Here is a 72,089-nt window from a genome sequence, read left to right as displayed (position 1 = left end):
TAATCTTTAATGAACTCACTATATGACTTAGAAAGTGATTTAAGGACCAAGTCAACAACCAACTTCCTCGAGACAATGATTCCTAACATTCCCAGCCTGACAATGTGTGACTTCATCTCTAAGACATGTGTACACACAGACCTTCCATCTTGGTGTTTTCTAGCCAATAGGGCTTGAGTGACCTTGAACTTTTCAAGTCTTTGAACTTGTGGATTAGGGAGAACAATTGGAGGAGGTGCAGGAAGTGAAGTATGATTTTTGGGAATATCATCTTCATGAGGAAAGCCTTTTTCCATAAGATTAGGGAAGACCATAGTTGTCTGAACTAGACATCTACAAGGGAGAAATTCAAGTAAGTTGATTTAAGTCCTTAATATACCACCCAAATGAAATATTAAGGCTAGGACCCAACACAATAATTTACAATTCGGAAGAGGGATTCCGTAATCCAATTGCAAATTATTTGAAGGTAGGTAAATGACGATTTACCAATTTCCACCATGAAAAGCGAAAATGAATTTTAGGTTTTAAATGAATTGAAATTCCTAGATCTTTTGAGATTCATTGAACTTTTTAATGACATGTTTAATCTCGATTATGCCCTCTCAAGTTCGTGACTGGGATAACGAGGATCACAAACAAGGTGTGAATAACCATGCAAATTAGCTTGGTACTCTCGATGTTACATATCACCTAATCAATGTGCCGGTTAACCACACACGCTCCATTGATCCATGATTAACATCAAGCTACCCTTTGCCACACATTGTCAGTCCCAAATTAGTGTGCCGGTTAACCACACACGCTCCACTAATGACCTAACAAGGTGCAAAGTGAAATTTCATTGAATAGCACCATTTTCACATTTTTCCTAAGTAACTAAGATTGGGAATTTATAAGTGTTTAGTTACTTAGTATTTTCATTATACTTTTAATGGAAGTTTGTGTCCTGTCCTACCCGTTCGGCTAACGACCCTCCACCAGTCAAAGAAGAGGTGGATGAGGCCTTCGTGAATGAGGCCATTAAACCACCATTTTATAGGCAGCAACCTTATACCCCCTGATAGACCGGCTTCGTGAATGAGGCCTACTAACGGTAAGGGTGTATTTTAAACTTTTAAAATACTTGATGGTTTAATCTATTAATAAATTATAGTCTTAATTTAATTAAACTTAAACCATATGATTATGGATTTAATAATACTCTTTTAATTAAACATTTAATTAACTATGAATAAAGTCCATAAGAGTTAATTGAACTATTCAAAACAAATCAAGATGCTAAATCAATAAAAGGTATTTAATTAATTTAAAGTTATGAACCCATGAATTGGAGACTTTTAAAATTCTAGGGTTTGGAATTAAAGTTTCATTAGTGTAACTTTTCAAGTTCCAAAACTTGAGGGCATGTTTTGTAACTTGTCAAGACTTTTGCATTCATTAAAGCAAGTTACAAAACTTGCCCTCAAGTTACAAATTCCAAACTTGTGTACAAGTTATGAAACCTTCCAAGACTCTTAGAATTCTATAACTTACATTAGTTAATGGTTTCATAAATAAGGACTTTTCATATTCCATAACTTGATGAAAAGTTATGGAACATTTCAAGAACACATATGGATCAAATTAACTAGTCCAATTATGATATGATGATCATTTACCAATTTGACCTAATTTGATTCATATTCAAGATAGTTTCAAATTTTAAATAATTAGTATTTCACAATAATCAAGTAGTTATCTTAGAATTTGAAGAACATCATGTTATTGTATGGGGATAAACATTACCATATCATTAAAATCAAATTTTATGAACCAAAACAGTTTGTGCTAATGTTCCTAATCCAAAACAGGGCACAAACTTGAAAATTCTGCCATCAGATGCATCAACTCGTCGAGTCCCATTATGGACTCGTCGAGTTCAAGGAAAAACTCATCCAACTCGTCGAGTTCAAGGATGGACTCGGCGAGTTGGCCCTGGAAGAATCCCGAAATGCAGTTTTGCAGTTTTGAAAATTACACAATTGCATCAGTACAATAGAAAACACCCATGGCTCTGATACCATTGTTGGGTTTTATGTACTCTAACATTCCTATGCTGCACATACAACCCTAATGCTTTGGATCTAAGTTTTCTCTAATTATACATGCAATAAACATTTTCCAAAGCATGAAGCCTAAACTAGCATGCAAGGTGATATTTTAATCATAAAAAACTAGTTAGAATATTACCTTGTGTAGTAGCTTGAATAACTTGGCCTCAAGAAAGCTTAGCACCCCAAGTGTGATGCCTCAAATGGAATCACAAAAAACCAAGAACAATTAGGATGAATATGGAGAGGTTATGGAGACTCTAAAATCGGTTCTTACTCTTCAAATACAAGTGGTAGAATTCCAAGGGTCATGTGTAACCCTAATCCATACCCATAAGCTTATGATCCACCCATTTAATTTGGATAACCACTTCATGAACTAACCCATAAGCCCATCACAAATCAATCATGGATCATTAGCCCAATCCATATGTCTCAATTTTATTAGTCTCTTTTGATCAGTAAATTAATTCTTGATCAATACTAATTATATAATATGATTCCTCAATTAATATATATACTTATAATATATTAATAAATCATAATTAACCTCTTACTCAAATATCCTTCCTAACATATTGCTTTGATGAATGCAACCCAATGGACCATGCTACTATCGGGTCAAATGCGTACCAAATATAGTTATGGGCTTAGACACCTTTTCCAACAACATCCTCCTGATTACCAACCCCTTTACTTAACCGATGATTTGGTATACCCCAACTATCTTCGAGACTTCCAATCTCGCAACTGGTCCAACCACCAAGTTCCCAAGAGTCAATAACCAGACTACCCAACCTGAACACTTCTGCGTCATACACTGGTTACCCGCTTGTCCTACAACTCAAGATCCAACCCTTGAGTCAACAGTCTCTACCAGTTCCAACCTGAATTTCCATAATCACCCAAGCTCGCCCGCAGATCCCATAGACCCTCATCCTAGAACGGAGAATAATTCCCTAACAACCCTGTTGGCATGCCCCAAAGCACGAGCTGATCTCCCTTCCATGCTTGTGACCTAGTTACAACCTTGCGAAATGGCCCACCTTGGCCTAAGTCATCTGAACAAATCCGTGAATGCCACGGCTACCCTGCAGTCCACAACATCCGGACAGTTGGGAATGCTACGGATCCCCGACAGTCTTACAATACTTTCCACATTATCTGACCGCTTACAAATGCTACGACTACCCTACAGTCTTATAACACTTCCCACACTATCTGACTACTAGTGAATGCTATGGCTCCCCCGTAGTCTTACAACACCTTCACCCCAACTGACCACTAGTGAATTCTACGGCTCCCCCGTAGTCTTACAACACTTTCACCCTAACTAACCATTACTAAATGCTACGGATCCCCCGTAGTCTTACAACACCTTCGCCCCAACGGAGCTGTAGTGAATGATATGGCTCCCCCGTAGTCTTACAACACTTTCACCCCAACGGACCGGTAATGAATGCTACGACTCCCCCGCAGTCTTACAACACTTTTTCCCCAATCACAATCGTAGCCTAATGCCTTACCTCTAATCTATCAATTCGAACCACACACAGAGTCGAGCATGCACTCGACCGAACACCCAAACTGAACTCAATTCATGACCGGAACCCCAACCTGATTCCCCAAATTCTGCTATCAATCACCAAGAAGACGCGATTCACATGCTGGGGAGTTTTACCGAACTCCCAACTCACACAACCCTCAAACCAAACAGCCGTTTGGGCCGCCTTCCTCCCTGATGGGGATGTAAAACTCATCCTAGTTTTATAACCGCTCCTGCTCCTGAATATCTGAACGATTCTCCCCCAATTCGATTCGACAAGTACTACCGACACATGAGAATTGAAGGATTTCCCAATCCTTCTTACCCCTAACGGTCTGCTGAAAAACCGCGCTTACCGATGCTATTTTTCCATCACTAACCATCCCAAAAGATTGAACAATCCGCGAAGATTTGCTGAACACTTTCTGAAGCCCAACAATACTATTGATCCCAAATACTTTAGATGATACTACACCCCACACTTGCAACCCTCAGAGTTGATGCCCAAACTAAAACCTTAGCAATGGACCACCTCCCTAGTCGGCCCTAAGCGCTAATCAACATGACTAAAAAAGCTACTGAATCCTAATGATACAGGAGAGTTAACCCGCTGAATCCCGACCATAAACCCTCCACACAACGCCGCTGAACCGATCTCGACTACCACTCAACATGCAACTGAACACTTGGAGCTTGCTATACGAGAAATGACCCTTCAATAACCCACTAATGATTCACGGCATGCATAAGACACTCCCCGAAAATATAACCCAACGATGACATAATCAAAACCCAAAGATAACGCGAACCCAACATACTATAGGATTCCAAGCAACAAGAAACCGATAGCAACCGAAAGAATCGTAAATGATAACACATCCGCCGAACAACCTGCTGGAGCACTGGCTTCCCTTGCCTCCCCTAGAAAACAATCTCTACTGACATGATCAACCTGTTATGCTCGTAGCAACCCATACTTCTGGATTGGCAAGCTCCATTGTGCCTTTTTCTCACGCGCTACACCGACCCGGCCCTGCTGGCCTCTCCAACCCTGTTCAGAAGTCCTGCGTCTCTTCCCGAGACCCTCCACTAATGCACCTGACCTGATCTTCTCTCCCCGAGGTACCCCAAATCGATCTCTTGCACTCGGACTCTGGTTTTCATATCAATACAGGGTATGACACCCTGGTACCCTCACCAGCTCAATCGTCAACAGCTGAACTGCAATAGCTGGAGCAAACTCTACCCTAACCCGAACAACAAACTACTCCAAAGACATAGTCTCCAATCCCGAAAGCGCAATAGATCGCACAATCACTCCCTAATAACTCCTTGCCGCCCGATGCAAGAGATCCAAGGCGAACCGAACCTTAGCTCTTAAGGGGTAGGGACTAGTACGGAAAACACTTTCCATCTCCTTAGTCCAACACAAACTCAAATCCCTGACATTTCTTCCACTAACTGCCTCACCACCGGAGCTGGGAATAAACCATGGTCCTTCCCCATGCGTGCTCATCCTCATCCTGTAAAGCAGCTATTCCCACGGTCCAAGCATAACCAAGAATTCTCCTTCTCATAAGCTTTTTAGATTCTCCAAGACTCTCATTGATTCGAGTATGGATCCTGTGCTTTCAGTAGTATGGGCCCAATACTACCTTCCACACCTATCCATACTTTCCTTAGCAATCCTTCTGAATCCTCTAACTCACCTACTCCACTAATGTACCAAATATCTGCTAAACATCAGCACGATACCCACCGAAGCAACTCCTAGGCTCCCAACCTCACAGAACCGCCCACTAACTTACTGGAGCATATCCTAGGCTTTCCTAGGTTCCCAACCTCACCTTGCCATAAACTGCTGAAGAACTTCCCATGATGCCAGCCATCCACCTCCTGAATATCGTCATATTCACTTATGTGTTGTTTGTTTTTTGGAAAAAACCTCTTCAGACATCTTATTGCTGCGCGGCTCAGCACACACGCAACACTTTTCATCTCATAGCTTTTTGTTTTTCACAAGTCTTCGGATTAAAAAACCTCTTCGCGTGTTCTTCTTGGCGCAACACTTGTTTTTCCTCTTCCTACCTCTTCGTTTTTTTTCTTGCTAAAATATTGATTATATATTGCTGAAATCTTATTTCATATCTTTTTGTTTATTCTTGTTGAAATTTTTTTCCTTTTTTTTATATTGAATAATAATAATTTGTTGATGAAATATCATTATTTTATGCTAATATATCTTTATTTTTTTTTGTTAAAATATCATTATTGTTTGCTGAAATATCATAAATTCTTGCCGAAATGTCATACATTATTAAATTTTCGGTATTAAAAAACTATTTTCGGATTATAAAGTCAGTTTATTTTAATTTTTTATTATCTGCAGCAGCATGCAGATGTTAAAAAAGAAACATGCTTCTTATTAGAATCTGCAGCTGTTTGGTCCACCTTTTGTACTGCAGAGGGTTGCAGGCGTGGTCTGCAGATTTTATGGATTTTTGCTTCAAAAAAACAAATAGCACCATAGTAGCTGACTCCAATCATTCAAGAGTTCCACAAAGCACAAAGCAAGCAACATTCGTGCAGTAACTCTCCAAACCATGAAACTATCATAGAACATTCAGCCCACATACCACAACTCATGCTATCCACATCCACCCTCACTGTCGGCTACCTTATGCATGTAAATTATACACAAAACATGATCTAATAGACTGTTGAATAATAGACTCTATCCTAGGACCACAACCAGACGAGGAACATGAAATAAGGCCAAATCAATTATTCTAAGGCTATAAGATCCTAACCGTATACCATTTTTAAAGCATACACTTAGCAGTTACTAATACCAATAGTCATTCCCATTCCTGCATAGCATCAAGTATCCCCAAGGCTACAAGCATCATATATCAGGCCAATCTAATGCTGACTAATCAACACTAGCATGCAAGTCTACCAGCTCATACAACATACATACAAAGGCATCTCTCCTAGCCCTACCTAGCATGCGATTCACAGATTCATAAATCAAGTCATAACAGATAGCATATATGGGTATTCTGGGGAAAACTTACTTGAGCTCGGCCGATTCCATGCACCATACCCTTTCTTGTCTTAGAAAAATCTTTCCTTGAAAAGATTTTTCTTTTGAAAACTTTATAGATCCTCTGTTTGAGTTCAGACACACCCGAAAGTATGTCTGAATCTCTCAAACCAAGGCTCTGATACCAACTTGTAACGACCCAAAAATCCAAGGTAAAAATTTCAATTTTCATCATAGTCAAACACAAATGTTATTTCATACAATCATTCAAAAACATTGCATAATTAAAATATTTATTAGAGTTACTTCCCAAAATCAATTCATGTGGAAAACACGGGTGTGTGTGTTGCGATCAAGTGAGGCTCTTCTTTTCCAAACCAATGATACCTGAAACCATAAACAAAACTGTAAGCACGAAGCTTAGTGAGTTCCCTATAGCATACCCCACATGATCCACATAATAACATAATCCATATCAATCACATAAGCCATGCATATAAACATATAAGGATGCCTTGGACACCCTCCAGGGTCTTACTCCAGGATACCATGGGCACCCCCACATGGTCTTACACCTATGTGCCATAGGCACCCCCATGGTCTTACTTGGTATGCCATGGGCACCCCCCATGGTCTTTACCTGGAATGCCATGGGCATCCCCACATGATCTTATAACCAAGTGTCATGGGCACCCCCATGTTCTTTACCTGGAATGCCATGGGCACCCCCACATGGTCTTATAACCAAGTGCCATGGGCACCCCCATGGTCTTTCCTGTAAGTATCACAAAGACAACTAGCATATAACGTACCACATAATCAACTAGCATACCACCTAACACGTAACCAACTGGCAAACCACATAACACATAATGAGCATGTCTTGGTGCCTTCGACCCATTGGTATGGTGAGGTGACTCACCTCAAATGCTGAAACTCCCTGCAAGAAATCCTTAGTTGCTGCCCTGACAACTCCTCGAGATGTGAATACTGAAATATCGTCAATTAGCAATCGGGTCCCAAACCATGATCCATAATCCATACTTGGGGGTAAATTGACCATTTTACCCCTGGCCCAACAAGATTCATAACTAAGTCCGAAGCCCAAAACTGACAAGACCCAAAACTGTAAAACCCATAAAAGCCAACTAATGGCCCAATTTTCCAAATTGGGCCCAACTCCTCAAATGGGCCTTCCCTTTAAGCCCAAACAAATTCTTAGCCCAAGTCCTTTTATAATGGCCCAAGAGTCTTCCCTTTGATAATGGGCCCGAAAGCCATATCTAAATCTATTAATGGGCCACATGGCCCAATAAGGCCCAACCAAAACAACCATGGCCCAAAACATATAAATTGGACCACTAACCCAAAATATGACCAATCCCAAAACTAAATAAGGCCCAAAGGGCTTACAAGCCCACACGAAGCCCAAAACCCAACTGGAGTGCGTACGTGTAGTGGTTTGATTTATCGAGTAAAGAAACGAGATCAAAATTGATATGAAGTAAGAACACAGAGAGTAAATATAATCTTGTTTCAGCTCGTATTATGGTTTCAGATACAAAGAGATTCAGACAGAAATGTGGCAAAAGTTCTCTCTAGTCTAAGTATCCTTCCTTATTTATTGGAAAATTAAAGCACACAAAAAATACAAAGGACTAAACAATACAGTTTCGAAAACAACAATGCCTTTGTAAATAAAATTATACTACATCACGAACATTCCTAAACTTTCAACACCTTACAACTAACTTCGACTCTTACAATCTCCCCCTTTGTAAGCAGTGTCGAAGTTAGGTTATCAAAACTTGAGCAGCCATATGTAATGTCCTTGGAATCTCCGCATACCAGTTCATGACCTTCTTCAGTTCAACTTTATCCGCTTCATTGTTCTTCTTACAACTGTTCATATGCACAATTAAGTTTGTATAATGAGAAGTTGTGTATCTTTCAACGTCACTTGATTGAAATAAGATATTCGTTTGTTTTCCCTTCTTTCTCTTTCCAACGAAAACAACTCCAAATGGCTTCAGACATATCTCACCATCAACATACATCTTTAAATCAGCTTGACTCTTCAATGCTGATTGAGGAACATTGATTTCTTTTCCCATTGACAATTCTAACTCAACATCAGTCAATGCTAGACAATCATAATAATTGTCTATGAAAAGCTTGATATGGCCTAACCCCAGACGTAGTACTTCTTTACTTGTTCCCTGAAGTTTTGAAGCATCCATGTCTTTGAGTATGTTCACAACTTGAATCAGATCATTCAAGTTCATCAGAGGAAAATCAGCAATCGAGAAGTCAAGAGCAACATTGTTTTCCCTCACAACATGGTATCGAATATTTTGTAGTATATTCTCGAACAACACATCCTTTGTTATACTTATCACTCGAACAATCTTCACGAGTGACCATACCTCTTCCTGATCTTTTACCAACATAGCATGAGATCTCAGCTTCATATGAATAAAGTCATCTTTATCCTTGAATTGATCAACACTCTTGTACTGAACAGTGAGAAACATCATTTCATTGACAGGAAAATCGAGTTGATTCATGTCAGAGTTCTCGATAGCATAACTTTTCCTTGGCTTCTTCTCAAACTCATACATCTCATTGTAAGCAACTCTAGCTTCGATATTTTCATAACTATGTATTTTCCTTGGATCTCCTTTGTCCAAAGTAGGAGGATCATTTTGTCTAAGCCTCAAAATACTTTGAATCTGACGTTGTTTCTCTATTTCTGCATCTATCTCAGCTTTTCATTCTTCCTTTGATTTCTCTACAACAATCCCTTTTCCTCTCCCTTGACTTGTTGTAGTTTGTTCAGGTTTCGAAACACTCCATTCACCTGTTGATCCAATTGTTGGATTAGGTGTCTAAGCCCATAACTATAATTGGTATGTACTTGACCCGAGAGTAGCATGGTCCATTTGGGTTGCATATAATCAGGACAATTTGTTAGGATGGACTTTTGAGAAGAGGTTATTTATGGTTTATTAATACATTATAAGTTCTAATATATTAATATGAAATCATATGATTTAATTAGTTTTGATCAAGAATTAGTTTGGAATTAATTTAGTGATCAAAAGAGACTAATTATGGGGACTAATTGTGTAAATTAGTTATATTTATATGTTGGGCTTATGATCCATGTTGGACTAAGTTTATGTATGGACACATAAAGACTTGGGCCACATGAACCATGGATCATAAACCCATGGGTATGGGTTAGGGTTAACCCATGACCTTTGGAATTCCACATATAAATATGTTACTCCATAGCTAAAATCACTATCAATGTTCTTGGAGTTCATATGGACGGCTTTGGTGTATGAAGATTCTCTTTCAAAATTTCATCCTTTGTCCATGGTGTGTTATGATTCCATATGAGGCATCCACACTATTGGTGCTAAGTTCTTAAAGGCCAAAAGCTTCAAGGTTTTCAAGCCATAAGAAAAGGTATGTTATCTAACTAGTTTTATTACTCAAGTATCAAAGCTTTGTATCCTAGCTAGGGTAATATCTTGGAAAATGAAAGTTTGCATGTATATTAGAGAAAACATAGATCCAATGTATTTAGGGTTGCATGTACACCTTAGGAATGTTAGATTGCTCAAAACCCATCAGTGGTATCAGAGCCTAGGCTTGTTTTCTTATATATACTTGATGCAAATTGCTTGAAAAATCGAATTTTTTGTTGTCTGGACAGTGGACTCACCGATTCCACTGACAGACTCATCGAGTTGCATGCATTTTGGCTTGGACTCGTCGAGTCCAATAATGGGCTCGACGAGTTGGCAGTCCATAATGCAGCTTTTCGATGTTTTTGGCTGGAATTGGACTATGATCATTGCCTTAAGCTGTTTTTGAACTTATAAACTTCTTTTTGATGTGGTAATGATCATGCTTATCCAATTTACAAGATAATTTTCAAAGTTTCAAGTTTTGTATTAGTTTATATGGTTAGGCTAATTACATGAAATTTGTTTGATTTGAATTGTCTTGTTCTTTTGAGTTTAATTCAGATCATTGAAAAACTGTTTGATTTTCTTGTTACAATTTTTGATCTAAATGATTTTGATGGATTGCATAACTTGTCCTCAAGTTATAGAAAATGAAAAGTTTTTCATTTAAATGGATAATTAAAAGTCATAGGCCATAGAAAAATGAAGATTCCTTTTCATAAATGGTTTTATGGACTCCATAACTTGTCCTCAAGTTATGGATTTTCAAGAGTCTTTTCATTAAAACCTATATTAAACTCATGAGTTATGAATTTGAAAAGTTTTGAAAGTTACAAAACTTTCCCTCAAGTTTTGTAAGTTGTAAAGTCACACATTAGAACTTTAATTCCAAATCCTAGAATTTTAAAAGTTTAAAATTCAACCCTTATACTACTATCATATTATAAGTTAATATATATATATATATATATATATATATATATATATATATATATATATATATTGATTATGTATGGTCTATTAGCATGACCTAGACCACTCTAGCGAGCCATCCCTGCCTGGTGCGCGCCCGCTAGCCTCGCTGGGGACTCCTGTGCCAGCCTTGCTGGGGACTCCCCCATCGGCCCGGCCTGGCGCTCCCTGGCTAGGCTCTCCCTTGCCAGCCTTGTTGGGGACTCCCTTGCTAGCCTCGCTGGGGACTCTCCTGCCGGCCCGGCCTGACGCTCCCTTACCAGCCTTTCCTGGTGTGCGCTTGCCATCCTTGCCTGGTGCGTGCTCGCCAGCCCCGTCCCGCACCTCCGGGCGGCCTCGTCCAACTCCTTGCTAGCTGGGCCTGAATTGGGTTGGCCCAAGGCCTGACCTATTTCCCCTTGACCTAGTTGTCCCCTATATAATGAACAGTACCTCCTCCATGGAGGGGGATCCTTCCCTTTGGCTCAGCCGCCACCCTAGACTCCGGTCGGGTGGCTCAGCTGCCACCCTCCGCCGTCAACCACCATACACCACCAGCACCAAGATGGTTCTCTCTAGCTAAAGAGAACCATCTCAGATCTATCAGATGATCTAACTTGACCGTCGGAGTCCGCTCCCGGGGCACAGTCCCTGGGGCGGCTCTAACGGGCTTGTCTGTTGTGACCTCATAGATCCGTCTCCGACGCAGGAGCACTTTCTCAGAGCAGATGGTGCATCCCCAGGTCACATCATTTGGCGCCATCCGTGGGACTCGAACCAACAACCATGTTAGAACAAGTCAGTCTTACCGTTAGTTGGCCTCATTCACGAAGTCGGTCTATAAGGGGGGTATAAGGTTACTGCCTATAAAATGGCAGTTTAATGGGTGTCCACTCTCACCCACCGCTTCCTTGACTGGTGGAGGGTCGTTAGCCAAACGGGTTTGACAGGACATTTAAATTCTCATTAAAAGTATAATGAAATACTAAGTAACTAAACACTTATAAATTCCCAATCTTAGTTACTTAGGAAAATGTGAATATGGTGCTAACCCATGAAATTGTACTTTGCACCTTGTTAAGTCGTTAGTGGAGCGTATGTGGTTAACCGACACACTAATATGGGACTGACAGTGCGTGACAAAGGGTAGCTTGATGTTAATCATTGATCAATATAGTGTGTGTGGTTAACCGGCACATTGATTAGGTGGTTGTAACATTGAGTGTACCAAGCTAATTTGCATGGTTATTCACACCTTGTTTGTGATCCTCGACATCCCAGTCACAAACTTGAAGGGCACAATCGAGATTTAAACATGCTATTGAATTGTTCAATGAATCTCAAAGGATCTAGGAGTTTCAATCCATTTAAAACTTAGTAATCAATTTCGTTTTTCATGGTGGAAATTGGTAAATCGTCATTTACCTACCTTCAAATATTTTTTGCAGTTTGGATTACGGCATCCCTCTTCTGAATTGTAAAATATTGTGTTGCGTCCTAGCCTTAATATTTCATGTTGGGTGTTCTATTAAGGACTAAAATCAACTAAACTTGAATTTCTCCCTCATAAATGTCTAAGTTCTGACAACTATGGTCTTCCCAAATCTTTTGAAAAAACTTTCTTTATAAAGATGGTTTTCACAAGGCAATCAAGGTGAAAGATTAATCCCTTATTTGTGCTTTAGTGGAACTTCACTTCATTCACCTCCTCCAATAATTCTCCCTAACCCACAAGTTCCAGGTCACTCAAAGCACTATTGGCAGGAAAGAAAGTCTGTATGTGCTCACGTCTTGGAGATGAAGTTACATATTGACAAGCTGGGAGAGTTGGGTGTCAAAGTCTCAAGGAAGTTGGCGGTTGACTGGGTTCTTCAATCACTTCCTAAGTCATATATCGGGTTCCCTTAAGCACTACTATATGGGAGACCACGACATGGCCTTTATTGATCTAACATATTCGCTTGTTGATGCTGAATCAGCAATAAGTTGGTGCACTGGTAAAGCAAATTTTATTGGAAGGTCTACTTCCCAAACTTCCATGGACATTGACAATGGTAACATTGAAAGTCCAGAAAAGCTTTCTCTTCCCAATGGAAAGGGATCAGTCATGGCCAAGTCACTTGACCAAATGGTAAAGAGAAAGGCTAAGTCTAGGATAGTCCCGCGTATCATTCCAAAGAGTCCATATATTTATACTGCCAAGAGAAGGGGAATTGGTTGCGAAGCTGCCATATTTACCTGAAAGATCACAAGGATGGTAAAGTCAAAACTTTTGACTCTACTTCAGGTAAAATCCTCTGTCTAACTCTATTAAGTTCCTATTTGGAGATTCTTAATACATGATGTAATGTAATTACATTTTGATGTTTTGAAGAATCAAAGAAATGAAAGGAAGCTTAAAGGAATAGTATGCTGAGTCTGATCGCGAAGAGATGGATTTCGATCGTGTGGTTCGATGATCAGATTTGTGAGCTGCTGCTTAAGAGTTGTGATAGATTGCTTAGGAATAGATAACAACATATTTTCACTTGTATTTGCATTATAAGGATAAGTTTTCCGCAATTTTTATAAATAAAGAAAATTTTTGAAATTTATCTTATTTTAAAGTTTCCTTACAATGGAATTTGTGAAAAATTGTTGCTTATATGTTTCCATTGATAGCAATATTGGAATATGAATTTGATTCTTTCGTTTGTTGTAGTGTCATAATTTACCAAATAAGGAAAGATTTTCATCACCCAAGTTTCAGTTGGATATAAAGTTGGAATCATGCAACTTGTATTGTGTGATGAATGAGAATTTTGATATTTGGGAAATTAAGACTAATTCCTTATTCATAGGAATATGTGAGTCAAGTGAAGGACAAGGGGATCGGGTACACTGGGTGTGCGCTGGTCAGGTCCACCACAGAGAACGATAAAGACTATTCGTCATGATTTACTAAAGTTTACTAAATATGGTTATGCTTACAAGTTTAAGTATAATTCTGAATCATGAGAAAAGTTCAATGTATGGCAGACCGAATGAGAAGAATCAAATTAGGCAGAAAGATAAAAGTTTCTCCAATCTGAAAAGATGGGAGAGTACTTTAGTATCGTGTTTTATGATCATCTTAATGATTATGAAAACCATATCACAATTGATCCTCTAAGGTCATCATAGTGCATTTCTATGGCTAAGAAGAGGAATCGTGAATTGTTGAAATGGTTAAATCAAGAAGATGAGTCATACTTTGTTGCAAAACAAGTCTTAGAGTTATACTCCAAGATTGTGCCTTGAGTGACATAAATCTTTAGAAAGGTTTATAACACTTATCAAATGTAAAGTAAAATGTTTTCTACTCTTGTACATTTGAAATTGGTAAGTTATGATGTTTTGGGTAAAACAAAGACCGACTATGGCCAATTGTGTGAAGTGTTAGTCTTGATAAGAATCCGCACTAACTCTTGAATATTTGGTTGTCAAGGAATGGTTCTTGACAAGAGAGTCTTATATGTCAAGAGGTAAGTGGGAGTCTTAAAGATCTTGACAAGTTTCAAGAACTAATCAAGAATAAAACCTATTATTTTTCGCTAGCACACGACTTGAGGTTTGTAACCTATCGTGTTGACATATTCTTGTTTCGGTGCCCATTCTAGTTAAAGTTGACTATGTATGTGAGTTCTATGAGTTCTCAATTGTTTGCATAACAACTTGGAAGCAATGGTAGGCCCTTGTGCTGCCAAGTGGCAAGAAATTAAGATTGAACAAGTTCAATCCATATGAGTTTGGATTTGTCACTAACCTTGTCTTTTGATTATGGTTTGACAAATTCACATGGATAGGAACACATACACCATAAAATGTAAGTGTCATAAGGTTTCTCTCCGATTCATGAAAATGATTGTGAGGAAACGCTTTCACTAAGTAGATTTTAAGGAGATAGAAGTTGTGATATTTGTATTCTCAAAATTTTATTATGATTACGGTATCCCTTTTCATAATTCGAATTGTGAGGAATGGCAAAAGGTCTAAACATTTGAGAGTTATTGTTGTAAGTTCTTAAATTGTTTAGACACACATGTGAGCTATCTAAGGAAAGGTGTATGAGTTTGAGAAGCCTAGATAAAGTCTTATCAAAGCATCTCGTATCAGAAATCTGAACTTTGGTAATGAAAGTCAATAAGTATTGATTTCTAGAAGTCCAGCTGATTTCTGGGTACATGTCAAAGCTAGTTGGAGCATAAATGTTATGCTTGTAAAAGTAATGATTATTATGCTAGTGGGAGCATAATCAATTATGATGGATGTTGCAAGTTAGCAATGTTAATTATAGAAAACAAAAGTTTCAATTTGCAAGTTGCAAGGTTTGAAAAGTTGTTTTACTATAATTAAGGGAGAGGAATTCATACTTCATTTCAAATCTAAAAGCCTAGATTGGGATTTTAATCAGATTTAGTCAAATATATATATGAATGTTATGTTGGAATGGTTCAACATAAGGAGATCCTATATATGGAAATATTATTTGCGTTCTAAAGTTCGATTATGATTACGACATCCCTTTTCGTAACTCGAATTACGAGAACATGGCAAATAGAAATAGAAATATTATAGCAAAAGATTGGTCTAGTATCATGTCTTTATGTGAGACATCATGAATCGTGTCCCATATGCTTCAGATATAGGATCGATTACATGTGGTATAATATTCATCCGTTCTAAATTTTCAAATGCCTAGGGCATTAAGAGGGAAAAAAGGTCTAGAACCGGATATGACTAAAATGGTTAAGCAATTGTCGAGGACAATCTGAGGTTTACCAAAGATTGGTTGCTCATGGACAGTTGGAAGTATATTTTAAATTTTGGAAAGGACCATATTGACATACTCTGAGAAGAGGTAACTCTTGTTCAGAAGTGATGGTCAAAATGGGAATATGAAAATGTTTCCATAAGTGGAAGTTATTCTTTAAATCTGTGTAAGATTAGAAACTTTTTATGCAAGAAGAATGTTTAAAGGAATGTACTTTAAATTTGAGACTTCGCTTCCATAGAATTGTCTTGTAACAATCTCCAAAGGAATACTTTGTAATATCGTTGGTCAAGTCTCCGTGAATTTTGGTACCTAGACATTACAAAGGAATCGTTGCATGATAGTTTAACACATTCTGGCAGTGACAAGAATTTGGAATTCTTACACTGGTGATAAAGATTTGGAATTGTGAAATGAGTTTCTTTGAAGATGTGTTCAATTGATATGTTTCACAAAGAAAGGACCATAGACAAACATATTGTGCATGCTTGGAGCATGGCATAACTATTGTTTAGAAAAACATAGTGTGCATGCTTGGAACATAGCATAGCTATTGTTTTAATTCAAGTATTAAGTTGATTATTCGAAACATTATACAATAAATAATAAGTAATCAATATGAATCAAAAGTTTTTGGGCCTTATAGGATTAGTATTATTATTGTGTTTCACTTTGCATGTTTTGACTTCCCGAATAACTAGGTTATTCAAACCATCCACAGTCGATCATACTTTGGATGTAGGTACTGAGGCAAGACTGTCATGAATGGGTCTGTAGTTTGTCTAGGACAAGGTGGCTGCAGTGTTCATGAGTGCTCCTAGAAGAAGATTCGAGTATTGGATTCAACCCACGCTCATTTGAATCACTTCATGGATTTTATCACGAGTGATCATGAGACAATAATATCTTATATTCTTCAAACGGAGAGGTATGAGTTGCAGTTTACAAGTCGGTTGCACATTGATGATATGTAAACGCACCGGTAACTCGATGTTATAAAACATATCATTGTGTGTGATTTGATGAGTAGATAAAGCAAGCATATAAGTCGAAGTTTATCCATTCCTTTTACCCTTGGAGGGATAAAAGCGATATCTGTAGGCCCCTCGATGATTTAGTGATGACACCCTAAGCGCTCAGCCGAGCCTGGACTGATTTGATTTCTTCAGTTAGTCGGTCGTCATAAATCGGAAATCGGGAAACAATAGATGGACAGAGAGAATGATTATAATCCATGTCCCAGTCCATGTGATATCTTGTAGAATGGAGGAATATATGATCCCTTATATAATGGATGCTTCATTTACTAGGTCAGAGTTCGACAACAGCTTTTAAGAGCTACGATTGCTAGTCGGGATTTTGGAGTCGTACTTGCAATAATAGTTATTAGACTTATCCAAGTGGGAGACTGTTGGATTAGGTGTCTAAGCCCATAACTATAATTGGTATGTAATTGACCCGAGAGTAGGATGGTCCATTTGGGTTGCATATCATCAGGACAATTTGTTAGGATGGAATTTTGAGAAGATGTTATTTATGGTTTCTTAATATATTATAAGTTCTAATATATTAATATGAAATCATATTATTTCTAATTAGTATTGATCAAGACTTAGTTTGTAATTAATTTAGTGATCAGAAGAGACTAATTAAATCAATGGGGACTAATTGTGTAAATTAGTTATATTTATATGTTGGGCTTATGATCCATGTTGGACTAAGTTTATGTATGGACACATAAAGAGTTGAGCCACATGAACCATGGATCATAAACCCATGGGTATGGGTTAGGGTTAACCCATGACCTTTGGAATTCCACATATAAATATGTTACTCCATAGCCAAAATCACTATCAATGTTCTTAGAGTTCATATGGACGGTTTTGGTGTATGAAGATTGTCTCTCAAAATGTCATCCTTTGTCCATGGTGTGTTGTGATTCCATTTGAGGCATCCACACTATTGGTGCTAAGTTCTTAAAGGCCAAAAGCTTCAAGGTTTTCAATCCACAAGAAAAGGTATGTTATCTAACTAGTTTTATTACTCAAGTATTAAAGCTTTGTATGCTAGCTAGGGTAATACCTTGGAAAATGAAAGTTTGCATGTATATTAGAGAAAACATAGATCCAAGGTATTTAGGGTTACATGTACACCTTAGGAGTGTTAGATTTCTCAAAACCCATCACCAATGAGAATGCCTTTAGCAATTGGCCTTATAGTTGTGACAGTTGCTATCACTGGATCAGCCTTCATGATTATCAGTTTTGATGTAGGAATATGAGTTGTAAACACTTTACCAACAACTTTTGCTTCTACATTCGTTATCCCAGAAGCACCTTCTCCTCTACCAACATTTATTCTTTCTCCCCTTGCACCCCTGTGATAACAGGTGGGACATTTGTTGGTAAGAGATTTATCAGCTGAGACAATGCGGCTAATGCCTTCTGAATTGTAGTTTCAAATAAACTAAACTTCTGAGTAAAGAACTCAGGAGTTAAAAGAGATGATGAGCCAGATTTCGAAACCAACTCTTTGAGTTCATTAAGCATGGCATCAAGTTTTCTAAAACTACTAATATCATCAGCTGCCTTTTCATCAAACTTGGGAAGAAGAGATTGATACCATTCCATCACTTTTGTCACAGCCCCTGCAACAATGTCTACTTTCGAAAGTAGAGAAGAATAATTTGTATGCAACTCATTTATCTCCTTGGCCACATCAACCTTCAATTCTTCAAGTTTACGATTAAGATCTTCCCTCACAGTCTTCACATCCTTAACAAACAGAACATGACGTTCCTTCGCAACCAACCTTAGCTCCTTGATTTCATTATTGAACGTATCAGACTGAGCTTTGACTCGAAGTTCATAATTCTTATCCAAAACATCTAGCTTGTTTTGAAGGCGAAGCTCCTGAGCTTTGAGCATGACATCAACTTCAATTCCAGATACAAAATGTTTGCTTCCTGCATCTGCTTGTGACTGTAACAAGGAATTGAGCTTCTTGTTTAGAATCTTGATCTGTTTCCCCGACATAAGCATATGATCTGGGATGTCTTCTTCTTCCGGATCAAATTCGAGATCAGCAAATGATCCTCCAAAGCCTCCATCATCAGTGTCATCATCATTTACAGGTTTGGGTGGATCAGTGGATTGAGACGGGAAAAGAGAAGTGATCGGTTGATTTATGACATGATAAAAAGTTGGTGAATGTGTGGCTGTAGATACAGTGGTGACAAACGGTGGTAACGAAGTATTGGTAGTGATGATAGAGGTTTCAAAAATACCTTGATTAGACACGGGGTTTTCTTTGTTCGAGACTCCTTCACCCATGTTGACATGTACATCCGTATTAGATACGTGTGTAAGAATGCCTGAGGTTCGAACCTCCCCAATAAATGGCAGGGATAACGAAACCTCGGGTGGTATGACCGAAGTCTGCTCAGGAGTTGAAACTTTGGTTGAATCACCAAGAATAGTAGTTGTGTCCACTGTAGAAGTTTTCACAGAGCTACTCGAAATTCCTATCTCCTCGAAATTCGATTCGACCGGATATTTCTTCTTGAATAAACCATCACCTTCTGGATTTTCACGAACTTCTTCTTCTTCCATAGAGTCTTCCTGAAGGATCAATTTTCTCTTCTTCGTCTTCTTTGAAATGTGTTTTGCAACATCCTCAGCTCGTCTATTCTTAGATGATGGTGAAACTCATACAGGAACTTCATGAAGAACTACTCCTTTGTGAGTTACATGTGGCTTTCAAATCATTGAGGGTGAGAAGCTCGATGACCTTTCAGGAGATTTTCTTGACCGATGAGCCATCTTTTTAATACACTTTAACACACCAGATTTCGTAGGAACGATCTGCTTTGAAAGATCAACTATTTCAGTCTCCTGATGCTTTGCTGACTTCTTCGAAACTTTTGCTCCCTCTCCAACCTTTTTCTTTGGGGACTTAGACACATTCTCCTCTTGAATTAGTTTCGAAGGACAAGTTTTATCAACCTTCTTTGACTTTTGTGACTTCTTTGAAGAACCTTCATCAGTATGTTGTAGTAAAACACAAGTTGCGTCATTGGGATTAAGAGTCTGTAAGTACGCCATTAACATTGGATTCGATGGATCAACCTTTTTGAGCATTCCATCTGGATTTCGAGAAACTGAAGGAAACATATTTACATCATCTTCTGTAGCATCCAGGATTTTCCAGTTTGGTGGTTTGGAAGAGGAAGGAACTTGAAGAAGGAGCAAGGATCCACCAAGAGCTTGTAGATCCAGAAGATTAGCACCATTTCTGATTTATTTGAGGTATCAAGTTCCAGCCTTGGCCATTATGTTCTTAGATTTGCTTATGGGGGTGCTTAAAGTTACTTTTGGACTCCATTGTTGAGGCTGCTTGCATCTTAATGATCTCAGACCATAATAGCTGTCCTTTTGGGCTCTTAGAGGCACTAAGAATCATAAAAATCGGACCTTGATGGTTAAGCCACACTCATGCAAGTGTTATTGGGTCTTAAAGCTTGTTAAAAGGACCAAAATTATGTTTTGACCCCAACCTTGCATGCAAGCACATAAAGTTCGTGACTTTATGGTTTAGGAGGTCTTAAAGGACCTGGATCTGCATTTTGGACGTAAAGACTTAACAGATTAAGTCATGAATGAAGTCCCAAAGAAGTTGGCCATTACGCTGTGCGTACTCCCTGGTACGTCGCGCGTACTGGGTCAACTCCCCATTCTGGTCAAGGCCAGCGTACGCTGGGCGTACGTGCCAAGTACGCCGCGCGTACGCATGCAGAATTGGCCTGGACTTTTTGGCCCCGTGGCCCACTGTGAAGTATAATTCTGGACCTGGGAATCTGAAATTAGAGTATTGGGCCTATTGGGCCATAATTGGACTCATTGAAATTATTATATTAGGACTTGAACTTTTGGGCCCATTTGGGGTTTAAGGCCCAATTCAGAAATTGGGCAATTAGTGGGCCCTTAGGGAGCCCTTGTTAGGCCATAAGAGGGCTGGGATTCATAAGCAAGAATTGGGACTTATGTATGTTCCCAATTTGACCAAGGGGTAAAATGGTCATTTTACCCTAAGCAGTGTTATGGATTCTGATTGAGTATTATTATAATTATGATAGCTGGGAGTCATCAGAGCAGTTGTTAGAGGTTACTTCCGTGAGATTCGACACTCAGCTTTACGAGGTCAGTTACCTTCCAGTAGCGGTGGTCTACGGCTACAATGCCGACCCACCAGTAGGAGTTATGTTAGATGATTGTCTTTGTGATATCCATCTAGGTGTGCTACTACCTGTGATGTTTATGTGCTAGCATGATATGTTTTATGTAGTAGTGGTAGTAGGAGGGGAAAAGTCCCCAAGTTTGGTTGTTAGGACCGAGGGGAAGGTCGGACACCCCGGTATGTCTGAGAGGGGTAGGTTGAGCACCCCGGTATGCTCAGCAGGGTAGGTCGGGCATCCAGATATGCCTGACAGTATGTTATAGTATGGTATGTGGTATGATGGGGGAACTCACTAAGATTTGTGCTTACAATTTTCAGTTTTGTTTCAGGTACCTTTTCAACAAAGGGGAAAGAGCCGGCACGGTAGTGACACATCACACGCACATCAGGATTCCACATTTTGAGATCTATGGGATTGTACTCTGATTTTATGATTATCCGACGATATGTTTGAGACACGACATAATGGTTTATGAATTAATATAATATTAGCAATGTTTTGGCAAATGGTTTTACATGTTACTTAATTAAAAATGAAATTTTTGGCCTTGAAAAGTGGGATGTTTAAAGTTGGTATCAGAGCCTTAGTTTGAGGGATTCAGATACACTCTCGGGTGAGTCTGAACTCAAGCTGAGGACTTGGTATGAAAATTTTCAAAAAGAAAATCATTTTATGAAAAGAAGTTTGAAAAGAGAAAAATGAACTTTGAAAAAGAACAAGATGTGTGATGTGCGCGACCGGCCGAGCTCAAGTAAGTTTTCCCCAAGATACCCACACATGTTATGTTATGATATGATATGATTATGAGGACTGTATGCTAGATTAGGGCTAGAGGATCTAGGAAGGATGCCATATATGCCTACTGTATATGTGTGAGAAATGCATGGTAGATTAGGGCTAAGGATCTAGGAAGATGCCTGATATGCCTGATATATGTGTTTCTTGAGCTGCAAGATGTTACTGATTAGTCGGTTATATGATAGCTTGGATAGAGCTTGATTGGATTGGGTTACTCAATGCCCGAATGTTGTTGCTTTGTGCTTCGGGAGTCCTAGTTACCTTTAGCTAACTAGTAAGCGAATACGTTAAGTTACATATTGCGAGGACGAAATAATTCCAAAAGGTTAGGTCTAGCCCCACTGCGCAGCTCTTGTTTGAGTCCAACCGTTGTGGGGTAGGGCCTTTCGTTCGAAGAATTATCTAGTCTTAGTGATATGTAATGGTATTCGCAAGCTAGTTAGGCAAAGGTAACAGGGGTTCCTTATGCAGCTGATGGCGGAGAGTAGGTCGGGGAGTTACCCTAGGGTAAGCCTAGGGCGAGATTGGAAGAGAGTGAAACAGTAGTAAAAGGGACTTGGTGAAGTCGAAGAAATCCTTGAGTAAGGTACGGATAGATGTGGAACGTAGTATGGGCTCGTACTACTAAAAGCAGAGGATCCGTACTCGAGTCAAGGAGGGCCGAGATGGAACCAGGAGGAGGTTCAGGATCAGGGTCACAGAGGAGGAGGTTCTGATGGTTATGTGTTATGTTTCAGAATGTTGATGATCACACGTCACAGAGGAGGAGGTTCAGGATCAGGGTCCGGTACAGGATCGGGCTCGGGGCAGGTTCCGAGCCAGTGGACGAGAGACTACGCGAGTTCATAGCGTCTGAGATCACGAGAGGTATCCTTGAGTCGACCCTCGTGATTTTCGGGTCGATCAAGGAAGGGATCATAGAGCTGATGGAGGATCGCCTCACGCATTCAGGAGCGATATGGCGTTCAGTCAGTCAGGGTCACACACACTGTCCTTCAAGGACTTCAGGAGCAGTGGTGCGCCGGATTTCCATGGGGCTAAGGACCCCATTGCTGCCAGACGATGGATTGCAGACATGGAGTCCGCACAGATGACGAGCTTCTGCCCAGAGGGGTCGAAGGTTCGTTATGCTGCGGGATGCTTAAGGGACAGGGCTAGGGATTGGTGGGAGTCGGTTGGTGACTCTCTGGGAGCCTCGGCTATTGAGGCTATGACTTGGTCGGATTTTGTATCCCGGTTCAGGGCTGAGTTAGCGGCAGCTGTGAAGCTCCAGCAGCTGGCCATGGAGTTTCTTGACATGAGGTAGACGACTGAGTCAGTGGCGGAGATTACCGCCAAGTTCCGGGAGAGGGCATTGTTGGTTCCCCAGTATGCGGGGGACGAGGAGATGCGGAAATCCCACTATCATGATATGTTACGAGCTGATATCTGGGAGCATGTCAGCTACTCAGCTTGCCCGTCCTTGGATTCTATGATCGCCAGGGCGAGGGAGAAGGAGATTGATTTGGAGCACATCCGGAAGAGGAAGGTGGAGGAGGGTCAGGTGACTGGGGTTTCGGGGAAGAAACCCAAGGGATCCGACGTTAGGACGAAGGGCCACCAGGGCCGGAGCCGCTGCGGGAAGTGCGGCATGCCGCACGATGGGGTTTTTAGAGTAGGGTCATCAGGCTGCTATAAGTGCAGTAAGGTTGGGCACTTTGGCAAGGATTGTACTACCGCCACTCCCACATTCCAGATATCAGACCTGATTTTCTTTCATTGCAATCAGAAGGGCCATAAAGAGGCCGATTGCCCGAGATTGACAGCAGCAGCGCCAGCTCCAGCGACCCTGTGGATTAATGATGGCAGGCAGGGCAAGTCAGAGGCTCCAATGGTGAAGAGTCGGGCCTTCCAGTTGACTACCGAGGAGGCACGCGCCGCACCCGATGTGGTGACGGGTATGCTTTCTTCTCCCTAGCTTTTATTATATGTTGTTTACAATATTGATATGTCATGTTGTATGTTGTTTAGGATCGTTCCATGTGAATGGTATCCCAGTTCAGGTGTTGTTCGATTCGGGTGCTACCCGATCATTTGTCTCTCTTGTGCTTAGCAAGAGGTTCCCTGAGTCTTCGGGCATGTTGGATTGCCCTCTAGAGGTCGAGATTACGGATGATCGATCGGTGCGAGCGTCAGCGGTTTTCAGAGATTGTGTTCTGAGGTTATTCGAGGAGCGCTACCTGGTATATTCTTGGTTATCATTCCGTTGTGTGGGAACAAGGTGATTATAGGCATGGATTGGTTGAGCCCGGACGGGGCAGTGATCGACTGCGCGAAATAGTTAGTTCGGATCAGGACCCCGAGTGGGGGAGATCTGGTGATTCAGGGCGAGAGGCCATATCACGGACCAACACTATGTTCAGCAGCGAGGGCTAGGCGCTATCTTCAGCAGGGCTGCACTGGGTATGTCGCCTATGTGATGGATACCCGGGAGGCGGGTAAGAAGATGGTGAGCGATGATCCGGTGGTGTGAGATTACGCAGATGTATTTCCAGAGGAGCTGCCTGGGATACCTCCGGAGAGACAGGTGGAGTTCAGGATCGACCTAGTCCCTGGTGCGGCTCCGATAGGCAAGGCACCATACCGGTTGCTCCCCTCCCCCCGAGATGCAGGAGTTGTCTACGCAGCTGCAGGAATTGTTAGACAAGGGATTTATCAGGACGGGTAGCTCGCCTTGGGGAGCCCCAATCCTGTGCATAGATTACCGGGAGCTCAACAAGGTAACGGTGAAGAACCGTTACCCACTCCCGAGGATAGATGATTTGTTCGACCAGCTTCAGGGAGCGTCTTGGTTTTCCAAGATAGATTTACGGTCAGGATACCACCAGATGAAGGTCAGAGAGGAGGATGTACAGAAGACTGCTTTTCGAACTCGGTATGGCCACTACGAGTTCGTGGTGATGCCCTTTGGGCTCACCAATGCTCCTGCCGCGTTCATGGACATCATGAACCGCATGTGCAGACCGATGCTAGATCGGTCTGTGATAGTTTTCATTGATGACATCTTGGTTTACTCCAAGACGCATGAGCAGCATGAGGAGCACTTGCGAGAGGTGTTAGATACCCTGAGGAGGGAGAGCTTGTATGCCAAGTTCTCCAAGTGCGAGTTCTGGTTGCGCGAGGTGCAGTTTCTTGGACACCTTGTCAACCAGAACGGGATATTGGTTGACCCGGCCAAAGTGGAGTCCGTGATGAGATGGGTCTCCATCTGAGATTCGGAGTTTCCTCGGACTGGCAGGCTATTATCGGAGATTCATTCAGGACTTCTCCAAAATAGCCGTACCCTTGACCCGGCTGCCGAAGAAAGTCGTTGTTTTTCGCTGGGGGCCTGAGCAGCAGCCAACATTTGAGACGTTGAGACAGATACTGTGCGAGGCGCTGATTCTCGTCCTGCCCGAGGGCGTGGAGGATTTTATGGTATATTGTGATGCGTCCATCTGAGGTTTTGGCGCGGTATTGATGCAGAGAGGGCATGTTATTGCTTACGCTTCGAGGCAGCTGAAGCCTCACGAAGCGAACTACCGGATGCATGATTTGGAGTTGGGGGCAGTCGTCTTCGCCCTCAAGATTTGGCGACACAACCTCTGTGGGGTCCGTTGTACCATCTGTTGGGTTTTGGTATAATACAACATCCTATGGTGCACATACAACCCTAAATACCTTGGATCTATGTTTCACTAATTATACATGCAAATGGTTTCCAAGGTATTGAACCTATAGCTAGCATGCAATTGTCATACAAACTACATAAAATACTAGATAGTATAACATACCTTTTTGTGTGGCTGGAGGTCTTAATGTATTTGGCCTTAAGAACTTAGCCCCAATAGTGTGGAAGCCTCAAATGAAGTCACAACATATCAAGGACAAAGGTAGGACTTGAGAGAGAATCTGCACGCACTCTAAAACCTTCATGAACTCCAAGAGCATGCACACACACTAAGGGTGGCGGTTTTTAGGTCATAACATATGTATTTATATGTGTTGAATTCTAAGAGTCATGGGTATAAACCAAACCCATATCCATGGGTTATATGATCCATGGTCCATGTGGCCCAACTCTTTATGTATCCATACATAAACTTGGTCCAACATGGATCATAAGCCCAACATATATACATATAACTAATTACCATAATTAGTCCCCATAGATTTAATTAATCTCTTTTGACCACTAAATTAATTCCAAATTAATTCTTGATCAATACTAATTAAAACATATGATTTCATATTAATATATTATAACTTATAATATATTAATAAACCATAAATAACCTTCTCTCAAAAGTCCATCCTAACAAATTGTCCTGATGATATGCAACCCAAATGGACCATGCTACTCTCGGGTTGAATACATACCAATAATAATTATGGGCTTAGACACCTAATCCAACAGTCTCCCACTTGGATAAGTCTAAAACTATTATTGCGTATGATTCCAAGACCCGACTAGCAATCGTAGCTCTTAAAGCCGTTGTCGAACTCTGAACAAATCAATGACACATCCATTAGATAAGAGATCATATATTCCTCCATTCTAGATATCATATGGACTGAGACATGGATTATAATCATTCTCTCTGTCCATTTGTTGTTTCCGGATTTCCGATTTATGACGACTGACTAATTGAACAAATCAAATCAGTCCAGGCCCGGCCGAGCACTTACGTTTGTCATCACCAAATCATCGAGGGGCCCACAGATATCACTTTTATCCCTCCAAGGGTAAAAGGAATGGATAAACTTCGACTCATATGCTTGTTCTACTACTTGTTGAATCATACACAAAGGCACGTTTATACATCGAGTTACCAAATGCGTTTACGTGCAATCAATGTATAACCAACTCATAGGCAACAAGTCATATCTCTAGGTTTGAAGAATATAAGATATTATCGTCTCACGATCACTCGTGATAAAATCCATGAAGTGATTCAAGTGAGCGTGGGTTGAATCCAATGCTCGAATCCCTATTCCAGGAGTACTCATGAATGTTGTAGTAACTCTTAATATGTCCACCACCTTAGACATCTACAAACCCGATTCATGACAGTCTTGCCTTAATACCTACTTCCAACGTATTATCGACTGTGGATGGTTTGAATAACTTAGTCATTCGGAAAGAATAACCTAGTTATTCTGGAAGTCAAAACATGCAAAGTGAAACACAAGAATAATACTAATCACTCTATGGTCCCAAGCACCTTTGAGAGTAAATAGAACACCTTTTATTTAAACACCATATTGATTACTCATTATTAATTGTATAATGTTTCAAATAATCAACTTTATACTTGAATTACAACAATAGTTGTCCCATGCTCCAAGCATGTAAACTATGTTTTCTAAACACTAGTCATGCCATACACCAAGTATGCACACTATGTTTATCTATGATCTTTACTTTGTGAAGTAGATCAATTGAACATGATTCCAATGATGCTCATTTCACAATCCCAAATCTTTATCGTAAATGTAAGAATTCCAAATTTCTACCATTTAACGAAATCTGTTAGATTCTAAACTTATGCATTGATCCTCTCGTAATGACTATGCCCAAAGTCACAAAGACTTGTCAACAATCATTACAGGGTATTCCAATGGAGATCATTTCCATGGAAACGAAGTCTCACATTCAAAGTACATTCCTTTGAGCATCCTTCTTGCATTAAGTTTTCTAATCTTACACAGATTTAAAGAACAACTTCCACCTATGGAAACCTTTCCAGATTCCCATTTTGACTATCACTTCTGAACAAGAGTTAGCTCTTTTTATAATATGTCAATATGGTCCTTCCAAAATTAACACTTATACTTCCAACTGTCCATGAGCAACCAATCTTTGGTAAACCTTAGATTGTCCTTGACAATTGCTTAATCATTTTAGTCATATCCAATTCTAGACTTTTCCCTTCTTAATGCCCTGTGCATTTGGAAAATTTAGAAAGGATGAATATTACAGCACATGCAATCGATCCTATATCCGAAGCATATGGGACACGATTCATGATGTCTCACATAAGGAGGTGATCATAGACCAGTCTTTTGCTACAATATTTTTTATTTGTCATGTTTTCAAAATCTGACTATGAAGAGGGATGCTGTAATCGTAATCGAATTTTGAAAACGCAATATATATAGAATTTCCTTAAGTCGAACCATTCCAACATAAAATTCATATATATATATTTGACTAAAGATGATTAAAATCTCAATCTAAGCTTTTAGAATCGAAATGAAGTATAATTTCCTCTCCCTTAATTATAGCAAAACAACTTTTCAACCCCTGGAACTTCACGAATTGAAACTTTTGTTTTCTATAATTAACATTGCTAGCTTGCAATACTGAACATAATAATCATGCTCCCACTAACATGATAATTATCAACACAACACTTATGCTCCCACTAGCATTGACATGTATTCAGAAATCAGCTGGACTTCTAGAAATCAATACTTTATTGACTTCCTTAACAAAGTTCAGTTTTCTGATACGAGATGCTTTGATAAGAATTTATCAAATTCATACACCTTTCCTTAGATAGCTCATATGTGTGTCTAAACAATTTTAGAACTATGAAAAGGGATGCCGTAATCATTGTCTCAATTGTTTAGACCTTTGCCACTTCTCACAAGTCCATGTTAGTGTGCCGGTTAACCACACACGCTCCACTAACGACTTTGAGAATGCAAATAACACAATTGCTATCTACTTAAAATCTACTTAGTGAAAGCGTTTCCTCACCATCATTTTCATGAATCAGAGAGAAACCTTATGACACTTAGATTTTATGGTGAATGAGTCCCTATCCATGTGAATTTGTCAAACCACAATCACAAGACAAGGTTAGTGACAAATCCAAACTCATATGGATTGAACTTGTGCAATCTTAAATTTTTGCCAACTGGCAGCACAAGGGCCTGCCATTGCTTCCAAGTTGTTATGCAACCAATTGAGAACTCTCAGAACTCCTATGCAAAGCCAACTTTAACTTGAATAGGCACAAAAATGTCAACACGATAGGTTATAAACCTCAAGTCGTGTGCTAGTGAAGAACTTCAGGTTTTTATTCTTGATTAGTTCTTGGAACTTTCAAGAGCTTTAAGACTCCCACTGTCCTCTTGACATATAAGACTCTCTTGTCAAGAACCATTTCTTATCAAGGGTCAGTGTAGATTCTTATCAAGACTAACACTTCACATAATTGGCCTTAGTTGGTCTCTGTTTAACCCAAAACATCACAACTTACCAATTTCAAATGTACAAGAGTAGAGACACATTTTACTCTTATACTTGACAAGTGTTACAAACCTTCCTTAAGATATGTCACTCGAGTTAGAATCTTGGAGTATGACTCTAAGACTTGTTATGGAACGAAGTATGATTCATCTTTTTGATTTTAACCATTTCAACAATCCACGATTTCTGTTCTTAGCCAAACAAATGCACTAAGATGTCCTTACATAAACAATTGTGATATGGTTTCATAATCACTAAGATAATCATAAAACAAGATACTCAAGTACTCTCCCATCTTTTCAGATTGGAGAAACTTTTATCTTCCTGCCTTATTTGATTCTTCTTATTCGTTTTGCCTAACATTGATAATTTTCCAATGTTTCAGAATATACTTAAACTTGTAAGTATAGCCATATTTACTAAGCTTTAGTAAATCATGACGAATAGTCTTATCGATCTTTGTGGTGGGCTTGACCAGTGCACAAGAATGTGTACTCGATCCCTTAGTCCTTCACTTGACTCACATATACATGTAAACAAGGAATTAGTCTTAATTTTCCAAAGATGAAAATTCTCATTCTTCATACAACTTGCATGATTCCAAGTTTCTACCCAACTGAAAACTTGGGTGATGAGAATCTTTCCTTATTTGGTAAATTATGACACTACCACAGTCGAAAGAATCAAATCCATTTTCCAATATTGCTATCAATGGAAACATATAAACAACAATTTCTCACAAATTCCATTGTAAGGATATTTTAAAATAAATAAAATCAAAACTTTTCTTTTATTTTAAAACTTTGCGGAAAAACTTATCCTTACAATGCAAATGCATGTGAAAAACTATGTTGTTATGTATTCCTAAGCAATCTATCACAACTCTTTAAGTAACAACTCAAAATTCATCCTTTGAGCTTCCTCTTCACTTTGATTCTTAAAACATCAAAATGTGATCTAGTCACATCATGTAATAAGAATCTCCAAATAGGAACTTAATAGAGTTAGATAATGGACTTTACCTGAAGTAGAGTCAAAACGTTTGACTTTACCGTCCTTACAGACTATCAGGTAAATTTGGCCAGCTTCGCAACCAATGCCCCTTCCTTTGGCAATAGAAACCTATGGACTCTTTGGGAATGGTACACAGGACTATCTCAGATTTAGCCTTTCTCTTTACCATTTGGTCAACCGAGTTGACAATGGTCGATCCCTTTCCATTGGGAAGAGAAAGTTTTTCTGGATTTCCAATGTTACCATAATCAATGTCCTTGGAAGTTTGGGAAGTTGATCTTCCAATCAAATTTGCTTTACCAGTGCTCCAGATCATTGCTGATTCAGCAGCATCAAGCAAATGGGTAAGATCATTAAGGGTTATGTCATGGTCTGTCATATAGTAGCTCTAAAGGAACTCACTATGTGACTTAGAAAGTGATTGAAGATCCAACTTTCTCAAGACTTTGACACCCAACTCTCCCGGCTTGTCAATATGTGACTTCATCTCCAAGATGTGAGCACACATAGACTTTGCTCGTCAATAGGGCCTGAGTGACCTTGAACTTGTGGGTTAGGGAGAATAATTGGAGGGGGTGGAGGAAGTGAAATTCCAAGAGATTTGGGAAGATCATAGATGTCTAAACTAGATATCTACAATGGGAGATATTCAAGTTAGTTGATTTTTAAGTCCTTAATATAACACCCAATATGAAATATTAAGGCTAGGACCCAACACAATATTTTACAACTTGGAAGAGGGATGCCGTAATCCAAGCTATAAAATATTTGAAGGTAGGCGAATGACGATTCACCAATTTCCACCATGAAAAACGAAATAATTTATTAGGTTTTAATTGGTTTTGAAACTCCTAGATCTTTTGAGATTCATTGAACTTTTCAATGGCATGTTTTAATCTCGATTGTGCCCTATCAAATTTTGTGACTGGGATGCCGAGGATCACAAAACAAGGTGTGAATAACCATGCAAATTCACTTGGTACCCTTAATATTATCACCTAATCGATGTGCCGGTTAACCACACACACTCCACCGATCTATGATAAACATTAAGTTACCCTTCGCCACTCTTACTAGTCCATGTTAGTGTGCCGGTTAACCACACACGCTCCACTAACGACTTGGTAAGGTACAAAGTGTAAATTTCATGGGTTAGCACCAAATTCACATTTTCCTAAGTAACTAAGATTGCGAATGTATAAGTGTTTAGTTACTTTGTATTTATCATTAATACTTTTAATGAAGGGAGAATTATAGCCCTGTCAAACCCGTTCGGCTAACGACCCTCCACCAGTCAAGGAAGCAGTGGGTGAGAGTGGACACCCATTAAACTGCCATTTTATAGGCAGTAACCTTATACCCCCCTTATAGACCGGCTTCGTGAATGAGGCCTACTAACGGTAACACTGACTTTTACTCTTATACATATATATAAATATTAAACCTATAATATTATAATAGTATAAGGGTTGAATTTTAAACTATTAAAATTCTAAGGGTTTAACTTGGAACTAAAGTAATTATGGGGGGGAACTTTACAAATTCCAAAACTTGAGGGCAAGTTTTGAACAATTCAAAAACCTTTTTCAATTCCATAACTTATGAATTTAAAGTAGTTTTAATGAAAACTCTTCAAGTTCCATAACTTGAGGACAAGTTATGGAAGACTTTAAAAAACATTTAAGTAAAAATAAACTCTTCATTTTCATAACCTATGAGTTTAAAGTAGTTTAATGAATAAACTCTTCAAGTTCCATAACTTGAGGACAAGTTATGGAAGACTTTAAAATCATTCAAGAAAATAAGACTCTTCATTTTTTCCTAACTTATGGAAATCTTATGAGTTTTAAAGAATCATAAATGTGACTTTTCATATAACTTGAGGACAAGTTACAAAAACACATTTTATGAGCAACTTTAAGATTAATATGGATTGAAAACAAATTATCACATAACTTTTCTATTAATCTAGACTAACTCATAAGAACAAGACAATTCAAATCAAATTTTTTCATGAAATTAGCCTAACCATTAAACTAATACAAAACATGAATCTATTGACAATTATCTTTGAAATTGGTTTAGCATGAACATTACCACATCAAAACAGGTCTACAAGACCAAAAACAGCTTAGGGTAATGTTTATAGTCCAATTCCAGCCTTAAAAGTCGAAAATATGCTGTCAGGGGGTCCTACTCGTCGAGTGCACGAACCAACTTGACGAGTTGGATGAATTTCTTCATGGACTCGGCGAGTTCATCAGTGGACTCGGCGAGTCAAGTGCTCAGACAGCCAAAATTTTCGATTTTTCAGCAATTTCAGCAAGTATAACATGAAAACAAGCCTTGTCTCTGATACCATTGTTGGGTTTTGGTATAATACAACATCCTATGGTGCACATACAACCCTAAATACCTTGGATCTATGTTTTCACTAATTATACATGCAAATGGTTTCCAAGGTATTGAACCTATAGCTAGCATGCAATTGTCATACAAACTACATAAAATACTAGATAGTATAACATACCTTTTTGTGTGGCTGGAGGTCTTGATGTATTTGGCCTTAAGAACTTAGCCCCAATAGTGTGGAAGCCTCAAATGAAATCACAACACATCAAGGACAAAGGTAGGACTTGAGAGAGAATCTGCATGCACTCTAAAACCTTCATGAACTCCAAGAGCATGCACACACACTAAGGGTGGCGGTTTTTAGGTCATAACATATGTATTTATATGTGTTGAATTCTAAGAGTCATGGGTATAACCCAAACCCATATCCATGGGTTTTATGATCCATGGTTCATGTGGCCCAACTCTTTATGTATCCATACATAAACTTGGTCCAACATGGATCATAAGCCCAACACATATAAATATAACTAATTACCATAATTAGTCCCCATAGATTTAATTAGTCTCTTTTGACCACTAAATTAATTCCAAATTAATTCTTGATCAATACAAATTAAAACATATGATTTCATATTAATATATTATAACTTATAATATATTAATAAACCATAAATAACCTTCTCTCAAAAGTCCATCCTAACAAATTGTCCTGATGATATGCAACCCAAATGGACCATGCTACTCTCAGGTCGAATACATACCAATAATAGTTATGGGCTTAGACACCTAATCCAACACCATCTACACGGACCACAAGAGTTTAAGGTACCTCATGGATCAGCCGAATCTGAACATGAGGCAACGTCGGTGGTTAGATGTGGTGAAGGATTACGATTACGAGATCCTTTACCACCCGGGGAAGGCCAATGTCGTGGCCAATGCGCTTAGCCGCAAGGCAGCACCGATCAGAGACATCTGTATGAGGATGACGGTAGGGAATCCTCTTTTGGAGAAGATCCGAGAGGCCCAGCAGGAGGCTATGAAGGATGAACATCGGAAGAGCGAGCGTATTGTGGGACAGATTTCCTCCTTCGACTATGATAGCCGAGGGTTATTGACGCTACACCGCAGGGTGCGGGTTCCCTATCATGGGGGTGTGTACCAGGTTCTGATGGGAGAGGCGCACAAATCCCGATTCTCGATTCATCCCGGGGCGACGAAGATATACATCGATCTTCGACCCGATTACTGGTGGCCCTACATGAAGCGGGACGTCACCTGGTACGTAGAGAGGTGCTTGACCTGCAGGAAGGTCAAGGCCGAGCACCAGAGACCACACGGAAAAATGCAGCCGTCAGATATTCCCATGTGGAAATGGAAAGATATTACCATGGATTTCATCACCAAACATCCCAGGACCGCGCGTGGAGTGATTTCCATATGGGTCATTTTGGATCGGTTGACCAAGAGTGCACATTTCATACCGATCCAGGAGAGCATCTCAGCCGAGAAGCTGGCCGATATCTACATTTGAGAGGTTGTAGCTCGACACGGAGTGCCAGTCTCCGTGATTTCGGACAAAGATGTGCGGTTCACTTCCAGATTCTGGAAGAAATTCCACGACGAGTTGGGTACTCGTCTGCACTTCAGTACCGCTTTTCACCCACAGACGGATGGTCAGAGCGAGTGGACCATCCAGACTCTAGAGGATATGTTGCTGGCGTGCGTGTTACATTTCGGTGGCAGTTGGGATATGTATCTTCCGTTAGCAGAATTTTCGTATAAAACTAGTTACCATGCCAGCATAGACCGTCCTCTCTTCGAGATGTTGTATAGGAGGAAGTGCAGGACCCCGATATGCTGGGGAGAGGTTGGCCAGAGGGTCATGGGGAGTACCGAAGTGGTAGTCAAGACTATAGAGACGATCCAGCAAGTTCGGAGTAGGCTTCAGATTGCAGAGAGTCGGCAGAAAAGTTATGCCGACAAGTGCCGATCGGACCTGGAGTTCAAGGTCGGGGATATGGTGCTCCTAAAGGTGTCGCCTTGGAAATGCGTCATTCGGTTCAGGAAGCGGGGCAAGTTGGGCCCCAGGTACATTGGACCTTTCAGGGTTGTCGCACGGGTGGGCAAGGTGGCGTATAGGCTGGATCTGCCAGCCGAACTTAGTCAGATTCATAGCACTTTTCACGTCTCCCAGCTGCGGAAATGCTTGGTAGACGACTCTGCAGTGGTACCTCTCGAGGATATTCAGGTGGATGATAGCCTGAACAACATCGAGCGACCGATGTCCATTCTGGATAGGAGGACGAAGGCGCTGAGGAACAAGGAAGTAGAGTTGGTGAAGGTTTAATGGCAGCACCGTAGGGGATCAGAATGGACTTGGGAGCCAGAGGATGAGATGAGAGAGCACTACCCCGAGTTATTTCCAGCAGCGACAACGGACTTCAAAGATGAAGTCTAATTCAAGTGGGGGAGATTTGTAGCATCCGGGATTTTCCAGTTTGGTGCTTTGGAGGAGGAAGGAACTTGAAGAAGGAGCAAGGATCCACCAACAGCTTGTAGATCCAGAAGATTAGCACCATTTCTGACTTATTTGAGGTATTAAGTTCCCACCTTGGCCATTATGTTCTTAGATTTGCTTATGGGGGTGTTTAATGTTACTTTTGGACTCCATTGTTGAGGCTTCTTGCATATTAATGATTTCAGACCATAATAGCTGTCCTTTTGGGCTCTTAGAGGCACTAAGAATCATAAAAATCGGACCTTGATGGTTAAGCCACAACCATGCAAGTGTTATTGGGTCTTAAAGTTTGTTAAAAGGACTAAAATCATGTTTTGACCCCAACCTTTCATGCAAGCACATAAAGTTAGTGACTTTATGGTTTAGGGGGTCTTAAAGGACCTGGATTTGCATTTTGGACGTAAAGACTTAACATATTAAGTCATGAATGAAGTCCCAAAGAAGCTGGCCAGTACGCTGGGCGTACTCCCTGGTACGCCGCGCGTACTGGGTCAACTCCCTGTTCTGGTCAAGGCCAACGTACGATGGGCGTACGTGCCAAGTACGCCGTACATACACATGCAGAATGAATGTTTTGGGCTTTTGGGGCCTTAAGAAAATGGGCCTGGACTTTTAGGCCCCGTGGCCCACTGTGAAGTATAATTCTGGACATGGGAATCTAAAATTAGAGTATTGGGCCTATTGGGCCATAATTGGACCCTTTGGATTATTATATTAGGACTTAAACTTTTGGGCCCATTTGGGGGTTAAGACCCAATTCAGAAATTGGGCAATTAGTGGGCCCTTAGGGAGCCCTTGTTAAGCCATAAGAGGGATGGGCTTAAAGCTAGAATTGGGACTTATGTATGTTTCCAATTGGACCAAGGGGTAAAGTGGTCATTTTACCCTAAGTAGTGTTATGGATTCTGATTGAGTATTATGATAATTATAATAGCTGGGAGTCATCGGAGCAGTTGTTAGAGGTTACTTTCTGTGAGATTCGACACTCAGCTTTACGAGGTGAGTTACCTTACAGTAGCGGTGGGTCTACAGCCACAATGCCGGCCCACCATTAGGAGTTATGTTAGATGATTGTCTTTGTGATATTCATCTTGGTGTGCTACTACCTGTGATGTTTATGTGCTAGTATGATATGTTTTATGTGGTAGTGGTAGTAGGAGGGGAATAGTCCCTAAGTTCGGTTGTTAGGACCGAGGGGTAGGTCGGACACCCCGGTATGTCTGACAGGGGTAGGTTGAGCACGCCGGTATGCTCAGCAGGGTAGGTCGGGCACCCAGATATGCCTCACAGTATGTTATAGTATGGTATGTGGAATGATGGGGGAACTCACTAAGCTTTATGCTTATAGTTTTGTCTCAGGTACCTCTTCAACAAAGGGGAAGGAGCCAGCACGGTAGTGACACATCATACGCACATCGGGATTTTGCATTTTGAGATCTATGGGATTGTACTCTGATTTTATTATTATCCGATGATATGTTTGAGACACGACATAATGGTTTATGAATTAATATAATATTAGCAATGTTTTGGCAAATGGTTTTACATGTTACTTAATTAAAAATGAAATTTTTGGCCTTGAAAATTGGAATGTTACATCTTCAACGGTTTTTGGGTAATGATACTTCACAAACTCCGCCCTTGGTTTATCAGCAAGAACCTGAATACCTTCCTTGTCATATGCATATTGAAGAATCAAACTCCAATATCTAGCACAAGATACCCCATCCATAACATTTGTATTCTCCACACTTTTCAAGAATTCTTTCCACACTTGAGTAGCATAATCAACTGCTAGGTCATAGTAAATTCCAGCCACCATAGCATACACCTCCAGTCTTCCTTTGTCCAAACCAACACTTCGACCAGTGGGACATCGAAGATAAATTCCAAAAAGAAAATTCCAGATACAAGGGAGGCTTGATTTCTTGAACTCACTAATCTTGGTAAGAGGGGGTTCATAACCCATCTCATTGAACATATGTATCACCTGTTCATTAGTGAACTTAAAGAAAGGTGGAGAATTAGGAATTTCAAGAATCTTAGCAAAAAGCTTCTTGGACAGACGAAACTTCTTGTTATTGATCAGATTGAATGTAACTGTGTCCATCGTTTTGCTGTAGGAAGCAGTGGAACCAGCCATGGACAGCCAATACATAGGAACATCAAACAAACTAAACATCGCAGTTGATAAAACTGAATGTTTCAGAGCGATAATCAACATCTTGAGTTCTTCTTGATAAACAGAGACATCACCATCAACTTGATAATTTGTACTTTGGATCTTCATAATGGGTTGAGAAGATATGTCTTCAGTGGTGTTAGACTAAGGAGAAACCATTACTAGGGTTTGCTTGAAAGCTTTGAAGAACAGAGAGAAAAAGAGGGCACTACTCGTCTTTGATTAAGTTTGGAAAGCATAAAGTTGGAATGAATACCCAATTGCCCCTTTTATATGTATCCTTAATTTGAATTTCAAACGATTACCATCAATAAGCATAACACGTGTCCCTTGAAAATTGCACCATTAGCCGTCATATACGCCATGTCAGAAAAAGTGATGAGAACAATTTCCTAGAAACGTGCATAGTTACCAAACCGTCATATCAAAAGTCTCTTCGTGAGTACCCAATAGATAAGGATCAAAACCTTCGGAATGGAGGTTGGGCTCTTTAATTTTTGGGTTTGAAAATGAAGTCATGTGCCAGACTTTCGAAATCATCAGCCTGAGTTGGTAGTACTCAGAACCTCAAGGATTTCGTGAGTGCTGTGTGCCAAAGAAAAAGATAAGAAGCAAAGTAAGAAAAATGTAGATCTGTGATGTCAAAAATATAATTTCGACATAAAAGCAGATAAATCCCGGGCAAAGATTGCTTTGCTAATCATCAAGATAGATGATCAAAAGCTTGTGTGGTTTCCAGTGAATTACAATCGAATACTTGATGAGAAATATCGAAGGGCTTCTTTTAGTATGGCTTTGAAGGTGGCTTAAAATTTCGTTACAATGCACACTAAACATAAGTATGACAAGTTGTAAACGAAACTACCTGTTTGACCAGTGTAGTCAGTGACAAGTAAGCTTTGAAAATTTTATCAAGTAATGAAGGTTAAGAATGATACTCCGACTGAAATCATATTCTTGAAAGCAAAATTAGACCTAAATCTTGTTGGTTAACAAATGACGTGGGTGTCGAATATTTGATCAAGATTACTATCCACGAAAAGAATATGATTTTGAGTATCAAAAGCAGGTACTGAAACAAAGGTTTCATCATTTCTGGAACAAAGTTCACCGTCAATTCCTTAAGTTGGTTAGACACTTAGGGTTTCACATTCATCACGGTCTCATGATGTTAGATCATAAACACAGAGTTTTGATATGTCTAGATCATGATTGGTTTTTACCAGAGATCTCTTGGACATATGTCATTGTGTGTGAATTTGTAAGAATTTTGGGATGAAAAAGATTGGGTAAAAGAAACGAATGTACCTCTGCTTTGACTTTGACCATGCAGTAAACTCTTAATTCATATGAGAAAAGTAAGGTAGCTCATGAATGAATGAGAATATAGCCTTATTGGGAAGGAATTCTCAAAATGAGAAAACCATCAAGGCTTCAAAACTCATAGCATTAGCGAGTCTTTGGTCAACATGCTGCAGCATGCTTCTAGGGACATCTTAACTAGTACAAAGTTTTCGAATGTATACCTTCCCTTAAAGCAGCAAGCAAGTATCACAAAAACTTTCCAATCTCCATGATGTTGAGTATAAACTTCGAGACATCTACACAGTGAGTGAAAGAAAAAAAAATATACAAGATAAAGAAAATATTTTTGGATTTTTGATTTATAAAAAGAAAATAACAAAAACAAGAAAATCTTTTTGATATTTTTGAATTTTCAAAATGGAAAAACAAACAAAACAAAAAAAGAAAAATATTTTTGCTATTTTTGGATTTTTCGACATAAAAGTAACAAAAAATAAAACACAAATATTTTTGTTGTTTTTGATTTTTTCGACATAAAAGTAACGAAATTTTTTTTTGTACAAAATTAACGAAAATTTGTGATTAAGTGGTTTGTACACAATGTCGAAATCGAAGCGTGTCGAAGCGCTGAACATGAACAGTAACCTCTGAATGACAAGCTGTCTCCTCTGAACGAACACTCAGCACCTCTGAATCGACACTTTTGTAACTTTTTCTCCTGTCATTCTTTCGAAATCAATCCAGGAACTGAATTTCCTTCAATCATTCCTAGACCCCCCAAAATTCTCACAAATGACTTTTCATCTAATGGATTTGTGAAAATATCAGCAAGTTGATCTGTGGTTTTCACAAAGTGAACTTCGATATTGCCATTCTCAACATGATCTTTTATAAAGTGATAGCGAAGAGCAATGTGCTTGGTTTTCGAATGTTGCAGAGGATTGTGACAAATGCATATAACACTTTGTGAATCACAATACAACGAAATTTTCTTCATGTTGAATGCATAATCACGCAGTTAGCTTTGAATCCATATGATTTGTGCAGTGCAAGCTGCAACAGCAACATACGCTGCTTCTGCTGTGGAAATCGAAACACATGTTTGCTTCTTCGATTGCCATCTTACTAACTTCCCATCCAGTAGTTGACATCCGCCACTTGTGCTTTTTATATCAAGATTGCATCCTCCTAAATCAGCGTCTAAAAATGCTTGTATGAAGAATCCAGTTTTCGAAGGATACCACAATCCTAACGAAATTGAGCCTTTGAGATATCGAAAAATATTCTTTACTTCAGTTAAGTGTGGTTCTCTGGGATTCGATTGATATCTAGCACAATTACAAACAGAAAACATAATGTCAGGTCGACTTGCCGTAAGGTAAAGTAACGAACCTATCATGCTTCTGTATAAAGTAAGATCAACACCAGGTTTATCTAACGAAGGAGAGAGCATTGTTTCAACCGCCATTGGTACTCTTAATTTCGTGCTATTCGTCAACCCAAAATTTTCAAGCAAATTGTTTGTATGTTTTTATTGATTGATAAAAATTTCTTCTCTGCTTTGACGAATATTCAATCCCATAAAATTGTTTATTTTTCCCATCATGCTCATCTCAAACTGGCTTTTCATTAGATTTTCCAAATCTTTAGACAAAGCAGGGTCAGTAGAGCCAAAAATAATATCATCGAAATATAGTTGAACATGCAGAAGATGATCCCCAACTTTCTTTCGAAAGAGCGTAGGATCAACTGATCCTTGTTTAAATTTCTATTGTTTTAAAAAAGAGGTAAGAGTTGCATACGATGCTCTTGGTCCTTGTTTTAACCCATATACAGCTTTATCTAAGATATAACAATGATTAGGGAATTCTTCATTAATGAAACCTGGAGGTTGTTCAACGTATACTGTTTGTTCAAGTTCTCCATTGAGAAAAGCACATTTGACATCCATCTGATAGACATCAAAATCCTTGTGTGCTGCATAGTCCAAAAATATTCGAGCAACCTCGAATCTTGCGACAGGGGCGAAGGTTTCCTCATATTCTATACCTTCTTGTTGCGAATAACCTTTAACTAAAAGCCTAGCTTTATTTCGAACAACATTGCCATCTTTATCAGTTTTATTTTTAAAAATACACTTTAATTCCACAATCGAAACATCTTTCGGTTTGGGAATCAAACGCCAACCTTTGTTTTGTTCAAATTCAGCAAGTTGATATTGCATGGAAAATATCCATTCAGGATGTTCCATAGTACCCATGACTGATTTTGGTTCAATTTTCGAAATAAAGACATTGAACATACAAAATTCTAGATGATTATTGAGTACCTCCTTTTTAGCACGAAGTTGAGCTCTTGTTAAAACTCCATCTTCAGGATCACCAAGAACTTGTTCCTTTGGATGATTTCTTGTCCATTTGTCCAATGGTGGATATGATGGATCAAAATCCAATGGTGCATCTTTGAACATTTCATCATTCTCTGAACCTGCAAAAGAATTTTTATCATTTAGATCATGAAAAGTTTCATATTGATTATTATTCGACTAATTTTAGCTCCCCCTCGACAATTTCATTTTCAGGTTGCTCGCCCTCAACATCTTCATTGATTCTCCTATTCTCCCCCTCGAAAGAATGCTCCCCCTCAACATGAGGATTCGAATGCAAGTGCTCCCCCTCCACTTGATCATTTTGTATACTTTCTCTATTTCCTGGAGAATGTGATGTCGAGTTTAAATCAACTGCATCTTGAGTAAGTGTCGAACAGTCAGAATGCTTTGATGATTCAGGAAGTTGATTATCCTGAACATTGACATCAGCATCAGCATCCCTATCTGGAACACCAAAAATTAAATCATAATCAAAATCAGATGAATTGAGGCTTTCAAATTCATCTTTTGATTCATTAATTATTGGTTTTTGTTCGAAACACTTTTCAACTTGTTTGATATAATAATCATCGAAAGTGAGATTGAATGTTTATTCTATTTTCCGAGTTCGTCTATTCAACACTCGATATGCAACCGAATGATGAGAATAACCCAAGAAAATTCCTTCGTCGGCTTTGGACTGAAATTTCGAAAGATTATCCTTGAGATTCATGATAAAACACCTGCAACCAAAAACATGAAAGAATTTAACATTAGGTTTGCGGTTATTTATTATTTCATAAGCATTAATGTTGAATCTTCGATGAATAAACGATCTTTTTTGTGTAAAACATGTAGTAGAGACTGCTTCTGCCCAAATATATTGAGGAAGATTCGCATATGTGAGCATCGTTCTTGCAGCTTCACAAAGAGAATGATTTTGCCTTTCAACAACCCCATTCTGCTGAGGTTTATAGGGTGAAGAAAAATTGTGCGAAATTCCTTTTTCTATTAAAAACGAGTCAAGAACATTGTTCTTAAATTCGGAACCATTGTCACTCTTGATTATTCGAACTTTCTTCTTCAAACTTGTTTCCATCTTCTTGATAAAATTAATCATTATTTGAGCAACCTCAGATTTTAACCTGAGAAAATAAACCTAAGTAAATCGAGAAAAATCATCAACAATGACTAACATGTACCGTTTCTTGTTGAGAGTTTCAACAGTCGATGGTCCACAAAGATCAATATGAAGAAGTTCCAATGGTTCAATAATTTTCGAATCGATGACAATTGGATGTCCTTGACAATGTTGTTTCCCTTGTTCGCAAGCTGCACACAAAGTATCATTATCAAATTTTAATACAGGTAAGCCTCGAACAAGATCATTTACCACCAATTTGTTAAGATTTCGAAAGTTCAAGTGAGAAAGACGTCGATGCCAAAGTGTAACGCCCGTCTTTATGGGCTAAGCATTAATGATGATTTAATAGTCTAGGTCAACCATTGTAACTCGTTTTAAAGTAATAAAGATGAATTACTTGAATATTACGTGAATTATGTGATTTTGTATGCTTATTACTTGTTTATAATAATATAATAAATAAAGGATAAAAATAAGCGTCAAAAGTAAAATGTTAGATAAACCCGATATCTATGAAGGAAGTTGTAGTGGTCGTGACAAGGATTCCGGAGATATAAAGAACGCCGAAATCCGAGTTTTAACGAAGAAGTTATGGCATGTCGAATTTTCGCGACAGAACCGGCGCGACACTGCGTGACAAAAATAGTGAATTTACGATAGAGGAGTTTTTAGCCTTACCGATCTAAACGAAAGTCGTAGTGTTCGTTAAACCGAGAGCGTGCATAAAAAGAACGCCCAAATCTGACTTCGTATGAGGAAGTTATGATTTTTCTAAGTTTCGGATCAGCAGTACACGGCTCGGAGTTCGAATGATAGATCGAACGATTTTTAGCCGACACAACCTAAACGAGACTCGAAGATCTCGTCAATATTAGCGCAATGATAAAAAGACAGACAATAAACGGACGTCGGATGAAGAAGTTATGAAATTTTAACAGCCTTTATTGTCCCGGTCTGTTAAAGAATATAAATTTAAAATCGGTCGAGAATTAGCCGACAAAGTCTAAACGAAAGTCATAGAGTACGATCCCGCCTATGCGTGGATATAAAGAACGTCGAAAACAGAGCTAGTATGCGAAAGTTGCGGATTTTAGAAGTCGGAGGTGCAAATTGCGAAGCCGGATGCGAGGCTACGCCCCGCGTACACTTCGGACGCCTCGCGTACCAAGTACGCCCCACGTACACCGAAGGTACGCCCAGCGGGTTGACTTCTTCTACGGTCATAAGCCTGCCACGATGATCCATGCAAAGACCGACACGTTCCCCTTACACACAGCGTACCTGCGAGGGTACGCCCAGCGTACTTCGAGGCCTCAACCTATAAAAGGGTGCGAGGGCTGCCGAGATTTTTGCTCATTTCCACCTTCTTTCTCTCACTACTTTCTCTCTCTATCCCCCTAAAACCCCCCCTAAAGCCTAGGAAAACCCCCTACCCCCGAAGGAAGCCCCGGAGAGCCTGAAGGCTCCGAGAAAAAGAGTTTTTCGGTTTGGATCTCTGCCCGCGCGGAGCCCGGTTTTCAAGCAAACTTCCCGGTTTTGTCAAAGAAGATTATTTTAAGAAGAGAAGTGTTGTCCAAATCACTTTGTATCAGGTGTGTGTATAGTCACTTTCATCTTACACATAGATATGAAGTATTTTATATAAATTGTGTGCTATGTGTATGTATATATTGTGTGTTTACTTGGGATTTATGCTGGATAAAAGATCTTAACCTCTTTCTTCCAGATCTGAACCTTTTTCCTTCAGATCTAGACTTTTTCTTTCAGATCTAAGCTTTTCTTCCGGATCTTAACCTTTATCCTTCAGATCTGGACTTTCTCACTTCAGATCTATACTTTTCAGTTCTAAACTGTTTATGTATGTTTTATACTTTGAGATCTATGCTGTATGAAAGATTTAAATTTTGTTTTGTTTTTTTTTGTTCCAGATCTGAACTGTGTATGTATTTTATATCTACAAATATGTTGGGTAAAACATGGGTAGATGAAATAGTTGGTGTGTGGTAAAAATAAAATGATGAAAGGCCTCGATGTTGACGTTGATCCAGTCATCTAGCGGAGTATGGTTGACGACCACAGACTTTTCTAGGAAATCCAGTGGAACGCTAGCAGGCTCGCAACCTGCAGTTGTTTGTGAACGATGTGTTCACCGGTGTACTCCATCCCCCCATGGTTTCCTTGCGAAAACATATGGCTGAGGATTTCCCTTAGCAGTAGTGTCCATCCCGATGAAATTCCTTAGGATAGATCCCTTATCAGAGATGTTTTAGGGACGTAAGGTGACGATAACGGGAACGGGTAATTAAGTTTAATGATTGTTGAAAATAATCAACTTATTTATTGTGGGTTGAAAACCCTATATGCTCACCAGGCTCCCCAGCCTGACCGACCCAGTTTCTTGTATTACAGGTAGTGGCAAAAGCATAGTTGGATGACTTGACGAGAGATTATGGATTTTAGGACAGTAGAAAATAAATGGAATGTTGTAAGGCCTATGTTGTTTTGAGGCCAGATTGTGTTTTGTGGTCTATGATGTTTTTTGTTTATGCTTATGATCTGCATAGATGATTGACATCCTAGTTTTTGTAATGTAATGAAAATACATTTTCTCTAAGAAATGCTTTGATAAATTTTTATCATATTTTGTTTTGGGAACAAATTCCGCAACACTTTTCTTAAGAAGTTACTCTGATTTTTATTAAAAAGCATAAACGAAATCAGTCTTTTCTGGTCGTAAAAATGGGGATGTCAAAATTGATATCAGAGCATTACTTTAAGCGAACTAGGAATTTGTAGGATTTCTAGACTTAAACTTAGAATGCTAAGTGATGATCGTGAGATGAGTGTCTTCCATATTTTAGACACGAGCAATAGTTTATTTTAGGAATGATGCCTAAAATGTTTTTATGTGCTAAATGCTTTTTGCTTGCCTTGTATGCTATTATTTGTTCGGATCTATGGTTGTAAGTCCCCAATCTGCTTGTGTATCAATCAGATCCGTTTGATGGTGCGGAATCCTAATCAAACGGATGATGCCAGATCAAATGAAGAAGAAGGAGAAGAAGAAGATGATGAATCTTGTATGAATTGATATGAATTAAGATCCAGATACAAGATTCACATACACACTAACACACACTAAAGCTCCTCTTTTCTCTCTCACTTTCTCTCTCTAGAACACCTTGGGTTTCACACACTTAAGCTCTCCACCTTACTACAATTATGCACTCCTCACCCTATATATAGTAGACATGGGCCGTGAATGGGTTTACGGTCGTAAACCTGTTCACGGCCGTAAACACAACCGTAAACACGTATACGGCCGTAAACACCAACCTGTTTACGGTCCAAGACACAAAAATACATTTTCCTAGAAAAGTAAAGTATAAACCATATTTTTGACCCAACAATCTCCCCCTTGGTTTATAGCTTTCTTTTCTAATTAACCCAACAAGCTCCCTCTAAAAAGTAGCTGGCTTTTCTTGTCAATCTTCATTAGGAGCTTGGCTTCAACATTAATCTTCAATATCTTCATGACTTCAAGATGAACACATGAATCTTCAATAAATGACTTCATCTTGAGCAGTTGGGCTTTTCTTCAGAATTTGACATTGAACGCACATTGGGTGAGGAGACGTGATGTACTGATTCTTGAAAGATAGCGCTTTCAAATTGAGAATCTTCAGAGAGAATAGAGAACGAAACTTCTGGATCACTTCAGCAGGTTCAAGAATAGCAGCAAATTGATTGAGGAGGCGTCAATGCAACTTGACACATAATCTTCAAGTCAGCTTCACCTTGCTTCTGGGGTTGAGGGATTGAAAGTTGAAAGAATAATCTTCATTTCTTGCTCCTTCGAATGAGAATTCTTCGATGCTCACAGATGAAGCCTTGGCTCAGAAATTTTCGATACAGTCTCCACGAGTTGCATCTACATCTGAATTCACTTTTAAGACAAAACAAAACTAAAAGATAAAAACAAAACTAAAAACAAAATTTAGCACACAATATTTTTGGATTTTTCATATTTTCTGAAAAAGATAAAATAGAAACAAAAATATTTTTGGATTTTTGATTTTCTGAATAAGAAATAAAACAGAAATAACACTATTTTTGGATTTTTTTTAATTTTTCTGATTTTTGTTTGATTTTTGAATTTTTTAATTCTCCCCCTAAATTTGTGCATAGAGGAAAACTATGAACAAATTTAACAAAAACAAAAATATTTGGGATCAAAGTTGTCAAGCAATCCAATATCGTTTATCAGCACACACCTGCATGTCTAGATCTGGTCAATCATCGGTATTGTGGTCCACTTAAACATAAAGGATGTTGACAATTTGGACAGATTATAAGTGACAACTCATTGTGATATATATTCCTAAATAGACATTTAGCTGACGACAACCAAGGATATTGTTGTCCACTTAAATTAAGCAACGATATCTACAGACAACCTATTAAATGGTTCAATTTTAGATGTACTAGAACGTGTTTCCCACTTCCCGATATACCCCGGTAATCAAGAACTTCCAAGGAACTCCTTACTTTAGGTGAGTAAACAATTATTAAGGAGGAAGTCAGACTTAGAAATAGGTGCATATGTTGTGTCCCAGGTCGGATCTCTTTCAATCACGCAGAGGGGACAACATATGGCTAACTAGGATAGAGGGATTGAGAGGTAGAATGTTGCATATGATGTGTTCCAGGTCGGATCATTTCAATCACGCAGAGGAGACAACATATGACTAACAGATAGAAAGAATTTCATAAATAAGGAGGTGCGTAGAAATAGAGTTGCATATGTTGCATTCCAGGTCGGATCTCTTCCAATCACGCAGAGGAATCAACATATGAATAACAGATAGAAAGCAAGAAAATAATTTCCTACATACCTACTTTATCAGAACCCCCCAGTTGCCCTATCAGAACCAGAATTAAGGACATAAGTCCGTACATCAAGGAAATGTTGAGCCACAGTTCTAGATAATTAACTTTTAGTGTATCTCGCAGGTTCCGATGTTTATCTCACTGCTCAATCTACCCGAGCGTCGTATGGTCAGTCCAAATGAAACTATCTAAGTTCATATTAGTCAAGTCCTTTCAATTTTCAAACTGAGTCTAGTCCTTTTGAATCCTTTGTGCCTACCAGCACATTGAATACAGAGTCTAGACATGCATTACACACATCATAAATTGCCCTTTAGCACTATACTTCATATCACTTCCCAAAACAATCTACTAACAAAAAACTATAAGAAAATAAAAGATTGTCTTCAAAACGAATCAGTTCAAGATAAACTCAGGAGTATAAAGAAGAAAGCGCAAACCGTAAGTCACCGATTAAATTTGCATCTAGAAGGTCTGAGAATAGCACGCATAATCTCAGAACAGATCCGAAAATTCTTCACATCGTTAAGCACAAAACCCATGTGTGATCCTCTCCTTTCTTCCCTTTCCCGCAAAGGACACATACTCTCAAACAATGTTCTGAGTGTTGTACAGTTGAGAGATGTCCCTTATCATGTGCCTAGAACAGCCACTATCAACAAACGAAAGTCTGATAATATGCCTCTATAGCTGTTTCGACACAGAGCGGGATCAGTTGGTCTTTAGAACCCAGTCCATTTTGAAATTGGGTTGACCTTTGTCATCCATGCAAGGAACTCTATCCTATGACATATCCTGCATATCACAAACAGAAGATGTAGAAACGTTAGAAGCATTAGGAGATTTGGGAGAGTGAACCTTCGGAACCTATCTGTAGTCGGGTTTAACTCATTTCCTTTTCGATTTGTTGGGTGCCTTATCGCTTGCTTTTGAAATTGAAACCGGCTGCCGAGATGGCTTTGACCTAACCGGTCTTGGCTTTATTGGAGCATCTCTTGGATTTGGTTCTTGGCCGACATTCCCTTCTTGCTCTTGGGAGTTGGATTCTTGCCCTTCGTGGCATTCCAGTCGCCATTGTCTAATCGTGACCTTGAGGGGTTTCTTTTGGGGTATCTCCCTCTTGGTGCGTTTTGCAACTCTTGTGCATAGTAGGGAACATATGCTCGATTTGGACAATTTCTAGCAATGTGTCCAGGTGTTCCACAGTGAAAGCAAGTCTGCTTCTTCACGTAGGAGTTGTTTCTTCCTACCCCTGGTGGCGTGTCCATGCCTTGTCTCTTATTGTTCCCACAAGCACAATTACAGCAAGCACTCTATTTCGCTTGTTTTAGTGGCTTGTACTTCTCAACAACAGGTTGATCAGAAGCAACTGAGTTCGAAGCAACAAATTCAGAGTTCAAGGAGACATTGGTTTGTTCAACATTTTTCTCTTTGTTCTCATCTTCCGTTACTTTACCTGCACAAGAAGTAGAAGCATTAAAATCGTTCAGCTCAACACTTTCTAGCACATCCACGGCCGAATTATCAAAGATATCATCAAATATATCGAAAAACTTTAAGTCTTCAGACTTTGACACAATTTTATTATCAGACACACTCTCTTTAGCTGCTTGATTTGATTGACTTAAAGATTGATCTGCATGGGAAGTAGAAACATTAGTATTTTCAACATTAATACTACCTCCTGACACAAATCCGTATTTAAGATGTGGCTCTCTGTCCTTTTCCTCTTTTTTCAATGGCTTAAACTGATAATTATGATTATAAGGAGGAGGCACTTTGTCATATCCTAAACCCTTTTGCTGATTCTCTTTGAATTTGAAATTAGTTTCTATCATGGATGCGACTACTTCACTTGACACATCAAATTTTCTAAAAGTAAAATCTGCATTTTCAAATTTGTTTTTCAATGTGTCAAGCTCAGCAGTCACCTCAGCAAGTTGTTTAGTCACATATCTATAACATGCACTCTTATTGCTATATTCTTCCTGAAGTTTTCTAAAGTCTTTGGTTTTTGCTTCTAATTCAACCTTCAAGGGTTTCTGTCCTTTCCTAAGTTGATATCCTTCATATTTTAGGTCCTCGTTCTCTCTGCTTAATAATTCGATATGCTCAAGTAAATTTTTAACTTTATCAAAGCATGTTTGAGAACAAGAAATTTCATTGACTTTGGTGTTTGAAGAACTCATTGCTTATCAAAAATGCCCTTTGACTAAAAACTCAAAAGTCAACCTTAAAAGTCAAATTTAAAAAGTCAAACTTCAAAGTCAAACCGAAAAGCTAAATTTGAAAATTTAAAAGTTAAACGAAAAAATCAAAGTTTAAAGTCAAAGGTCAAACTTGAAGTCAAAGGTCAAACTTTAAAATTCAAAGTCAAAATTTTAAGGAAAAAGTCAAAAATTAAAAACTAAAATTTTTGGTTGAAAAAGTAATTTAAAAATAAAGGAAATTGATTTTTGGGTTAAAAGTGTCAAATTTGCGAAACTAGAAGCGACTGGGAGTGCTTTTGAATTAAATTTCGAAGGAATGGAACAAAAGTCTTGCTAGTCCAACTCGTAAGACGCGTTTGTTCAATAAGCAATTGACCCGGGTTCGATCCCCGGCAAGCCCATATCTCTTTTGATTATTTGCTGCTGCTGCGAAGTGTATAAAATTTAAACGAGCGAGATGTTTAACGTGTTGCCTTGTAGTTCAACTGGTAAGGCGCGTGGTTTATCAATCATGGAACCTGTGTTCGATTCCTTTTTTTTTATTTGTAAAGGGCGCGAACTTCGGACTCTATGCGAGGACGAGATGCGATGTGAGGACAAGCACCGCAAACGAGCAGGCCGTAAACTCCGAGTCGTACACGTGCGAGGCTGGTCGTAGACTCCGGGCCGTAAACGTCCGAGGCCGTAAACTCTGAGGGTCGTACACGTGACTTCGGACCGTAAACCCTCTGACCGCAAACTCCTCAGACCGTAAACTCTGGCCGCAAAGTCTTCAAAAACCCTAGCTGCTGGCCGTACACGCCGCCACCCCCTCGTTGGTTACAACCAAAAACAACGTTTTTTCGACTTTGAAGCTCCAAAACTCGATCAGAAACCCCTTTTTATCAAAAACACGAAGAACAAACCCCCCCTAATTTTCAGAGATCTATCCAAAAATGCAAAAATCCTTCAAAAAGAAGATCAAATAAGCTCCAGATCTGACAAAATTGACTGATACAATCCAAGCTCTGATACCAATTGTAAGTCCCCAATCTGCTTGTGTATCAATCAGATCCGTTTGATGGTGCGAAATCCCAATCAAACGGATGATGCCAGATCAAATGAAGAAGAAGGAGAAGAATAAGATGATGAATCTTGTATGAATTGATATGAATTATGATCCAGATACAAGATTCACACACACACTAACACACACTAAAGCTACTCTCTTCTCTCTCACTTTCTCTCTCTAGAACACCTTGGGTTTCACACACTTAAGCTCTCCACCTTACTACAATTATGCACTCTTCACCCTATATATAGTACACATGGGCCGTGAATGGGTTTACGACTATAAACCTGTTCACGGCCGTAAACACAACCGTAAACACATATACGGCCGTAAACACCAAGATGTTTACGGTCCAAGACACAAAAATACATTTTCCTAGAAAAGTAAAGTATAAACCATATTTTTAACCCAACAATGGTCTGTTGCCGACCGGATCTGGAAACCTTATGTGTTTAGGATTCTAAGCGTTCGATTACGATATTAGAACTAGCATGTAACATTTCGGAGTGATAAGGGAGTTTAAACATCTATCGTGAATAAAGATCTAAATTCACCTAATTTGGTGTATAGATCGAAATGGAAAGAACCCGAAGAGGAGCTGGAGAAGCAAATGGAAACAGGAATCAGCGACCTCAACCCCAAGTGATTTAGTAGGTGCCGATAGTAGAAGCTGCACCTGAGCCAGTCACAATGGCTGGAGTACAAGCCATGATTCGGGCTATGATGGCTAAACAAAGGGAAGAAATGAGACAACTGTTGCAGAATAATAAAAATGAACCTTTAATGCATGTTGAACAACCAGAACTGAATGACGGAGAGTATGAAGAAGGGAATAACAGCCGCAATGTCAGTCAAGTGGAACCCCTAGTGGTGAGAAGGAATGACCTAGAGAGGATAATCGACAAAGATAGGCCTATGTATAAGAACTTCTTGGGTGCCAAACCACCAAGTCTTTCCGGAAACCCAAAGCCTGTGGAGATTATGGACTGGATCTCCGAAATGGAAATGGTATTTGAAAGCTGCAACTGTAGCGATAAGCAGAAAACCGTCTTTGCGGTTCGACAATTGAAGATCAGAGTCTTGAGCTGGTGGAAATTGTTGGCGGATACGATGCCACAAGGAGAAGCTTTGAAGATGTCGTGGGAAGCGTTCATGGAAATGTTGGAGATACAGTACTTCTCCAAGATAGATCTGATCGATCTAAACAATGAGTTCCAAAACTTGAAGAAAGGGAAAATGAGCATTGATGACTATGCTACCGCGTTCACTGAGAAGATGAAGCTATTTCCTTACTTGGTGTCGGCTGAACTCGCCAAGATAGAGAAATTTGCTAACGGATTGCCATCAGACTTTGGCCCAACAGTCAAAATGGCAAGCACGTTGAAGGCAACCGTTAGACCAGCCAAGAATGTTGAGACCCAGTTAATGGAAAAGGGTCTGGAGAGAACTGAGGTAGGTGAGAAGAGGAAGTTCGAGGGATCTAGAGGATGAGGAGGCGAAGCGAAATGGTGCGAAAAGTGCAAAAATAAACATCATTGGAAATGTGATGGGAAGGTCACTTGTTTTAAATGTGGGAAGCCTGGGCACTATGCCAATGAGTGCACGTTCAACAAGAAAGTTTGTTATGGATGTAATGAGGAAGGGCAACTTTTGAGGGACTGCCCGAAGAAGAAGGTGTCACACCCCCAAACCAGACGGCGGACACGTCTGGGGGTGGAGGACTTCATTTGTAGTATCACAACACATGCATTATAGTAATCAGAGTACAAACAACCACTGTATTTAAAAAGTATAAGTATTTACATGTGTTTCATCGTAGTATACTGAAACCAAATAGTTATACAAAAGAAGAAAACAAGACTCAAATAGTTCCATCTTCTCAAAAGCTCGGGGAGTACCTGTCTACAAGTTCCCTGAGAATACAAGTAATTTGAAAAGAGAGTATCAACATAAAGTTGAGTGAGTGCATAAGTATTTATGTTTGAATGAATGTTATCTGTTTCTTGAATAAGTAAACTGTTCCAGAAAATCCTATATTTTTTGTTGTATATGAAAAGTAGTTTTAGTTACATAAAACCGTTCTGTTTGTAAATCAATGTTCTGTATTTGTATTCCTTTTGTAAACTTGTATCTGAGAGTGTGCCTGATTTCATCAACTGTTATTGTAAATTGTAATGTAATACTGTAAATTGTATCTTGTAAACTAGTACTTTGAAAATGTACTTATATTTAGTTATTTATATGCTAACGTATTGCTAATATCTTTTATATGAGTTATTATAACCATACTGACTAGATGGCCTGACCCAACGCTATGAATGCGATGAAATCTGTTGATAACAATTGTCACTCGTAGGCGTGTATGCCTGACTGTAGCTAGCAGTCTGAGTGCGGGGTTGTCAATCCCAATCTAGGTCTATACACACATTGTTTCGATCCCCGGCTGGAGATTCTGGTTATAATGTCTGGACTTTAACTATATTGTTTAAATGAATTAAACAACCTGTATCAAATAACTCTTAAAAAGCATATAAAAGTTACATGTATAATAGTTATGAAAACCCAATCATTCTGAAATAATGATTGACAGTATGTTCTTGAATTAGTATTCATAACATGTATGTGAAAAATGTATATCCTTGATTAGTTTTGAATCAAACCTTTTTCTTGTAAAATAATGTACTTTAGTATACTTGAATCGTGAATTAATGTTCAGTGAGTCATAAATTATTCCTATTATAATTTATATGTACTTTCTGAATTGATAACGAGTATTCATGAACGCAACCCCTTGCTCAACATGTTACAAAGGGTAGTTGAACTTAATGAACTAACTTTTATACCTGTATACATATACAAATATATATAAGTAAAATTTAAATGACACTCGGACAAATAACTGATACTTATAATCCCACATCCGAACAAGGAAAAGGAACCAAAGTGGGTTATCAGTCCTAAGCCTTTTAAATCTTATTTATATAATATATATATATATATATATATATATATATATATATATATATATATATATATATATATATACAAGTATGATATTCTGGGAGAAATATAAGTTTATAAAAAAATTTAAAAGAAGTTTAATAATTTGAAATACATTTAGGTGACTTGATGTCATTTTGATACAATCGTTGAAAACCAATTGATTTGATGATAACTGAAATCCATTTTTATAAGATATTTGAAACCATTTGTTTATAACACAAAATCTTTGTGTTAGACTTGTATCCCCCCCCCCCCTTAGAACAGTAAAAACTATGAAAATACGGGGGTATGAACTCACCTGTAGTGAGTGATTCGAGGGAAAGGTCGATATAGGATGCTAAGTGTCAAGTGCAGTCTCGAGCACAAACGGATCCTATTAAGCATATAATGATACATATATGGATATAATTAGTGTATATAACAACTAATTATGATAGGAAACCACTTTAGGGACTAGGAAACACTTGAATTGAAGTGTTACAATCACATGTGATTGCACTAAAGGGGTTTACGGCCACACAAGGGTGTGTACTGCCAAGATGTGTACGGCCAATGTGGTGTACGGCCCATGGGTGTATGGTCATGGAGTGTACGGCCGTACACTCATGGAAGAAGCATGCAAAAAGGGGGTGTTTATGGCCCTATCTAGCATCCATTAAGTGTTCATGATCTTATGTTGGAACATGAGGTGAGTTTGAGGCCAATACATGCACTAAACAAGGGTTTACGGCCATATGAGGTGTGTACGGTCGTACACCCTTGGTGTTCGTGCATTAGATGACGAATAAAGGCTAGGAATCAAGTGTTTCTCAAGCTTAACTAGCAGATAGAAGAGATACTCACACTTTTGAAGGCTTCTAAGGAGTTCACGGCCCAAGAACAAGTAGGTGTTCTTGGTGAAAGTGAAGAAGACTTGAAGATCTATCCAAAAGAGAAGATTTCATGGATGAAAACATGGATCTTCACTAGATAAAGCCATGTATCAACTAATCAATGGAAGGAATACTTACATATTTGAAGATTAAGGTGTAAAACTTGATGATAGTTGAGAGAGAATCGAATTTCTTGACGTGAAAGTGTGAGAAAGTGTGAAGAAATGAAGGAAAAGCTTATATATAGGTTTAGGTTCACGGCCACCTTGGGTGTTCGGCCGTACACTCCTCTTGATGGAGTGTTCGGATCGGATGCAACCCGATGAACCTAAGTTAACTCATCCCTAAACCCAAACCTTGAATGTACTAGGCTTAGAACACTCAAACAGACCCTAAACAATGCTAAAAGATAGCTGAAACAAGTCTGACTGTGATTGAATTGAATGACTGTACAACATAGAAATTTTGGGTTGTCACATTATCCCCCCATTAGAGAGAATTTCGTCCCGAAATTAGAGTTTAAGCAATTAAGCAATTACAAATAACTAAGGAAAAAGATGAGGATATTTCAGTTTCATTTGATCTTCGTGCTCCCAAGTGAATTCAAGTCCCCACTTGGCATTCCAGCGAACCTTCACTATAGGAATACGGCTTTGCTTCGTTTGCTTGACCTCTCGGTCCATGACCTCTATTGGTTCTTCCACGAAGTTGAGGCTCTCGTCGATCTCGATTTCGTCGAGTGGAATTACAAGAGTCTCGTCGGATAGACACTTTTTCAAGTTCGAGACGTGGAAAACAGGATGTATGTTACTTAGTTCTTAAGGTAGTCAGAGTTTGTAAGCTACTGGACCGATTCTAGCAAGAATCTCGAATGGTCCTATGTACCTTGGATTCAGCTTGTCACGCTTTCCAAAGCGTATCATGCCCTCCAGGGTGAGACCTTCAACATGATGCGATCACCAACCTGGAATTCCAAAGGTTTTCTTCTTTTGTCAGCGTAGCTTTTCTGTCTATCTCTGGAAGCTTTAAGTCGCTCCCGTATTTGTACAATTTTCTCCGTAGTTTCGCGAATGATTTCCGGACAAGTGAGAGTACCGTCAGGAACTTGACTTCTAGCTAGCTGCGTGTCTCCCACTTCAGCCCAGCATAGAGGTGATCTGCACTTGCGGCTATAGAGAGCTTCGAAAGGAGCAGCCTTTATGCTAGTGTGATAACTGTTGTTATTAGAGAATTCGACAAGGGGTAAATGAGTATCCCATTCCTTTCCAAAGTCTATCACGCAAGCTCGCAACATATCTCCTAGAGTTTGAATCGTCCTCTCACTTTGTCCGTCATTTTATGGGTGGTAGGCTGTACTCATGTCCAGCCTAGTTCCCAAAGATTTTTGTACAGACTGCCAGAAACGAGAAGTGAATCTACTATCTCGCTCAAAAATAATAGATATTGGCACACCATGCAGTCTAACGATTTCCTTGAGGTAAGTTCTTGTTAGCATCTCCATCTTGTCGGTCTATTTGATTGGTAAGAAGTGTGCGGATTTGGTTAATCTATCGACGATTACCCAAATAGTATCATAACCACCCGATGTCTTGGGTAACTTGGTTATGAAATCTATTGTAATCTGCTCCCACTTCCATTCAGGGATTTCAGGTTGTTGCAATAAACCTGAAGGTTTCTGGTATTCTACCTTGACTTTGGCACAAGTAAGGCACTTGCCCACAAATGTAGCAATTTCGGCCTTCATGTTAGGCCACCAGTATAGTTTCTTGAGGTCCAGGTACATTTTGTCTGAACCTGGATGAATGGAGTATCGGGTTTTGTGTGCTTCATTCATAACCACGTCTCTGTAACCACCAAACTTTGGTGTCCAGATCCGGTTCATGAAACAATAGACTCCATCCTCCCTGACTTTGAAGTTTTTATCCATTCATCTCAACATTTCACCTGCCACATTTTCAGGTTTTAAGGTCTCGAGTTGAGCCTCTCTGATCTGTGTGGACAGATGTGAATGGATTGTCATGGTCAACGACTTTACTCGACGTCCCGAGTATTCTTTTCTGCTAAGGGAATCAGCTACTACGTTAGCTTTACCAGGGTGATAAAGAATCTCAAAAAATCGTAGTCGTTCAGTAGCTCCACCCACCGTCGTTCTTTCATGTTCAGCTCTTTCTGATCGAAGATATGCTGAAGACTTTTATGGTCCGTGAATACCATGCATTTCGTGCCATATAAGTAATGTCTTCAGATCTTCAGAGCAAATACCACTGCTCCTAGTTCAAGGTCATGTGTTGTATAATTGGCAGCATGTGTCTTTAGCTGTCTTGAGGCGTAGGATATAACCTTTCCTCTGTGCATAAGAACACATCCAAGCCCTTGATTAGAAGCATCACAGTACAATACGAAATCCTCTGTCCCTTCAGGAAGAGACAGGATCGGTGCACTACACAAAGCTCGTTTCAGCGTTAGAAACGTTGTTTCTTGCTTTTCTCCCCAACTAAAAGTTACAACTTTTTGTGTCAGGGTGGTAAGAGGCTTAGCTATTCGAGAGAAATTTCGTATGAATCTACGATAGTAGCCAGCAATTCTTAAGAATTGACGGTTTATGTAGGTGTTTTGGGTGCTGACCAGTTTTCAATTGCCTTTATTTTTGAAGGGTCAAAGTGTATTCCTTCTTAACTGACCACGTGACCTAGGAAATCAACCTTCCTGATCCAAAATTCACACTTTGAAAACTTCGCATAGATTTTCTCTGATCTAAGAGTTTGCAATACTTGACGAAGATGTTGGCCATGTTCCTCTTCACTTCTTGAGTAGATAAGGATGTCGTCAATGAAGACTAAGGCGAATTTGTCCAAGAATGGACGACACACTGTGTTCATTAGATCCATGAACACAGCAGGTGCATTCGTCAATCCGAATGGCATCACTACGAACTCATAATGACCATAACAAGTTCTGAACGCAGTTTTGGGAATGTCATCCTCCAAAATACATAACTGGTGATACCCGGATCTTAAGTCTATTTTTGAGAAGTAGCTCGCACCTGGAAGTTGGTCGAACAAATCGTTAATGCGAGGCAGAGGGTATCGATTCTTAATGGTAAGTTTATTCAGCTCGTGGTAGTCTATGCACATACGGAATGATCCATCCTTCTTTTTCACGAGCAAAACCGGTGCTCCCCAGGGTGAGAAGCTTGATCTTATGAAACCTTTGCTAAGGAGTTCGTTAAGTTGGCTGGATAATTTCTGCATTTCAGAAGGTCCAAGATGATAGAGGGATTTGGTTACATGGGTAGCCCCATGCATTAAGTCGATTCTGAATTCGACTTGTCGTTCGGGAGGTACTCCTGGAAGATCATTGGGAAAAATATCAGGAAAGTTGCAAACTTCAGGAATGCTCGCAATGTCTTTCACTTCTTGATTTTTGTCTACCACGTGAGCTAAGAAATCAGAGTACTCTTTGCGAAGGTACTTATGTGCCTTGACGCAAGAAATGATATGAAGGTTTGTTCTGGGTTTGTCTCCGTAAATAATAAGAGTTTCGTTAGTTGGCAAGTTCAGATGAATGGCTCTTTCATAGCATAGGATGTCAGCATGGTTAGGGCACAACCAATCCATACCTATTATGACGTCGAAACTTTTCATAGAGATCGGCATAAGGTCTATTGAGAACGAAAAGTTATTCAAGGTAAGAGTACATCCTATGTATATATCGTTGGTGGATTCAGATTTCCCATTAGCCATGTCGACCGTGAATGTTTCTTTTAGTGGTTGGGAGTTTTGATTTAGTACGTGTTTGAAATTATGGCTCACAAAGCTCTTCTCAGCACCACAATCAAATAGAATGCATGCATAAGTGTTGTTGAGAAGGAACGTACCTGTGACCACTGCAGGGTCTGCTACTGCTTCTTCGTGACCCAAAGCCAAAATTCTTCCAACTCCCCCGGCATTTCCAGCTTTTGGACAATCTCTCTTGAAATGCCCCACATCACCATATTGGTAGCATGCTTGACCTACTCCAGCGGCAGGTACTTGGTTAAGTGGTTGAGGTGGTGATCTACAGAATCGGGCAGTATGCCCTTTTCTGTTGCAGTTACGACACTGCATTTCCCGACAATTTCCATTATGGTGATAATTGCACTTTTTGCACTCAGGGAGGTTACCAGCATAAGGCTTAGTTGGTGCAGGGTTAGCAGGAACAGCAGCAGGTACAGTAGAAGCATTGACTGCAACTAGCTGTTGCTTCTTTGAGGATTCATGTGAAGACTTGCCCTTCCTCTTGCTCCAACCCTTCTTCTTCTTGCTGTTGTTGTTATTGTTGTTGTTGTTGTTTCCCTTCGGTTGTTCTGGTGCAGCAACCAATGAGTTTTGACGGACTCCGTGGTCAATAAGAGATTGTGCCAGCTCTTTGGCGCTGTCAAAAGTAACAGGCCTTGAAGCTAAAACACTTGACTGAATTTGGGGCGACAGTCCCCAAATATATCTCTCAATATTTTTGCTCTCCATAGCAACCATATCCGGACAAAGAATTGCCAAATCACAGAATCTACTAGTATAGGTTGATATGTCAGAACCAACCATTGTAAGACCCCAGAGCTCTTGCTCGAGTTTCTGAACTTCCCCTCGCTGACAGTATTCCCGCATTATCATGGATTTTAAGTTGTCCCAGCTTATCGAGTTAGCCACTACCAGAGTAAGTGATTTAACATGGCCATTCCACCACATTTAAGCTCTATCCGAAAAGGTACAAGCAGCAAATTTGACTTTACTGCTCTCTGGACAGGAGCATATTTCAAAAATTGCTTCTGTCTTCTCAATCCACTGCCTTAATTCCATAACTCCTCCAGTCCCATTAAAGGTCCTGGGTTTGGCATTCGAAAAATCTTTATAAGTGCACTCTCGCGAGTGCCCATGACTCTCGCCATGGTTAGAAGGATGTGCACCAGTTCCTGACCCACTAGCACCAGGAGTATTAATATGAGACATGGCAGCAGCTACAGCCACCGTGACCGCCGCTTGGAGCATAGCAGCGTCGAACTGAGGAGGTGGTGGCAGAGGTGGCGTCGGTGCTTCATTAACAGTGTTACGTCTTGGATTTCTACGAGGAGGCATCTTTCTCTATAAAAGTTAAAAGATACAAAGATGGTAAGATATCAAGAGTGAATATGAATTTTGATATCTCTGAACTAAAACATATAGTTCAACATGAATCTTGTAATGAATTGGAAATAGAAGTCTACGACAAGTACAACTTGCAATAGGATGATATGAAATTGAGTGGTTATTTTTCAAAGAGTATGAAAATGCATGTCGATTATATTGGCATATTGAATACATAAAGTCTGGAAAACTTGACCCTAAACAGGTCTACAATATACCAAATTCTGGGAAAAACATCGACATCATACTGACCTACCGAAAATGAAATTTTCGCGGTCTTACTGAAAAACATGAAAAATAACGCTAGAACATATCCGTAGACTTTAACTATAACCAAAAGAGTGAATAGAAAATGAGTAGAGCATCTCCTACTGGCAACGGGTATCACTCGGACGAAACCTCAACTCAGCCAGTTGACGCTCCACAGCAAGCAGATGTCTTTCATACACTGTCAGGCGTGCTCGAAGTTCTATGACTTCAGCTCGAGTTGCAGCTAACTCTTGCAGTAAGGCTTCATTGTCTCGCATTGCTCTGTCACGAGCATCTTGAAGACGAAGAATGTGGACTGTATTAACTCCCGCATTGGCATCAACTTCCATGATTCGGTTGATGGCTGTCCTACGATGTATTTCATTTCGAGCAACCCTTCGGACTAGAAATGGCAGGACTCTGTCTGCTGAGCCTCCTTCGCTCAGGTTGTAGAAGATTCTGTCTCCGTTGTATGGCATAGGTTGACCCTGCTCTTGACTCCATGTTTCCAAGCTTTCCGCCCATAGAGGCGTCAAGCCTTGAAATGTCGGACGAGGGTTAGGATTTTGGGTAACTGGTGGTGGATTATAGGCTTCTGATTCGGAATCATTGTCTTCAGGAAAATTTTCTGCAAAATCATCATCTAAGGGAATTTCATGATTTCCTTCTGGCTCTGCATCTATTCCTTGACCGGGGATGTACGGGTCTCCGGGTAAGTGAAATCCAGGCATTGTTATAGAAGCGAGAATAGGGATAAGAGATATAGAATATAGTTAGTAATGATAGGTTAAGGATACAGTTTCTACGAGAGAGACTTACAGTTAACAAGTAATGTATTCTAAATGACTTGTTCTAGGTATTACTATAACTATAAAGTGTATACTAATTATATATAACTTAGGTATAATCGACCTTTGATTAAATTACCCGACTCTAAATCCACAACCAAACAAGGAACAGGAAATGAAGCTAAATCACTTATTCTAAGTCTATATAACTTTAATTATATATAACTGTAATATACCCTTAATATTTATAGTTCTACCCTCAATTGTTCTATTGCTTTCACATGTTTGTTATATAGTGCCTAAAATACCCCTATAGTATTTTAATCTTTATGTTCTGTTCTAGAGTCCTTCTGAATATGTATGCTTGGTAAGTTTTAGACATGTCGCAACACCACTATCACTCCCAAACACATGTTGGTCATATCTCAAATCAATATAGTTGATCAGGCTATATTAATCCCAGATATGATTACATAACTGCCCAGGTTTGACTGTAATGTCCAACATCCAAATACTTTTAAGTTCTTATGACTGTGATACTGTACTTGTAGGTATGAGTGTTAGTATACTTCTTGTAAAAATACTTAAATTTTTAAAAGTATACTTGTAGTCAGAGCTCTTAGCCCCAAATGTATTTATAGCTTGTATATCTTTTATGGATTGATATACTGAGTTCACTATTAACAATGCTCTGATACAAATCTGTCACACCCCCAAACCAAACGGTGGAAATGTCCGGGGGTGGAGGACTTCATTTGTAGTATCACAACACATGCATTATAGTAATTAGAGTACAAACGACCACTTTATTTAAAAAGTATAAGTAGTTACATGTGTTTCATCATAGTATACTGAAACCAAATAGTTATACAAAAGAAGAAGACATGAATCCAATATCTCCATCTTCTCAAAAGCTCGGGGAGTACCTGTCTACTGGTTCCCTGAGAATACAAGTAATTTGAAAAGAGAGTATCAACATAAAGTTGAGTGAGTGCATAAGTATTTATGTTTGAATGAATGTTATCTGTTTCTTGAATAAGTAAATTGTTCCAGAAAATCCTATATTTTCTGTTGTATATGAAAAGTAGTTTTAGTTAAATAAAATCGTTCTATTTGTAAATCAATGTTTTGTATCTGTATTCCTTTTGTAAACTTGTATCTGAGAGTGTGCCTGATTTCATCAACTGTTATTGTAAACTGTAATGTAATACTCTAAATTGTATCTTGTAAACTAGTACTTTAAAAATGTACTTATATTTAGTTATTTATACACTAACGTATTGTTAATATCTTTTATATGAGTTATTATAACCATACTGACTAGATGGACTGACCCAACGCTAGGAATGCGATGAAATCTTTTGATAACAATTGTCACTCGTAGGCGTGTATGCCTGACCGTAGCTAGCAGTCTGAGTGTGGGGTTGTCAATCCCAATATAGATCTATAGACACATTGTTTCGATTCCCGGCTGGAGATTCTGGTTATAATGTCAAGACTTTAACTATATTGTTTAAATGAATTAAAAAACCTGTATCAAATGACTCATAAAAAGCATATAAACTTTACATGTATAATAGTTATGAAAACTCAATCATTCTGAAATAATCATTGACAGTATGTTCTTGAATTAGTATTCTTAACATGTATCTGAAAGATGTATAACCTTGATTAGTTTTGAATCAAACATTTGTTCTTGTAAAACAATGTAGTTTAGTAGACTTGAATTGTGAATTAATGTTCTGTGAGTCATAATTGTGACATCCCCTAATTTCTCGGCCAGAAAAGACCGATTTAATTTATGCTTTTTAAAATAAAATCAGAGAAATCCTTTTAAAAGATGTTGCGGAATTGGTCCCCAAAACAAAACATGATAAAAGTTTATCAAAACCTTTCTTTAAGAAATATATAATTTCATTTCATATCAAAACCTCGGGATGTCATGTTTCGATACAGATCAAAAGCATAAACAAGACATTATAAGCCTTACAATAGTTATTTACAACTACTGGCCTATAATCCAAAAATCTCTCATCATCCTCCGACTATGCTCGGGGTCCACTACCTGTAATATAAAAAGCTTAGTGGGTCAGGCTTGGGAGCCTGGTGAGCATACAGGGTTTTCAACCCACAATAATAATAAACTTATTAAGTTCATCAATCAACATTAACCCTGATTACCCATTCCCGTTATCCTCACTTTACGTCCCTAAACACCTATCACAAGGGACCTAGCCTAAGGAATATCATCGGGATGGACACTACTGCTAAGGGGACTCCTCAGCCATACATGTCCTAAAGGAAACCATGAGGGGGATGGAGTACGCCAATGAACATTTAGTTCACCAACACCTACAAGTTGCGAACCTGCTAGTGTTCCACTGGACTGTCTAGAATGGTCCGTGGTCGTCATCTATACTCCGTTAGACGACTATAACAACAACAACAACAACAACATCGAGGCCTCTCATCATTTTAACACTCATCGACTATTTCGTCTACCCATGTTTTACCCAACATATTTGTAGATAAAATACATATACAGTTTAAAACTTGTATAAAACATCTAGTCAACAGTCACCTCAAATAAACAATTAATATATTTACACATAGCACGTATTTTAAGGTAAATACTTCATATCTATGTGTAAGGTGAAAGTGACTACACACTCACCTGATTTAATGATAATCGGGCAGCACTTCGTTTCCTAAAACGATCGTTTCTAATAAAACCGGGAGTTTTATTGAGAAACCGGGCTCTGCGAGGGTTGGGCTTCAAAACCGAAAAGATAAATTTCTCGGGCTTCTCGGGCACTTCGGGACGTGTTTCGGGTGTTTGGTATGATACCGGGGCTTTGGGGGAAGTTGGAATGAAAGAAATATTGAAAGAGGGGTGAAAAGTGGCAATTTTCCAAAGTACCACCGGGAGGTCTCGCACCCTTCTATTTATAGAGGCGAGGCTTTTGATCCAAGGGCTGAGAGGACTCCACGCAGCAGCAGATCCGAAGAGAGGGTAGGTGGCTCGCACATGCGAGGGGTGAGCTGTTGGCCTCTGATTGGACCGAGGTCTAGGTCCGAGGGTTCGGTCGCGACGCTATGTGCGAAGCTCGGACACGTCAAGCAAGGGCACGCGTCAGACTCCTACTGGATCGCGCTTTGGATGCGAGGGCAGGCGAGAGGCCTCACCAGCTGGCTTCGGTGACTCAACAATTTTGGACACGTGGCGAGTTATGAGCGAGGGTGACGTGGCCGAAGTCCACCATGCGAAATTTCTCGGATTTGGCATTTTTTTCTTGATTTTTGTGCAAAAACTTCTAAAATCCATAACTTTTGTATACAAGCTCCGTTTTTTGACGTTCTTTATATGCACGCGTAGGTAAAATTACGCTCTACAACTTTCGTTTAGAGTTCGTCGGCTAATTTTGAGTTTAATTTCTATATTATTATTTTTAACAGACCGAGACAGGAAATTCGTTAAAAATTCATAACTTCTTCATCCGACGTCCGTTTTCGTCTGTCTTTTTACCGCTGTACTACTATTGACGAGACCTTCGATTCTCGTTTAGGTTGTATCGGCTAAAAATCACTCGATCTAAAATTCGAGTTTTTAGCTGTCTACTGCTAAGCTGAAACTTAGAAAAATCATAACTTCCTCATACGAAGTCAGATTTGGGCGTTCTTTTTATACATACTCTCGGTTTGACGAACACTACGACTTTCATTTAGATCACTAAGGATAAAAAGTAGTTTATCAAAAACTCACTTTTTACGTCATTCGGCACCGTGCCGGTTTTGTCGCGAAACTTCGACAGGTCATCACTTATTCGTTATAACTCGGATATCGGTATTCTTTATATATCCGTAATCGTTGTCACGACCACTACACCTTTCTTAATAGATATCGGCTTTATCTAATATTTATTTTCGACGCTCATTTTTATTCTTAATTAATTAAATCCTAGTAATTAAGCATAAAACACATAATTCACATAATATTCACATAATTCCTTTTCATTTCTTCAAAATGAGTTACAAAGGTTAACCTAGACTATCACATCAATATTAATGCCTAGCCTAGAAACATGGGCGTTACAATTATCTCCCCCTTAGGATGATTCCGTCCCCGGAATCACACATCAGCAAACAAATGCGGGTAGCGACTCATCATGTCACTCTCCGTTTCCCAGGTGAGATTTGGCCCATTCGTATGTTTCCAACGCACAAGCACTAAATCGACCATCTTGCGTCGCAACTTCTTAGTCTTACGGTCAACGATTGCCTCAGGTTTTTCAATTAACCTCTTGTTTTCATCCAACCTTAATTCAGAAATGGGAATTATGTCGGGCACATCTCCCGTGAATTTTCTCAAATAACACACATGAAAGGTGTGATGAATACCCTCCAGTTCTTCCGGTAATTCTAGCTTGTAAGCTTGATTCCCGATCCTCTGAAGAACTTTAAACGGTCCAATAAACCTTGGACTCAATTTTCCCCTTTTACCAAATCTTATAAGTCCCTTCCACGGCGAGGCTTTAAGTAAAACCGAATCTCCAACTTCGAATGATATCGGTTGTCTTTTCTTGTCAGCATAGCTCTTTTGTCGATCTTGAGTTGCCAACATCCTTTCCCTAATCACTTTCAACTTTTCAGCAGTCTGTGGACTATTTCAGGTCCCATAAACTGCTTTTCCCCAGCTTCCAGCCAACATGACGGCGTTCGACACTTTTCTCCATACAAAGCGTGATAAGGTGCCATGTTGATGCTCGAGTGGAAACTATTATTATAGGAAAATTCTACTAGAGGTAAATGTTCATCCCAGTTACCTTGGAATTCCAGGGTACATGCTCTCAGCATATCCTCCAACGTTTGAATTGTTCGTTCGCTTTGACCATCAGTTTGCAGATGGTAAGTTGTACTCAAACACAACTTGGTACCCAATTCCTCTTGTAGACTCCTCCAAAACTTTGAGGTAAAACGGCTGTCACGATCGGATACAATCGTTAACGGAACACCGTGAAGCCTCACAATTTCCTTCACGTAAGAATTCACAAGTTTATCCATAGACCATTTCTCATTGGCTGCTATGAAATGCGCACTCTTAGTGAAGCGATCAACGACCACCCAAATCATGTCGTGACCGTTCCTTGTTCTAGGCAGTTTAGTCACAAAATCCATGGTAATATCTTCCCATTTACCCATGGGTACAGGTAAAGGTTCTAAACTCCCATACAGTTTCTGATGTTGTACCTTAACCCTATCACATGTTACATACTCGGCCACATACTTAGCAACATCGAGCTTCATCGTCGGCCACCAGTAATAGGGTTTTAGATCCCTATACATTTTTGTACTGCCGGGATGAATCGAGTACATGGTCTTGTGAGCTTCTTGCATCAGAAGATCTCTTACTCCTCCCGTCTTAGGTACCCAAATCCTATCTTTGAATACCTTCAGTCCTTGACCGTTTGTATCAAACACCAATGTTTTACCCAAACGTTCCTCCTTTCGGTCATTTTTCTCTAAAGCTTCCTCTTGAGCTTTCTTTATACTTTCCACAATTGTCGAGACAACTTCAATTCTCAACGCTCTTGGCCTTTTCTTTTCAAAATTTACCTTCCGACTGAGAGCATCACCAATAACATTTGCTTTACCAGGGTGGTAAAGTATCTCACAGTCGTAGTCCTTGAGTAACTCTAGCCAGCGCCGCTGCCTCATGTTCAATTCCTTCTGATTAAAGAGATATTGAAGACTCTTATGATCAGTGAAAAGTTTGCGTTTAGTACCATAAAGATAGTGCCTCCATATCTTTAAGGCGAATACTACTGCTGCCAACTCCAGATCATGAGTGGGGTAGTTCTTTTCATGCTCTTTCAATTGCCTCGATGCATACGCTATCACTTTATCCCTTTGGGTCAGAACACAACCTAACCCAACTCCAGAGGCATCACTATAAACTGGGAAGTCATCAACTCCTTCAGGAAATTAAAGAATCGGTGCTTCACACAATCTCTTCTTTAACTTCTCAAAGGCTTCCTTATGCTTCTCATTCCAAGTATAAGTAGCTCCTTTGTGGGTCAAAGCTGTTAATGGAGTCGTTATCGAAGAAAAGCCTTGGATAAATCGGCGATAATATCCAGCTAATCCTAAAAAGCTTCGGATCTCCGTAGGACTTATTGGTTGTTCCCACTTCATCACAGCTTCAATCTTTGCTGGGTCAACCATTATTCCTTCTTGGTTAACCACGTGACCTAAAAATTGGACTTCTTGAATCCAAAATTCACATTTGGAGAACTTTGCATACAGCTTCTCCCTTTTCAGAACTTCTAGCACTTCATGCAGATGCTTGTCATGCTCCTGCTTGCTTTTTGAGTAAATCAAGATATCATCTATGAATACCATCACACATTTATCAAGGTATGGTTTACAAACCCTGTTCATCAAATCCATGAAAGCTGCTGGAGCATTGGTTAGTCCGAACGACATAACCAAAAATTCATAGTGTCCATATCTTGTTCTGAACGCATTCTTTTCGATATCCTGCTCTCTTACCTTTAGTTGATGATATCCTGACCTAAGATCGATCTTCGAAAAATAGCTCGAACCTTGCAACTGATCGAACAGGTCATCGATCCTCGGCAACGGGTACTTGTTCTTTATTGTTGCTTTATTCAGCTCTCTGTAATCGATGCACATTCTCATGCTCCCGTCCTTTTTCTTTACAAATAACACCGAGGCTCCCCAGGGTGATGAACTAGGTCGAATAAAACCTTTGTCTAATAACTCCTGAAGTTGTGTCATAAGTTCTTTCATCTCTGTTGGTGCTAGTCGATACGGTGTTTTTGCTATTGGCGTCGTTCCTGGTAACAAGTCGATACAAAATTCTACTTGTCGATCAGGGGGCAATCCGGGAATATCTTCGGGAAAGACTTCTGGATAGTCACACACCAACGAAATATTTTGCACCTCCTTCTTTTCCTTCTTAGCATCGATCACAAACGCTAGATATGATGTACATCCCTTAGCCAAACACTTTCTGGCTTTCATTAGGGAAATGATTCCAGAGTTTACTCTGCGTTTGTCTCCATACACCATAAACGAATCTTTCCCTGGCAGGTTTACTTTTACTATCTTCTTCCTAAACAATATTTCGGCATCATTGGCGCTAAGCCAATCCATTCCTAAAACTATGTCGAATCCATTTAACTCGATAGGCAATAATTCCTCGTGGAACTTATTCCCATTCAAGTCAATGAAGATGTTTTTCATACGATGGCTAACAGGTACAAACTTGCCACTAGCAATCTCGACTAATAAAGCATTAACTAGTCTATCAACAGGAAAAGCTAGTTTTCTACCAAATTCATGCGAAATAAAGGAGTAATTGGCTCCAGAATCAAACAAAATTTGGGCACGCAATTCGTTTACGAGAAAAGTACCTGAAGCGACATCGGCTTTTTCTTTCGCAGCTTCAAGTGTCATCTGAAAGGCTCTCGCCTTCGGCTTTGGGGGAAGATTGGGTTTTGCTGCGTCCTTCTTCTTCGGGCAATCCCTCAAAGTATGCCCTTCTTCATGGCACCTAAAACAGACGTTCTTATTGAAGGTGCATTCATTGGCATAATGCCCTGGCTTTCCATATTTGTAACAAGTGATTTCCACATTGCATTTCCCAGCATGTTTCTTCTTACACTTTTCACACCACTTGGCTTGGGCTCCTCCTCCAAATTTTCTCGAACCAATCTTCGAGAATTTGTTCTTTTTATTGGAACCTGAAGTTCCTTCAAACTTTCTCTTTTCGCCAACTTCAACCTTGCTGGCGGCTCTCCCCTTAATCATATCTTCAACAGACTTGGCAGCCCAGATAGCTGCCTCCAAAGTAAGTGCCTGACGTACTGGCACCGCATACTCCCATGGAAGTCCCTTTGCGTACTTATCAATTTTTGCCAGCTCATCTGGGACAATACGCAAAGCAAACACCATTTTGTCTGTGAAGTTATTTGTATATTCATCAACGGTCATACTTCCTTTCTTCAACGTCAGAAATTGGTTTTCTAGCTCAAGCACGTTTTGGGCCGAGCAGTACTTGAGCTTGAAGTCCACCAAGAACTCTGCCCAAGTCAGTTGTAGTGGCTCATTAGGGCTTAGAGTTTTCCCCAAAGTGTTCCACCAACGAGAAGCACTACCCCTGAACTGACGCACTGCAAATGTGGTTTGTAACTTGCCTTGACAACCACATGTCATGAAAGCCAATTCCATTTCCGAGATCCAATCCATTACTCCGACAGGATCTTCTTTTCCAGTGAAGGTCGATCGCTTGCAAGTCATAAAGTCCTTATACTTGCACCCATTTATCTCCACTCTATCCTCGTGGTTATTTCTCCCAACCACAAGCGGTTCACTATGACCAACAGATCTACTGTTGTTTCCTTCTTCAGATCGATTGTCATTTAATTCACGTTGTTCAACAGGAACTGAAGGTTGATCCCTGTTGTTCAGCAACATTTGCCTCAATTCCTCCCTTTGTTCAACCATCATGGTCTGAATCATGGCTCGTACTCCAGCCATGGTGATGGGTTCTGGTGCAGCTCCTGCTATAGGCACCTGTTCCACCACTTGGGGTTGAGGTTGTTGGTTTCTGTTTGCATTTCCCGCTCCACTTCGAGTTTTTTCCATTATAATCTATATACTGAATAAGGCGAATTTAGGTCTTTATCCTTGATAGATATTTCAATTCCCTTATCACTCCGAAACGTTTACATGTTAGTTCTAATATTGTAATCGTACGCTTAGAATCCTACACACATAAGGTTTCTAGATCCGGTCGGCAACAGACCATAGATCCGCACAAATAATGGCATATATATGGCAAACATATAGCATTTAGCACATAAAAGCATTTTAGGCACCTTTCCTAAAATAAACTAGTGCTCGTGTCTAAAATATGGTAGACAATCATCTCACAATCATCACTTAGCACTCTAAGTTTAAGTCTAGAAATCCTACAAATTCCTAGTTCACTTAAACTAATGCTCTCATACCAACTGTGACATCCCCTAATTTCTCGGCCAGAAAAGACCGATTTAATTTATGCTTTTTAAAATAAAATCAGAGAAATCCTTTTAAAAGATGTTGCGGAATTGGTCCCCAAAACAAAACATGATAAAAGTTTATCAAAACCTTTCTTTAAGAAATATATAATTTCATTTCATATCAAAACCTCGGGATGTCATGTTTCGATACAGATCAAAAGCATAAACAAGACATTATAAGTCTTACAGCAGTTATTTACAACTACTGGCCTATAATCCAAAAATCTCTCATCATCCTCCGACTATGCTCGGGGGTCCACTACGTGTAATAATTAAAAGCTGAGTGAGTCAGGCTTGGGAGCCTGGTGAGCATATAGGGTTTTCAACCCACAATAATAATAAACTTATTAAGTTCATCAATCAACAATAACCCTGATTACCCATTCCCGTTATCCTCACTTTACGTCCCTAAACACCTATCACAAGGGACCTAGCCTAAGGAATATCATCGGGATGGACACTACTGCTAAGGGGACTCCTCAGCCATACATGTCCTAAAGGAAACCATGATGGGGATGGAGTACGCCAATGAACATTTAGTTCACCAACACCTACAAGTTGCGAACCTGCTAGTGTTCCACTGGACTGTCTAGAATGGTCCGTGGTCGTCATCTATACTCCGTTAGACGACTACAACAACAACAACAACAACAACAACAACAACGAGGCCTCTCATCATTTTAACACCCATCGACTATTTCGTCTACCCATGTTTTACCCAACATATTTGTAGATAAAATATATATACAGTTTAAAACTTGTATAAAACATCTAGTCAACAGTCACCTCAAACAAACAATTAATATATTTACACATAGCACGTATTTTAAGGTAAATACTTCATATCTATGTGTAAGGTGAAAGTGACTACACACTCACCTGATTTAATGATAATCGGGCAGCACTTTGTTTCCTAAAACGATCGTTTCTAATAAAACCGGGAGTTTTATTGAGAAACCGGGCTCTGCGAGGGTTGGGCTTCAAAACCGAAAAGATAAATTTCTCGGGCTTCTCGGGCACTTCGGGACGTGTTTCGAGTGTTTGGTATGATATCGGGGCTTTGGGGGAAGTTGGAATGAAAGAAATATTGAAAGAGGGGTGAAAAGTGGCAATTTTCCAAAGTACCACCGGGAGGTCTCGCACCCTTCTATTTATAGAGGCGAGGCTTTTGATCCAAGGGCTGAGAGGACTCCACGCGGCAGCAGATCCGAAGAGAGGGTAGGTGGCTCGCACATGCGAGGGGTGAGCTGTTGGCCTCTGATTGGACCGAGGTCTAGGTCCGAGGGTTCGGTCGCGACGCTATGTGCGAAGCTCGGACACATCAAGCAAGGGCACGCGTCGGACTCCTACTGGATCGCGCTTTGGATGCGAGGGCAGGCGAGAGGCCTCACCAGCTGGCTTCGGTGACTCAACAATTTTGGACACGTGGCGAGTTATGAGCGAGGGTGACGTGGCCGAAGTCCACCATGCGAAATTTCTCGGATTTGGCATTTTTTTCTTGATTTTTGTGCAAAAACTTCTAAAATCCATAACTTTTGCATACAAGCTCCGTTTTTTGACGTCTTTATATGCACGCGTAGGTAAAATTACGCTCTACAACTTTCGTTTAGACTTCGTCGGCTAATTTTGAGTTTAATTTCAATATTATTATTTTTAACAGACCGAGACAGGAAATCCGTTAAAAATTCATAACTTCTTCATCCGACGTCCGTTTTCGTCTGTCTTTTTACCGTTGTACTACTATTGACGAGACCTTCGATTCTCGTTTAGGTTGTATCGGCTAAAAATCACTCGATCTAAAATTCGAGTTTTTAGCTGTCTACTGCTAAGCTGAAACTTAGAAAAATCATAACTTCCTCATACGAAGTCAGATTTGGGCGTTCTTTTTATACATACTCTCGGTTTGACGAACACTACGACTTTCATTTAGATCACTAAGGATAAAAAGTAGTTTATCAAAAACTCACTTTTTACGTCATTCGGCACCGTGCCGGTTTTGTCGCGAAACTTCGACAGGTCATAACTTATTCGTTATAACTCGGATATCGGTATTCTTTATATATCCGTAATCGTTGTCACGACCACTACACCTTTCTTAATAGATATCGGCTTTATCTAATATTTATTTTCGACGCTCATTTTTATTCTTAATTAATTAAATCCTAGTAATTAAGCATAAAACACATAATTCACATAATATTCACATAATTCCTTTTCATTTCTTCAAAATGAGTTACAAAGGTTAACCTAGACTATCACATCAATATTAATGCCTAGCCTATAAACATGGGCGTTACAATTCTCTCCCCCTTAGGATGATTCCGTCCCCGGAATCACACATCAGCAAACAAATGCGGGTAGCGACTCATCATGTCACTCTCCGTTTCCCAGGTGAGATTTAGCCCATTCGTATGTTTCCAACGCACAAGCACTAAATCGACCATCTTGCGTCGCAACTTCTTAGTCTTATGGTCAACGATTGCCTCAGGTTTTTCAATTAACCTCTTGTTTTCATCCAACCTTAATTCAGAAATGGGAATTATGTCGGGCACATCTCCCGTGAATTTTCTCAAATAACACACATGAAAGGTGTTATGAATACCCTCCAGTTCTTCCGGTAATTCTAGCTTGTAAGCTTGATTCCCGATCCTCTGAAGAACTTTAAACGGTCC

This window comes from Lactuca virosa, chromosome 5 (genome assembly GCF_052849685.1).
Source record: "Lactuca virosa cultivar CGN04683 chromosome 5, Lactuca_virosa_CGN04683_v6, whole genome shotgun sequence".
Taxonomy (NCBI): Eukaryota; Viridiplantae; Streptophyta; class Magnoliopsida; order Asterales; family Asteraceae; genus Lactuca; species Lactuca virosa.
This window is presented reverse-complemented; position numbering follows the sequence as displayed.